Source organism: Heptranchias perlo, chromosome 5 (genome assembly GCF_035084215.1).
Source record: "Heptranchias perlo isolate sHepPer1 chromosome 5, sHepPer1.hap1, whole genome shotgun sequence".
NCBI classification, from domain to species: domain Eukaryota; kingdom Metazoa; phylum Chordata; class Chondrichthyes; order Hexanchiformes; family Hexanchidae; genus Heptranchias; species Heptranchias perlo.
This window is the reverse complement of record NC_090329.1, coordinates 42341651-42413739: the sequence shown is the minus strand read 5'-3', so window position 1 is coordinate 42413739 and position 72089 is coordinate 42341651. Positions and strand designations below refer to the sequence as shown.

Below are 72089 nucleotides of genomic sequence, written 5' to 3'. Positions count from 1 at the left end.
TGGCCGAGTCTGCCCGTGCATAGTTGCAGGTGGAGCAGTCTTTGGAGGGCCCTCACGGTCTCCAAAACACAGAGGGCGTAGGCTGGAAGCATCTAAGCAGTCTGGGCATGGACATGAGCAACCTCTGCTGTAGCCACAGGGGATGCACCACATAGAAGTAGTAGGAAGAGAAAGGCTACGGATTTGTGATCACGAAGGGGATGCACAAGGGTGTCTGACAGACAGTTTTTCATTTATATTTGTATTTTGTTAAAGTCACATTAAATGTTATCATTCTCACCACTATTGCCACGTCTTGCCCATTCTTGACCGGCCTTTGTGATAACGCCCTTTCATATGGTTTATCATGAACGGCGACACCTGATGCCACCCTGTGGGTCACTTTACAGTGGGTGCATGTGTAGTTGCAGCTCTGTTTTGTGCAGGGAGTGGGGGGTGCTGGTGTTGACGCTGGTCTTTCCGGGTGGTGTGAGGGCTGGACTATTCTCACTTTCTGATCTTATGAGAACCATTCACATATTCTACACTATTTAAAAAAGGAGGGAGAGAAAAAACAGGGAATTACAGACCAGTTAGCCTAACATCAGTAGTGGGGAAAATGCTAGAATCTATTATAAAAGATGTGATAACAGAACACTTGGAAGGCATTAACGGGATTGGACAAAGCCAGCATGGGTTTATGAAAGGGAAATCATGTTTCTCAGAAGGCTTTTGATAAGGTCCCACACAAGAAGTTAGTGTGCAAAATTAAAGCACATGGGATTGGGGGGAATATACTGTCATGGATTGAGAATTGGTTGACAGACAGGAAACAGAGAGTAGGAATAAACGGATCTTCATCAGGGTGGCAGGCAGTGACTAGTGGGGTACCGCAGGGATCAGTGCTTGGGCCCCAACTATTCACAATGATTTGGATGAGGGAACTAAATGTAACATTTCTAAGTTTGCAGATGACACAAAGCTGGGGTGGAATGTGAGCTGTGAGGAGGATGCAAAGAGGCGCCAATGTGATTTAGACAAGTTGGGTGAGTGGGAAAGAACATGGCAGATGCAGTATAACGTGGATAAATGTGAGGTTATCCACTTTGGTTGTAAAAACAGAAAGGCAGATTATTATCTGAATGGTGATAGATTGGGAAAAGGGGAGGTCCAACGAGACCTGGGTGTCCTCGTACACCAGTCACTGAAAGCGAGCATTCAGGTGCAGCAAGCAGTTAGGAAGGCGAATGGTATGTTGGCCTTCATTGCAAGAGGATTTGAGTACAGGAACAGGGATGTCTTACTGCAGTTGTATGGGACCCTGGTGAGACCACATCTGGAGCATTGTGTGCAGTTTTGGTCTCCTTATCTGAGGAAGGATATCCTTGCCATGGAGGGAGTGCAATGAAGGTTCACCAGACTGATTCCCTGGGATGGCAGGACTGACGTATGAGGAGAGATTGGGTTGACTAAGCCTATATTCACTAGAGTTTAGAAGAATGAGAGGTGATCTCATCGAAAACATATAAAATTGTAACAGGACTAGACAGACTAGATGCAGGGAGGATGTTCCCGATGGCTGGGGAGTTCAGAACCAGGGGTCACAGTCTCAGGATACGGGGTATGCCATTTAGAACCGAGATGAGGAGAAATTTCTTCACTCAGAGGGTGGTGAACCAATGGAATTCTCTACCACAGAAGGCAGTGGAGGCCAAGTCATTAAATATATTCAAGAAGGAGATAGATATATTTCTTAATGCTAAAGGGATCAAGGGATATGGGGAAAAAGCGGGAACAGGGTACTGAGTTTGAATGGCAGAGCAGGCCCGAAGGGCCGAATGGCCTACTCTTGCTCCTATTTTCTATGTTTCTATGTTTCTATGAGTGACTCCCTGGCCTCACGAGCAGCCAGTTGAGCCGTTGCTCTGCCCATGGGTTCATCCTCCTCCTCCTCCTCCACCTGCTCATTGTGGATGGCCGGTACCCCTCTCTGTTGCGCCATGTTGTGCAGGACACAGCACACAACTATAATGTGACCCACTCTCGCTGGTGCGTATTGAAGCGCACCCCAGAACGATCGAGGCACTGAAATCGAATCTTGAGCAGCCCTATCGCATGTTCAATTATAGACCTGGTGGCTGTTGTATCGATGCTGTTGCTCGCTGATGGGATTCCTCGGAGGTGTCATGAACCAAGTGTGCAGGAGGTATCCTTTGTCCCCAAGGAGCCAGCCCTAAGAGTGTTCGGTGCGTGGAAGAGGCCTGGGATGATGGATTCCCTCAGAATGAATTAATCTTGGCAGCTGCCAGGGAATCTGGCGCATGTTCATGGCTCTTGTGGAGGTGCTCGGATTGCTATATGTACCCGTGGGAAGCCAGCCACAGAGTGGAATCCCACTGTCCTCTCTGTCTGGCTGAGGTCACCCATGGAGAATTTGACACACTGGGAGGTTCTGCGAAACAAGCAGTCGATACCTGCCTTATGCACTTGTGTGCAGACGACGGAGAGACCCCGGCGACACCATAGAATGATCCGGAGGTGAAGAAGTTGACGGCAGTGGTGACTTTTACTGCGATGGGTAATGAGATGCCGCCAGGCTCAGCTGGGAGCAGCTCGGCATGAAGGAGGCTGCAGATGTCTGCGACCACCTGGCGACTCACTCACAGCCTCCGTAAGCACCGCTCCTCAGGGAGGTCCAGGAAGCTTAGCCTCAGTCTGTAGATGCTCTGATGAGGGTAGTGCCTCCTGTGACGTTGCTCCCTCTGTTGTTGCCCTCTGTGGTCTTGTGAAGGTGCCTGTGGCACAGCACTGTGTTGTGGAGCTCCAAGTGGGGTAAGTGCACGTCATGCCTGGTGAGGATGGTGATGTTCCTCATCCTCGGATGTAGTGGTGAATGCAGCCATGGCGCCACTCATCTTGATGCTGTCAGTTTGAGGGGGTCCGGAAAGTTGGTAAATATGTCTAAACAGAACAATTCTGAGTAGAAACCAAGAATTCTCAGTCTAAACACAAAGATCTCCCAGCCAAAAGTTTGCCTGAGAGAACTGAGTGCCCTGCTGCAATAACTCACCTTTTATCCTCATCTGTCAAATAGGGATTTAAATGTCCAAATGGCTGCCGGCTGAAACACGACTCCTTCACCGTGGCTTGTTTCACACAGCACGGGAAACACGCTGAGGCAGCATTGAAATCGCTTACCTTCGATCTAAATTACATTTATTAATTTTGTAATGCCTTTAACTAGTTGAACATAAGAACATAAGAACATAAGAAATAGGAGCAGGAGTAGGCCAATCGGCCCCTCGAGCCTGCTCCGCCATTCAATATGATCATGGCTGATCTGATCCTAACCTCAAATCTAAATTCATGTCCAATTTCCTGCCCGCTCCCCGTAACCCCTAATTCCCTTTACTTCTAGGAAACTGTCGATTTCCGTTTTAAATTTATTTAATGATGTAGCTTCCACAGCTTCCTGGGGCAGCAAATTCCACAGACCTACTACCCTCTGAGTGAAGAAGTTTCTCCTCATCTCAGTTTTGAAAGAGCAGCCCCTTATTCTAAGATTATGCCCCCTATAGTGGTTTAAATATTGTCTCACCGGCTTTAATTGCCAGTGGGACTTCCAGGTTTGGGAACGGCCCCCGCACCCAGATAACTCTGGGTCGTGCGTGTTCTTCAGAGTGTTGGAGCCGGGTTGACTGGCCCCATCAAAAATCCACGATTTTCTTTGCCTCCTGGCCCCTGTGCACCCGGACTTTGCTTTTAAAATTGAGCCCATGGACTTTTGAAAGCTGAAATTTCAAGGCTCCACTTTCCGCAATGAGCCTCACTAACAACAAATGCGGTTGGGGAACCAGGGTTATCATGTTATAGTCTGATTTGTGACACACACTCACATCTGGTAAGACTAGGCGCTGGGAGTGGAACCTCGCAATGAACCTTGCAATTTCCGTCCTTTGGTGCTGGTTTTCATTTTATAAATTTCTGGGCAGCCCTGAGAAGTTGGGCTGTATAGTCTAAACTTAGAGGTGGCAATTGCAGTCGCTATGTAATGGTAGGCAAAGCCCAAACTGTTATAACATTGATGTACGTGTCCAGTAGATAATGGCAAGATTGGTATTTTTAAGTTTTTAAAGGCTTTGGAGTTCTGATGAAAGATCATCGACCTGAATCATTAACTCTATTTCTCTCCCTACAAGTGCTGCCTGACCTTCTGAGTGTTTCCAGTATCTCCTATTTTTATTTGATATTTTTAAGGTTTTGAGTTTTTAGTGATTGCAAAATGTTAAAAGGGTTCTCAGAAAACTGTAATGGTTTGAAGTACATTAAAAGCTGTTTTACAAATATGTGTGGCATAAGTGAAGAGAACTTCTTACAACCATGCCGTTAAATTTGAGTTAGAATCTTTCTGCTTCTGTGGCAACTATAGCAACACAAATTACTTACCTTGTTCATAAAGACCTGGCTATTAAAAGTCTGGGGTTGTCAGGGGAACTAAAAATGGCTTCAGGGAAGTGAAAAATCTGTGATATTCCCACTCCTGATTGCTATTCACAATACAGATGCATGAGAAAGGACTAAAGGTGGATCCATGAAAGGTAAGAAGTGGTAGCTATTGGTTAGACTTGCAAGAGATATGTAGGGTCAATTTTCTGCTAAGTTATGTCCAAGAAGCACATATTCCCTGCGAATAAAGCTGGAGCTCCACCCACTTTGCCTTACCCAGGATTTCCAGGGCTTCCCACGAGGGCGGCATAGTGTCTGTGTCTTCCTGGTGGGAATGTTGCTTAGTATCAGTCATAATGGTAGAAGCAGGTGGGGATTCTTTACCAAGATCATTAAGATTAAAGTTGTAACAAAAGTGAGACAAAAAGCTCAGTTTTCTTTTTAAGAGAGCTAGCAACTTTGCTATTAGGATGGAAGAGGGTGAAAAGGAAGACTTACAGAGATTATGAGAAACCACAGGACAGTGGATGCTGGAGAGGCAGGGAAATAGCAAAACCACATTTGGCAACTCTAATAGTGAATAGTGAATCTATTGAATCGGTTTTCTTCTACTAGGCAAGCCAGAAATTTGTAAGAAAACATTTGCATTTATATAGATCTTTCATAACCTCAGGACATCCAAAGCGCTTCATAGCCAACAAAGTACTTTTGAATTGTAATGCAGGGAAATGCAGCATCCAATGTGCACACTCCAAGTTGCCAAGAACATCAAAGAGATAAATAACCAGATCATCTATTTTTTCAATTATGTTGATTGAGGGATTGTTGGCCAGGACACTGGGAGGACTTCCCCGTTCTTATTCGAATAGTGCAATGCATCCACCTGAGAGGACAGATTTGGTTTAATGGTTCATCTGAAAGTCAACTCTTCAGATAGTGCAGTAATTCAAATAATCTCTATTTGAGGCACAGGACCACAATGTAAAATGGGCACCAATTGATCCAACTTAAGCATTCACACTCAGAGAGACAATACAAAGTGAAATAGATCATTGTAGAGAGTGCTTGTCTGAGGTTCGAATAAAGTCGCATTATTGGGACAGAGGAAAAATAGCTGGATTCTGTACCTGGTCCTCCTGTATATGATTTAGGTTGTTCTTCATGTAGTCACCAAGCACCTGAAGGTCCCCTATGCTGGTGCTAACTTCCCTTCCTTTGATGAGCAGGAAGAAATATTAAAATTGTAAAGAAAAAAATTCTGAACTCCGTTTATTCATGTCAATGTACAGGTAACAGGTAATGTAAAGTTTCTTTAGATCACAAGGAAACTTGAGCATATCAAACCTAATATCCCATCAATGATTTGGATGCACAAGATCCACCTGACTGCTGGTGACATGAGAGATTTCAAAGAAGCTCCAGTAAATCATTGGAAAATTAAATACTATTGACAGATAGCATTGTAGAGGCCACAGAATTGAATTGATGCTGGATGTCATAGGTAAATAGAAAGGGAAATCATATAATGCAAATTTTAAAATAAACTGTCATGGTTTTGGAAGCTTGACAACTCCATAAAACTTGATGGAACACCCATTATTGAGTCATTGCTATTATAATGGCACAAAATATGCAGAGGCCTGATAAAGAGGCACATTGTTTAATTTTGCATGATGGTGCAATTGTTTTACATGGACAGCCGCAAAATTTAGATACTTACAATTTAATCCAAACCAAGTCAATTCACTTTTCTTCCACTTCTGAGTTTGGTTTGCATTTTATTCCCAAATGTAGTGTGCCTTATTTTTATTGATGTTAAATAAAAAGAATAAGTTATGCTACAGTTATATTGTAGCATATTAGTATATTGTACAGCCTTTTCTCACTCAAGGATATTTTCTGATGTATTTTCTTCAATTAAGTATTTTTTTCTCCTCTCATTTCTCTACCAGTATTACGATCTTTGATTTTATCACTAGGACTATTATACAGAAACTACTTTGTTAAGCCACTTGAATACAATCACTGATCTATAAAAGCAGTAATTTCTTAGCTTCTATCTTGTTATAATTTACAACTTTTTTTTAGAAGTTTCGAGGCAAATGGTTAGGTATTTCAAAGTGATGTTAAGTGGTCCATTAAAATAAAAAAATACTATGGGCTCAATTATAAAACAGAAGTCCGAGTGCTTTGGGGGCGGAGGGGCAAAGAAAATCATGTTTTTTTGGAGCGGGCAGAAATCTCGGCTCCAACACGCTGAAGAATGCGCATGACCCAGAGTCATCTGGGTGTGCACGCCGTTCCCAAACCTGGAAGTCGAGCCAGCGATTACAACAGGCTGGACAATATGTAAACCAACAATTCAAGTGTTTAAACTGTGCATGAATGTAATTAATTATGCGATTTCAATGCTGCCTCAGCATGTTTCCCATGCTGTGTGAAACAAGCCATGGTGAAGGAGTCGTGTTTCAGCCGGCAGCCATTTGGACATTTAAATGGCTGTTTGACAGATGGGGATAAAAGGTGAGTTATTGCAGTAGGGCACTCAGATCGCTCAGACAAACTTTTGGCCGGGAGATCTTTGTGTTTAGACTGAAAATTCTTGGTTTCCACTCAGAATTGTTCTGTTTACACATATTTACCAACTTTTCAGCCGCCTTCATACTGACACCATCAGGATAGGAGGGGGGAGGGGGGGGTGATGGCTGCATTCACCAATACATCCGAGGACGAGGAACATCACCAGCCTCGCCGGGTATGGTGTGCACTTCCGCCACTTGCATCTCCACAACACAATGCTACGACACAGGCACCTGCACAAGAGCACAGAGGAGAACAACAGAGGGAGCGACGTCGCAGGAGGCACTACCTTTGCCAGAGGGTCTACAGACCAAAGCTCAGCTTCCTGGACCTCTCCGAGGAGCAGTGCATATGGATGATAAGAGTGGGTTGCCAGGTGGTCGCAGACATCTGCAGCCTTCTTGATGCCAAGCTGCTCCTGGTTGGGCCTGGCGGCATCTCATTACCCGTCGCTGTTATGGTCACCACGGCCCTCAACCTCTTCACCTCTGCATCATTCCAGGGTGCCACCGGTGACATTGCTGTGGTCTCTCAGTCGTCTGCCCTCAAGTGCATAAGGCGGGTCACCGATGGCTTATTTCGCATGGCCTCGCAATACGTCAACTTCCCCATGGATGATCTCAGCCAGACGGAGAGGGCAGTGGGATTCCACTCTGTGGTTGGCTGCCCACGTGTACAGAGTGTAATCGATTGCACACAAATAGCAATCAGAGCACCTCCACACGAGCCAGGACTGCTTATCGACAGAAAGGGGTATAATTCCATCAACGCTCAGCTCGTTTGTGACTACTGCAAAAGATTCCTTCATGTGTGTGCGAGATTCCCTGGCAGCTGCCATGATTCCTTCATTCTGAGGGAATCCAACATCCCGGGCCTCTTCCACACACCGAACACACTTAAGGGCTGGATCCTCGGGGACAAGGGAGACCCCCTGCACACATGGCTTTTGACACCTCTGAGGAACCCCATCAGCGAGCAACAGTGTCAATACAACGACAACCACATCGCCACCAGGTCTATAATTGAACATGCGATAGGGCTGCTGAAGATGCGATTTCGGTGTCTCGATCGTTCTGGGGGAGCGATTCAATATGCACCAGCGAGAGTGGGTCTCATTATAGTAGTGTGTTGTGTCCTACACAACATGGCACAACAGAGAAGGGTACTGGTTAAGGAGGCCCTAAGCCCTCATCCACCACCCACATCTGCCATCCACATTGAGGAGGAGCAGGAGCTAGAGGATGAGGAGGAGGAGGAGGAGAACGAACCCATGGCCAGAGCAGCGGCTCACCTGGCTGCTCGTGAGGCCAGGGAGTCATTCAAATGTAAACGATTCTCGTAAGATCAGAAACAGAGGAGTCCAGTCCTCACACCACCTGGAAAGACCTCCGCCAACACCACCTCCGCCCCCACTCCCTGCACAAAAGAGTCCTGCAACTACACATACACCCAATGTAACATCACCCACTGGGTGGCATCAAGTGTCGCCATTCGTGGTGAAGCTCATGAAAGGGCCCTATCACAAAAGCCAGTCAAGAATGGGCAAGCCGTGGCAGTAGTGGTGGGAATGATAACATTTAATGTGACTTTAACATAAACTAAATATAAATGAAAAACATGACAGTCTATCAGACACCCTTGTCAATACCCATCGTGATCACAAATGCTTGGCCTTTCTCTTCCTACTGCTTCCAGGTGGTGCATCCCCTGTGGCTGCAGCAGAGATAGTGGCAGGTTGCTCATGTCCACGGCCGGACTGCTTAGATGCTTTCGGCCTACGCCCTCTGGGTTTTGGAGACCGTGAGGGCCCTTCCAAAGACTGCTCCACCTGCACCTGTGCAGGGGCTGACTCGGCCACCTGGAAAGGAGGCAGCATTACGGGTACTGGTCGAGAGAGGGGCAACGGGTGAGACGTGGGAGTGCTCTGAGTGTTGTCCCCACTTCCATGTCCCCTTTTGTCATCATCCCTCTCCTGGGCCAGGCCCACATCTCTCCTACCAACCTGCTGGACATGTGTGATGCCTTGTAAGGCCACTTCTAAAGTATCTGTCAGCTTGTTTAAGGCGGCAGAATGTTGTTCACCCTTAGTTCGAACAGCCATTGTCAGGGCCTGAATGCACTCATTTGTGAGCCGAGCTTGATGTTCAACGGAGGGTAGCCTTCTCTCCATTGCAGACATTCCCGCACTTACCTGCAACACTATCTCAGACATTTCTGCAGTTACCTGTGACACTAAATCAGATATTTCAGCAGTTACGTACAACACTATCTCAGACAGTTGCTCACGTGACACTATCTGTAAGATCCTCAAAATTCACAGATCCCCCAAAACTCGGAGAAAAACCCTAAAGAAATTCACCTTTTCCCTGAGTATGGAAAAACTTTGGCCATTGACTGAAATCCTAAGATGGAAGGATAGGTGAGAGGTCACCAGACAAATCCACAACACACACATGGAAGGTGGGAGAATTACTGCTTCAGACATGTCTCTGTTTTAATGCAAAACCGACAGCAGGTGGTTGACAATCAGCACTAATTCGAAAGCCAATGAAAGAGGCAACTGTTCCAGACATGGTGGGGCCATGTCGTTGTTTTAAAGCAAAACTGATCAACACCTAGGATGTTGGATACAAAAGGAAGCCTTGTGTGACAAGCTCTAAAATCGGAATTAACAATGACCCATCAGGAGAAGCAATTGCAACATGATGAGGGACCATCAAAAAGCCATCAAAGATTCTTAAGGACTTTGTAAGAACTGTTTAAACAGGCACGAAGTGTTTTTTTTAAAGTGACGAAGACCATTTGTAAGAGAGGGATATAGAGGTGGAAACTCGAAACCTCTCTTGCTGGCTCTCGCCCTCTCTCTCTCTCTCTAGCTTGCTGGCTCTGGTGGACTGCTTGTGTTGGTTCTGCCTGTGTCTGGAAGGAAGAGCAGTTTCCAGCAAACAACAAGGCGAGGGGAAGGCAGTTCGACAGGGAAGGTCAGCAGCTCTTGAAGCAGGCCGACACACAAGAAGAAACCAGAGCAACAGCCCCAGTGACCATCAGACACCTCGCGGCAACAAGGGCCTTACGAAACAACCAACCGAATATTACCACCAACCAACCGGGTAATATTGGGCCACCGCTACCAAAGAAAACCAACTCGGGAGAAAACCGAAGATCCGCAAAGTTTCCACTCTACAATCTATTTCTGACTTACCTCTGGGTGAATTACTGTCAAGGTTTCGTTTGGTGAGCATTATCTCTGGCCCTTTAGAGTCCAACTTAGCTAGTACAGTGGGATTGGGAGCGGTGAGGTATCTTTCTACTGTGATTTCTTTTGTGTGTACCGAAGTGTTCCCCATTTTATTAGAGTGTTAAGATTGTTGTGTTGTATTTCCTCTCTTGAATAAAGGTCAAAGTTTCTTGCACCAAAACCAGTTGTCTGCTGCACTTTGTATTTGCAGGGCTCTTCTGCGCAGACGACTGGGAGACATCGGCGATGTCCCCGGTTGCACCCTGGAAGGATGCGGAGGAGAAGTTGTTGAGGGCAGTGGTGACTTTGACAGCGACAGGTAAGAAGATGGTGCTCGGGCCAGCCAGGAGCAGCTCGGCATGAAAGAGGCTGCAGATGTCCACGACTACATGTCGAGTGACTCTGAGCCTCCGTGTGCACTGCTGCTCAGAGAGGTCCAGGAGGCTGAGCCTCGGTCTGTGGACCCTGTGGCGAGGGTAGTGCCCTCTGCGACGCAACTCTCTCTGCAGTAGTCCTCCCTCCTGCTGTGCAGGTGGATGTGTCACAGCACTCTGTTGTGGAGCTCCACGTGTCAGAGGTGGACGGCGTGGATGGCGAGGCTGGTGAGGCTGGTGATGCTGTTCGCCCTCCAAGGAGGTCATGACTGCAGCTACGGCAGTCCCCATCCACAAGATGTACATCTGAGGGGGTCCACAAGGTAGGTACATGTCTCTGGACCTCGGGGTAAGTGTGCAAGTTGGTGACTTTGACTGTCAGGAGGAGGGTGGTGGAGGCCAAACTTTGTCCCAAGTGACAGAGTGGCCTCCTGCAATGGGTGAGGGTCTCCCCCACCCCACCTGTCAAATGGACCTTTGCAGCTGCCACAGGCTGACAGCTGCAACACGTCCATTTGACCTGGGAGTGTTTCCCCCAGTGTGGGAAACAGTCCCACTTTGTTCTAAAATCCCACATAATCCCTTAATCAGGTCAGTTAATGACCTGAAATACCTAAATAAATATTGTCAAGTGGCATCCCGCTGGCTTTAATTGCCTGCGGGATTCCCACCAGCGGGGGCTGCGCGCGCACGCCGGCGCGTCCATGGGGAACCCGGAAGTGGGCGGGATCGAGACGGGATCCAGTCCCACTCTGGGATTCCCCGATTTTCGGGGGCCCCCCTGCCGAGAACGCACCCGATAGCAGGTTGTAAAATTACCTCCATGGTTTTTCTCTGTACTGCCTCCGTTGCTTGAATGTCCCTCATGTTTCTTGGCAATCAAATCTAACTTACAGGCCTGAATTTTCCTCAGCTATTCTGCCTGAAATTGGCCAGATAGGGGCAGAGCCTAGCCTCCCATCCCATTTCCCTTCCATCAGCCCCTGATACTGCTGTTCCCTGGGACCAGCAGTGGAAAGTGGCAGTAGGCCCGAGTTAGCTACAGTAATGCCCCCAAAGTGAAGCCATGGAGGTAAGGGACCTTCATGAGGTCTCCTCTCCCTCCAATTTGGCCTCCACTCGCTTTCCTGTGTATACCTTGGTCTCTGCCAAAGCCTACAAAGCTGTAACCCCTGCCATCTTCAGGGTTCTTCTGCCCCTTTAAGGTTCCTCTCTGCTTCTTGTGCTACTGCAGCAATTCCCTCAGTGGCTCTGTCAGACTCCTTCTTGGTGGCAGGAATCTGAGAAGAGGTTGGCAGTCTCATCCCACTGGAACATCGCCACTCGAAGGAAAATCCAGCCCATATTCTATTGTTTCCGCCATGTAAAAAAAAACTAGTACTTATGTACTGCCTTTCACGACCTCGGGATGTTCCAAAGCACTTCACAGCCAATGAAGTAATTTTGAAGTGTAGTCAAATGTAGAAGTCACAGAGGCCAATTTGCAAAGAGCTAGGGACCACAAACAGCAATGAGATAAATGACCAGATGATCAGCTTTCTAGTGTTGGTTGAGGGATAAATTTCAATCGGGATACTGGGAGAATCCCTGCTCCTCTGTGAATAGTATTATGGAATCTTTTATGTCCAACTGACAGGGCAGACAGGGCCTCAGTTCACCATCTCATCTGAAAGTTGGCAGCTCCCCAGTGCAGCAATCTGAGTAAATTGTCCTTCTTAAGCTGACCAGGTGATCTATAGCATACCCCTAGTATTAGCTTGGATACATAGCCCAAGAATGAATACATTGAAATGCAACTAAATCATATACTTTGCAGGTCACTAATTTAAAAATGCTTCAAAAAGTTTGCTATCTGTTGAAATATTTCATAGATTTAACTTGGAAGTTTGTTTAACAGCACCTTTAAATGCAGTTTGCTGTTCAGCTAATTTGTGTCGGAAAGACATATTCTTCACAGTACGACATAATCTCTCTACAGTATCTAGCTATTAAAATAACTTTGCTGCTGTGTGAATATTCGCTGCCTCTTTTTCATTTGAAGAGCATCAAATTAAAGTTTTTTATTTTTAATGCAACTTTACCAGACTCAGCAGTTGTCCTTAATGCTCTGTGCAGAATGTCCATTATAGAAGGAGCTGCCTGCCTGAGTAAAGATAACATTCTCATTTCATGGAAGACCTTCTCAGTTTTGTGCCCGTACGGTTCTCTTAAAATGATCTGCAGTTTTTTTGGGGATAAATTCACGGAATATTTCATTATTAACTCAAAACCAGTGTCTTAAAACTCGCGCAAACCACAGCGAAAAAAAATGCATTGATCATGGGTGCATACCTGAAAAGAAACCTTCATTATCAGTTGCCACAAGTGTGCAACATAAAGATTGAGATAATCAAATAAAGTCCAGCTTATTTTGGAGAAGCTGTATTGTGATTATTATCTTCCTCTTGCTGAGGACAGGTTGTAGCTTCACTGGGAAAGTTTAAAGAAATATAATGTAATTATAGTAGACATTCAACCTTTGAAGTTCATTTTGGTTAAATGTTCCATCAATCACTTCTATCCTATCTTTACTAAAACTTTTGATAGTGGTACTGGGTGATGTAATTGTTTAGAAATCATTTTTTTCTTAAATCTAAAGATCCTGCGTTCAAATCAAGACCAATGGGATGGGATGGAAACATTCTCTGGCAGCTGCTAAGTGGAATTAGCTTGAGTAATTTTAAGCCAGTTACTGGCGATCAAATTTGGAGAGAGCGCCATGGTGGCTGGTGTGAGAAATAGAAATGTTGTCACTGCTACAATAGAAATTACTCTTTTGAGACTGAGGCTAAGGCTTTTTTTCTTTATCTGACTGTGCTATGAGTGCTCTGGGAATGTTTGATGTTGACACTGGAGGAGTCATTTTCCGATTTGCACCACAGGTGGGAGGCTCGGCAGCCGGCAGCACACATTGAGCCTGATTTTCTGAGATGTGCTGTCAGCCAGCGAGGCTTCCCACCAGTAGTACGAAATTGGAAAATTACCTTCTGGGGTCTCAAAGCAGAAAAGTATTTGTTTTCTAGAGGTTTTCTGCTCTTGATCGACTCTTGCTGGGAACTTGTGTGGATTTCATGCGACAACAGGATTGAGCTCTGGCTGTGAGGTTCCTCATGGCTGTGCAGCCTGCTGACCTTGACTGTCTGGGCTCTTACCAGGAAAATAATCACTTGGGTGAGGAATGCTGCTCCATGGTACCAAGCGATTATGTCTCTCTGTGAAGAATATGCCATGCTTACACAAATTAGTTGAACAGAAAACTGTATTTAAGGGCGCTGTTAAATGAGCCTCTACTTTGAATTTATGAAATACTTGTACTTACCTTTTTGCTGGCAACCTCCAGAGGTCCCTGTAAAGACCGCTGCTTTTCGCCTGAGAAAACTGATAGCAGCATTCACAGCTCATGCTGCAGTCAGTCGGGAACCAAAAGAAAGAGAGTAAGACTTGCATTTATATAGTGCCTTTCATGACCTCAGGATATCCCAAACCAATGAAGTGCTTTTCAAAGTGTAGAGAGTAATTTTAACTCAGGACAGCCGGGGGAGGGGGATTTAAAATGTTAGAAATGTGAAATTCGACCCCAACCCGTCTCCAATTTTAATGGAGGTCAGCTGGGGGCAGGCGACTAACCTGCTCTTCAGAGGCAGGTCCCTAATTTAAATATTTTAAAAAGGCTGCTTGCCTCAAATTTTAACTGTGTTTCAGATTTAACACCTACGAGCCGGGTGAAACCCGGCAGCTGAAGGGAGGCGAGAATGGCTGGATCCAATGGGTAAGTGGCTTTCCAGCACTGCTTTGTGGGTTAGGGTTAGGGTTAGGGAGGCAAGAATGGCTGGATCCAACGGGTAAGTGGCTTTCCAGCACTGCTTTGTGGGTTAGGGTTAGGGTTAGGGAGGCAAGAATGGCTGGATCCAACGGGTAAGTGGCTTTCCAGCACTGCTTGTGCTTCCCCCCGGCCCACCAAGAAAACCTTTTAACCTTCCTGCAATCTCTCCAACCCCTGACCTACCTCTGTGGCCCCCGATCGATGTCTCCAGGCAACCCCCCCCCCGTCCCGACGTTGCCCCCCCATCCTGGCCGATCTCTCCCATTTCCTCCCATGTCTCCGGAGCCCCCTCTCCCCCAATGTCTCCAGCCCCCCCGATCGATCCACAGCACCCCCCTCCCCCCACCCCAATGTCCCATCCCCGACCCAGGATCTCTCCCTCTCTCCCTCCCTCCCTCCCCTCTGCTCCGCTCCCCGGCAGCAGCTTGGTGCCGCAGGCCTCCCTGCCCGACAGTCAGACAGCCTCTCAATCTGGCTGGAAACTGAGTCCAAAAATTAAACCAGGCCCTGCTGTTAAACTCAGCCGGGCCTCCGGGAAACCCATATTTCCGGGTTTTCCGGCCACTAATCCTCCCCCCACTCCCTCCCTGCCTCGCTGTAAATATCAGGGCCATAGTCACTGTTGTAATGTAAAGGGACACAAAATAGGCATTAGGCCCCCCGATTTGCATAGGCAATGGACATAACGACATTTTCAGGTGGGCACCCTGGACAATCCTAACCAATATGGCGTGCGGCGCGGAATGAGTGAACGCTCGCTGCATGTCACATTAGACCCTTCAGCAACTGTTTTTTGCCTGATAAACAAACGCTGCATGATCCAATTTCCACGCCCAGGAGTTCAGGGGAATCGTAATTCCCTATTTCAAATGTTGACTTCATGCTGACTCTTGATATATAACTGTAAATATAACATTTTCATATGCACACTTGTGATACAAGTGTACATATGAAAATTATGTATTAAATATCTGAAAGAACTGAAAAAATGTCATCAATATAAGCTTGTGACTTATCTGATCAACTGCAGCTGTGAGTTGTTTAATCTTCTGACCGGGACAGATCCTAGAGATAATCTTTGGATAGCAAAGTGGGAAAAGTTAAACACAAAAGCATCCAATTCTCAGAAACCAGTATTACACAAGAGCAATTGTCTTTTTAAAAGAAAATACTATTTTTGTCCACGAAGCTGATTTATGAATGAAAGTGTGCCTGAATAATATAATGTCCTGATTAAGGATTATTGGCTTTTTAATTTAAGAAGGATTTTTGGTTGAAGCTGCAATATGTTTTTGATATGAATTCACATTTAGGACTTTAAGGGTTAATTCATGAAGATCCAGCATCCTTTCTGACATCTTGACAGAGGGAGACAAGAGAGGATTGGTATGTAAATGACATTACCTGAGAGTTAATGAGCTTGCTATCAAAATTGTTATTAGATTGAGACAAATGGATAAGTCTTTAACACGTTCAAACACTTCCAGTAAACATTCACACATTGGGAGGATTGGGATGTCTTATTCTTTAAACTCTGCAGGAGCTAAAGAAGCCCACACCTAAGCAAGGGTGGTAGCCAGTTTAATAGGTACCTCTGCTGATCAATCCCTAAATGGGGAAGGAGTCAGGAGTCAAACTGTAAAACTTCCTGTCCATGGAGGGTACAAAAGAACAAAGACCTATATGTTCAAGGTCAGTTGGTAAGCTCTGCTGCGAGAGGTAGATAAGACGCAGGGAAGTCTATTTTAAAATACAGCTACCCAAGCCCAGGGCAAGTCTGGGTCTGATTCATTTATAAAGCTGACAAAAAATAAATATTAATTAGTTTGTTAGCCAGAATAGGGTGGTACACATTATTATGTTCTTATTTATGAGGAGAAACTGAAGTAAGATAAGATTTGCTATAATAATTTTTCTATACGTTCATTTAGTGAGTGTAAAATAAAACAGCGTAATGATTTGTATCCAGCCTTGTCTCACTAAAGTGTTAGTCAATTCGCCTTTCAAAAAACTAGAGAAGTGTACGTGAGGAACTTTGTTAAGGATTATGGTACTCAGTCCCTATGGTAAGGGGGCGTCTCATTTTTAAACCCTCCAGAGTAATGCTATCATACGTGTAGATATTAGGTACAGAAAGTGAGGAATGGAGTCCACTTACAGGAGACAACAGTGATGCTTAGCCAGGAGAATAATCAAAATAGGCCTGAAATTTGTAACAGGCACAGTGACATGAGTGCACACTTTGCATTATCTCTTCTGCCACCAGTATTCAGCTCTAGATTTACCAAACTGCTGTTTTTGAACAAGGAAAGCACCGTTAGTTTGTTCACACACTCGATTTGATACTTAATGTACAAATGATTCCAAATAGTCTTTCAAATCACATTTTCCAGTTCATTAGTTTTTACAAAGCATGTTTACAATGATGAAAGGTCAATGGCATTGCATAACTCTCCTTCCAGCTAAATGAAAATCACAGGTGGAAAGCTAACAGAGACATAAAATAAATGTAGAAAAGGGTTTTTCTGATAAAATGACAATAAAAATAAGAATTTTTTTCAGTAAACACAGAGGAATATGAAGAGGCTTTACCTTCACCAAGTATAAAATGCCATCAAATTCCATACTGAAACCAACTGAAAATGAACAGGCGGATGAACTTGGCTGCTGGTCTTCATGTAGTAGCTGGCACAGCTCCCCTACTGCCTCTTCGGTGAGGAGCACTCTTCTAAAACAGGTTTCCTCACTGACATCTTCAAAGGATCTGCGTAGCTTGTAAATTCTTTTGGAGGACGACATCTTGTATACTTTCTAATGCTCCTTTCCTCCCTCACGTACTGCTCCTCCTCCACTTCCATTATATTTGCAAGCAAAGAAATGCCCGTTGGGAATTCCAGACTGAGTCCTCAGAAATTCTCACGGTGAGTGGAGGCAAAAACATCACTATGGTCTCACAGGCCCTCCAACTCTCAAAGTCAAGTGCAGCTCTGTCCAGGTAGAAAGCAAATAAAATGTTATAAAAGCTGTTTTCGAGCTCCAATATCATTGTCCAAGTTTCTTCAATCTTCAGGCTCCAAAGTAAATCAATTCTGCCGGTCTCAACTATTACTGGCAACTGGTAGACTTCATTTAAATCATTCTGAATTACCTCTGGTGCATCGTAAGCATAACTTCTGGGATTTTGGCACGCCAACTGGTTAGGCCCTCATTTAAATATATTTAAATTACCTCAGTGGTGAAACAACGGGCAGATTGTGGGTTACCAGGAAACTGGGGAGGGGGGGAGGGGATCCTCAATAGAGATTGCAAATTGGATCACTGCTATTAAGGGATGGAAACCCGATGGAAACAGATCCAGTCCTAGAATGCATCTCATTAAATGCAGGTGCGCTGAAAGAGCAGCCTAGAAATGTCACCAAATTCAAGTAATTATGGGGCCCTTACATTTAACTGGCTCTAGTTTTGTGAAGATGGCCAAAAGTTTTAAGTAATTGCCCAATCACAGATGTAAATCCCATTGAAACCAAGATCCTAAAAGGGGAATAGGACACCATCCCCCATGAGTAGATCTAAAATTCTGAAAGTCCATTGAACATCTCCTCCTACCCCTGTGTTTAAAGTTCAGGAATCAAATGTAGAGAAGACATTGGTGTAGTAATAATACTCTTCTGCTTTCTGGAGATTAAATTGGTGAGGTGGTCTCCTTGAGAAATTGGATTATATTTGGTATGTGGAAGGAACAGGTTTGGACAGGCCAAATTCACCTTTTCTTATTCTTTGCTTTCTTATGTTGTTAGAATTTGGAAAGTATTAGTCACAGAATAACACCAGTTTATTTTTACTCTATTGATAGCTTGTCTACTTTGGGACAGCTTCTGATATTCTAATTGTGTTGGGCATTAGATTGGAGGCTGTCACTCATCACTAGCATCTTTCACCACCTGAGAGCTAGCTGATTATTGGTTTTCTCCAGATAATTAGCAAGCTGGTACCTGATGATCCCAAGCCCTAACCTTAAATGTTTCAAAATTGGATACTCTGGCCTTATTTTCTTTACAAAAAAACACCACTGAAAATGGGCTAATTGTTATACAATTGAAAAAATCATACTTTAACTGAAAATATAATAAAGGATCGTCAGCACAGATTTCAAAAGGGAAGGGTATGCCTGACCAACCTTGTTGAATTCTTTGAAGAAGTAACAGAATGGGTAGACAAGGGTAATGTAGTAGATGTAATATATTTGGATTTTCAAAAGGCATTTGCTAAGGTGCCGCATAGTCAAGGGACAAGTAGCAGAATGGATAGCAAGCTGGCTACAAAACAGAAAACAGAGAGTAGGAGTTAAAGGTAGTTACTCAGACTGGCACAAGGTGGGAAACGGTGTTTCACAAGGATGGGTGCTGGGACCACTGTTGTTCATCATTTACATAAATGATTTGGACTCGGGAATCGGTGCATTAGTGCCATAGTGCAAAATAAAACTAAGATGACTAGCAACCTTAAAAAGACAAGTCTAAAGGCATTGTGTCTTAATGCGCGGAGCATTCGCAATAAGCTAGATGAATTAACAGCGCAGAAAGATTTTAACGGTTATGATATAGTTGTGATTACGGAGACATGGCTGCAGGGTGACCAAGGATGGGAACTGAACATCCAGGGGCATTCAATATTTAGGAAGGACAGGCAAAAAGGGAAAGGAGGTGGGGTAGCATTGTTAGTAAAGGAGGAAATCAATGCAATAGTGAGGTAGAGTATTGGCTTGGAAAATCATGATGTGGAATCTGTATGGGTGGAGCTAAGAAACCCCAAGGGGCAGAAAACGTTGGTGGGGGTTGTCTATAGGCCCCCAAACAGTAGTGGAGATGTAGGGAAGGGCATTAAACAGGAAATTAGAGACGCATGCAAGAAGGGTACAACTATAATCATGGGTGACTTTAATCTACATATAGGTTGGTCAAACCAAATTAGCAATAATACCATGGGGGAGGAATTCATGGAGTGTGTATGTGATGGTTTTCCAGACCAATACGTTGAGGAACCAACTAGAGAACAGGGGATCGTAGACTGGGTATTGTGCAATGAGACAGGATTAATTAACAATCTTGTTGTGCGGGGTCCCTTAGGGAAGAGCGACCATAACATGATAGAATTCCTCATTAAGATGGAGAGTGAAGTAGTTGAATCCGAAACTAGGGTCCTGAATCTAAATAAAGGAAATTACGAAAGTATGAGGTGCAAGTTGGCTATGATAGATTGGGAACTTTACTAAAAGGGATGACGGTGGATAGGCAATGGCTAATATTTAAAGAATGTGTGCAGGAATTACAACAAGTATTCATTCCTGTCTGGCGCAAAAATTAAACAGGAAAGGTGGCTTAACCGTGGCTTAGAAAATAAATTAGGGGTAGTATTAGATCCAAAGAGGAGACATATAAAATTGCCAGAAAAAATAGCAAACTTAAGGATTGGGAACAGTTTAGAATTCAGCAAAGGAGGACAAAGAGATTGATTAAGAGGTGAAAAATAGAATATGAGAGTAAACTAGCAGGGAACATAAAAACTGACTGTAAAAGCTTCTATAAATATGTCAAGAGAAAAAGATTAGTGAAGACAAATGTCGGTCCTTTACAGTCAGCAATGGGGGAAATTATAATGGGGAACAAAGAAATGGCAGAACAATTAAACACATACTTTGGTTCTGTCTTCACAAAGGAGGACACAAACAAACTGCCAGAAATGTTAGGGAACCAAGGGTCTAGTGAAAGGGAGGAACTGAAGGAAACCAGTATTAGTAAAAAAAATAGTGCTAGGGAAATTAATGGGGCTAAAGGCTGACAAATCCCCGGGGCCTGATAATCTACTTCCCAGAGTACTAAAGGAAGTGGCCCTGGAAATAATGGATGCATTGGTGATCATCTTCCAAAATTATATAGAACAGTTCCTACAAATTGAAGGGTGGCAAATATAACTCTACTATTTAAAAAAGGAGGGAGAGAAAAACAAGGGAATTACAGACCAGTTAGCCTAACATGAGTAGTGGGGAATATGCTAGAGTCTATTATAAAAGATGTGATAACAGAACACTTGGAAGGCATTAACGGGATTGGACAAAGTCAGCATGGGTTTATGAAAGGGGAAATCATGCTTAACAAATCTACTGGAGTTTTTTGAGGATGTAACTTGTAGAATAGATAGGGAAGAACCAGTGGATGTGGTGTGCTTGGATTTTCAGAAGGCTTTTGATAAGGTTAGTGTGCAAAATTAAAGCACATGGGATTGAGGGGAATATACTGCCATGGATTGAGAATTGGTTGACAGACAGGAAACAGAGAGTAGGAATAAACGGGTCTTTTTCCGTGTGGCAGGCAGTGACTAATGGGGTACTGCAGGGATGAGTGCTTGGGCCCCAGCTATTCATAATATATATCAATGATTTGGATGAGGGAACTAAATGTAACATTTCCAAGTTTCCGACGACATAAAGCTGGGGTGGAATGTGAGCAGTGAGGCGGATGCAAAGAGGCTCCAATGTAATTTAGACTAGTTGGCTGAGTGGGCAAGAACATGGCAGATGCAGTAGAACGTGGATAAATGTGAGGTTATCCACTTTGGTTGTAAAAACAGAAAGGCAGATTATTATCTGAATGGTGATAGATTGGGAAAAGGGGAGGTGCAACGAGACCTGGGTGTCCTTGTACACCAGTCGCTGAAAGCGAGCATTCAGGTTTTGCAAGTAGTTAGGAAGGCGAATGGTATGTTGGCCTTCATTGCAAGAGGATTTGAATACAGGAGCAAGGATGTCTTACTGCAGTTATACATGATGTGGAGATGCCGGTGATGGACTGGGGTTGACAATTGTAAACAATTTTACAACACCAAGTTATAGTCCAGCAATTTTATTTTAAATTCACAAGCTTTCGGAGGCTTCCTCTTTCGTCAGGTGAACGATGTGAAAATGAAATCCTCGAAATGAAATCGCATTTATAATGCACAGAACAATGCTTGGTGATTACAGACAGTTTTTTCAACTGCCCGTTGCCAAGGCAATCAGTATGCAGACAGACAGTCTGCACACTGATTGCCTTGGCAACTGGCAGTTGAAAAAACTGTCTGTAATCACCAAGCATTGTTCTGTGCATTATAAATGCGATTTCATTTCGAGGATTTCATTTTCACATCGTTCACCTGACGAAGGAGGAAGCCTCCGAAAGCTTGTGAATTTAAAATAAAATTGCTGGACTATAACTTGGTGTTGTAAAATTGTTTACAATTGCACTTATACAGGATGTGGAGATGCCGGTGATGGACTGGGGTGGACAAATGTAAGGAATCTTACAACACCAGGTTATAGTCCAACAATTTTATTTTAAAATCACAAACTTTCGGAGATTATCTCCTTCGTCAGGTGAGTAGTGAATGAGAGCTTCTCAAATTGCATATCTTATATTACCAATCAAAGGTGTCGTTTGTGTTCAGACAGGTTAGCCACGGAAAACAGTAGCTCCCAGTATGCTGAATACACATTGTGTCAAATTACACAGACAGAGAGAAAGAGACCCGAAAGGCAGAAAGAGAGAGAGAGAGAGAATTTTCAGTTGTCTTAAACACAGATAACTTTTTTTTCCCTTGCTGGTGGGGTTACGTGCAGCGTGACATGAACCCAAGATCCCGGTTAAGGCCGTCCTCATGGGTGCGGAACTTGGCTATCAATTTCTGCTTGACGATTTTGCGTTGTCGTGTGTCTCGAAGGCCGCCTTGGAGAACGCTTACCCGAAGATCGGTGGCTGAATGTCCTTGACTGCTGAAGTGTTCCCCGACTGGGAGGGAACCCTCCTGTCTGGCGATTGTTGCGCGGTGTCCGTTCATCCGTTGTCGCAGTGTCTGCATGGTCTCGCCAATGTACCATGCTCCGGGGCATCCTTTCCTGCAACGTATGAGGTAGACAACATTGACCGAGTCACAGGAGTATGAACCATATACCTGGTGGGTGGTGTCCTCTCGTGTGATGGTGATATCTGTGTCAATGATCTGGAATGTCTTGCAGAGGTTGCCGTGGCAGGGTTGTGTGGTGTCGTGGACGCTGTTCTCCTGAAAGCTGGGTAATTTGCTGCGAACGATGGTCTGTTTGAGGTTGGGTGGCTGTTTGAAGGCGAGTAGTGGAGGCGTGGGGATGGCCTTAGCGAGGTGTTCGTCGTCATCGATGACATGTTGAAGGCTGCGGAGAACATGGCGTAGTTTCTCCGCTCTGGGGAAGTACTGGACGACGAAGGGTACTCTGTTGGTTGCGTCCCATGTTTGTCTTCTGAGGAGGTCTATGCGATTCCTCGCTGTGGCCCTTCGGAACTGTCAATTGACAAGTCGAGCGTCATATCCCGTTATTACGAGGACGACTTTCAGCGTCTGTAGGTGTCCATCGCGTTCCTCCTCGTCTGAGCAAATCCTGTGTATTCGCAGGGCCTGTCCATAGGGGATGGCCTCTTTGACATGGTTAGGGTGGAAGCTGGAAAAGTGGAGCATCGTGAGGTTGTCCGTGGGCTTGCGGTAGAGTGAGGTGCTGAGGTGCCCGTCTTTGATGGAGATTTGTGTGTCCAAGAAAGAAACCGATTCTGAGGAGTAGTCCATGGTGAGTTTGATGGTGGGATGGAACTTGTTGATGTTATCGTGTAGTCTCTCAGTGATTCTTCGCCGTGGGTCCATAGGAAGAAAATGTCGTCGATGTATCTGGTGTACAGCGTTGGTTGGAGGTCCTGTGCAGTGAAGTGCCATGTTCTCCGCAGCCTTCAACATGTCATCGATGACGACGAACACCTCGCTAAGGCCATCCCCACGCCTCCACTACTCGCCTTCAAACAGCCACCCAACCTCAAACAGACCATCGTTCGCAGCAAATTACCCAGCTTTCAGGAGAACAGCGTCCACGACACCACACAACCCTGCCACGGCAACCTCTGCAAGACATTCCAGATTATCGACACAGATACCACCATCACACGAGAGGACACCACCCACCAGGTACATGGTTCATACTCCTGTGACTCGGCCAACGTTGTCTACCTCATACGTTGCAGGAAAGGATGCCCCGGAGCATGGTACATTGGCGAGACCATGCAGACACTGCGACAACGGATGAATGGACACCGCTCAACAATCGCCAGACAGGAGGGTTCCCTCCCAGTCGGGGAACACTTTAGCAGTCAAGGACATTCAGCCACCGATCTTCGGGTAAGCGTTCTCCAAGGCGGCCTTCGAGACACACGACAACGCAAAATTGTCGAGCAGAAATTGATAGCCAAGTTCCGCACCCATGAGGACGGCCTTAACCGGGATCTTGGGTTCATGTCACGCTACACGTAACCCCACCAGCAAGGGAAAAAAAAGTTATCTGTGTTTAATACAACTGAAAATTCTCTCTCTGCCTTTCGGGTCTCTTTCTCTCCGTCTGTGTAATTTGACACAATGTGTATTCAGCATACTGGGACCGACTGTTTTCCGTGGCTAACCTGTCTGAACACCAACGACACCTTTGATTGGTGTGATGGTGTCCCAGCCTAATATAAGATATGCAATTTGAGAAGCTCTCATTCACTACTCACCTGACGAAGGAGATAATCTCCGAAAGCTTGTGATTTTAAAATAAAATTGTTGGACTATAACCTGGTGTTGTAAGATTCCTTGCAGTTATACAGGGCCTTGGTGAGACCACATCTGGAGTATTGTGTGCAGTTTTGGTCTCCTTATCTGAGGAAGGATGTCCTTGCTATGGAGGGAGTGCAATGAAGGTTTACCAGACTGATTCCTGGGATGGCAGGACTGATGTATGAGGAGAGATTGGGAGGATGTTCCCGATGGCTGGGGAGTCCAGAACCAGGTGTCACAGTCTCAGGATACGGGGTATGCCATTTAGAACCGAGATGAGGAGAAATTTCTTCACTCAAAGGGTGGTGAACCTGTGGAATTCTCTATCACAGAAGGCAGTGGAGGCCAATTCATTAGATGTATTCAAGAAGGAGATAGATATATTTCTTAATGCTAAAGGGATCAAGGGATATGGGGAAAAAGCGGGAACAGGTTATTGAGTTAGACGATCAGCTATGATCATTTTGAATGGCGGAGCAGGCCCGAAGGGCCGAATGGCCTACTCTGGCTCCTATTTTCTATGTTTCTTTGTTTCTAAGTCCAATTTCAAAATTTGCAGACAACACCAAATTGGGCGATATAGTTTATAATGAGGAGGATTGCAACAAGATGCAGGGAGACATTAATAAACTTGCAGAATGGATGTGTAATTAGCAAATGAATTTCAATATAGATAAGTGTGAGATGGTACATTTGGGTAGGAAAAATAAGGAGGTCACATACTCCTTGGAAAATAAGAGTCTAAATGCGGTAAAGGAGCAGAGGGAACACAAATCACTAAAAGTAGCAACGAAGATTAGTAAGACCATAAAAAAAGCAAACAAAGCACTGGGGTTCATTTCCAGAGGGATAGAATTGAAAAGCAGTGAAGTTATGTTCAACTTGTATAGAACCTTGGTTAGACCAAATTTGGAGTACTGTGAACAGTTCTGATCTCCATATTGTAACAAGGGTACAGAGGCACGGAGAAGGTGCAAAAAAGATTTACTAGGATGATCCCAGAACTGAGAGGTTATACTTATCAGGAAATATTGAACATCCTGGGGCTCTTTTCTCTAGAAAAGAGAAGACTGAGGGGTGACCTGATAGAGGTCTTTCAGATTATGAAAGGGTTTGATAGGGTAGACGTAGAGAAGATGTAGAACTCGCTACCACAAGGAGTAGTTGAGACGACTAGCATAGATGCATTTAAGGGGAAGCTAGATAAACACATGAGGGAGAAAGGAATAGAAGGATATGTTGATAGGGTTAAATGAAGAAGGGTGGGAGGAGGCGTGTGTGGAGCATAAACACCGGCACGTGCCTGTTGGGCTAAATGGCCTATTTCTGTGCTATACATTCTATGTGATTCTATGTAATTCTATGTAAATTTGGCTGGAACTGCAAACAAATTACCAGGTTACCAGCCTGACTTCAATATGTGGAAAACTATTTTCACACTTTCAAGCCTTAATAATTTATCACAAGTAAAAAGTACTCCTGTTAAATATTTTACAACATTGTTCCTATCCCTGCTAGCCTCGATCTCATGCATATTCCATATCTATTAGATGGGAACTGTCATCAAATTACCTTTACATAAAAAATTAATAGAGTGTTATGTATAATCTGCTGTTATGAAACCTCTGCAATAGGAATTTTAAATAGCAAATCACTGCAAATATAATAATTGCCAGTATACTTAAAGGAAATACAGACAGGGTTAATACATCAAGGTGCCAGCTATAAATGGCATCATTGGTAGTTCTTGGGCATACAGTTTTATCTTTAATTCTTCTCCTTTGTTAGTTCCTTTTTATTTTTCAAGCCCCTCATGCCACATATCTTTCTCTGGTGGAAAGTGCAAGTAGATATTCTATTCTCAGGTCCTGTAGATCCTCCCCACACTACTCAAAAACTGATAACCAGAAGATGCACAAAGGTGAATCAGTGACCTCCCCCCATTTTGTTTTCCTCCTTTTGTGTGGAGCTCTGCTCAGTGCCTTGATCCTGACCAAGATGATGAGCTCACCATGTGGATGGAAAAAGGTTGCAGACAGTGTAAAGTAAATGCATTGAAGAGACAATTGGATGTGTTTCTGGGTGGATTTAGGGATACGATGAGCACACAGATTGATGAGGTTGATCTATGAAAAAGGTATGGCTTGTTTGAGCCTAACGGCCCCGAAATCCATAGACCGACTCTCCTGCAGACTCTGGTGGAAGGGGCGTCGGTGATCTCTGCTTTCTGAACCCAACAGAGTATCCGGGGCAGTGGGTGGTCACCTCATTTAAATAGCAGTGGCAGGTGCCTGTACATGATGGGTGTACCTTGATTGAGAAGAATACTGCTGTCAGGACTTTTAGAGGGTCCATCCCAGGACCCCAAGTGGGCCCCATTTACATCGTTGAGCCAACCTATATGCCAGGCACATCCCCGTGTCCAGGTCGCTTGGTGTTAGGGAGACAGGGGCCCCAAGAGTCTGTTCCTTCTGCCTTTAATCCCCTGCAGGAAGCCCTAGATCCGAATGAGTGAAGTTCTGTGTTCTTTTTCTCTGAGTTGGCTCCATGGCCCTGCTGTCTTCTTGGTGCCGATGTTATCATCTTTCTTGAAAAGCATTCTTGAAAAATATTGATAAGACATGCAATGAAGTTATGTGAGAGTGAAGTGAGAGAGCCAAGCACAGTTCTTTTCTTACCTGGTTGTCCCCCAGTCTGGTACTGAAGTGTGCAGGTTGAGCAGTGTTCTTAAAGGCTGCATATGAGTTTCCATTGCAGTTCAGCTACTTATACTCATTTTACATATGTTTTACACTAATGCCTGCAACAATGGGTATGCAGATGATTAGACACAGTAAACCCACCTGTAACTCTCTCTACAGGTGCAGCAGCGTAACTCAACCTGGAAGGAGCCTGGCGCATTAGAATTGAGGGCTATATTGACTTTGATGGCCACTGGCACAGTGCCATATAGATGTTACATGCTGTGTGGTGGTCTTCCTGAAGGAGTTGGCACAGTTCTATCCATAACTACCTTCAAATCCAAGGCTCCTTAAGCACATCTGTACTTACATTACCAGTAGCAGTGCAGCAGGAATTAACAGTATGCTACACATACACGTAACTTCTTGGGCCATCTTTCCTACATTAACTGGTCCTCATCTGCCAAACCCAGTGCTAGAGCATCATTGACTGCAGCCTCTCCCTTGACACCTCTATGTCTGGGTAAAATGAATGCTTTCGTAGGATGAGATTCCATAGAATCCGATCTGAATCCTTAATTGCTTTACTGCACGATTTGAGTACACTAGTGCTCACATTCAACTTTTGCCCTTCAGTGATTTCCTCAGCGTTGGGAAATCCTGAAATTGTTGCCCCTTATCGCTCAGCTGTTGCTGCGTATGGCTTTACACCAACAACAACTTTTAGGCTAGTACTGCTTTCTTTAGGTAGTACAGGCCAGTAATGTGATTTATACATTACTGGCCTGTAGGGAACTTCACTCAACAATGGCGAAGATCCATGGGGAGAAACCTAAAATGGTGGGTGAAACTTTGAACAACTATATATGAATAATCTGTACAGATTGTTTCGGGATTCCCACCAATACTTTGAATTCACCTTGACAATGCAAATGATAGAAGTTAGCACATCAGCAACCTCACCACATCATGTAATAAATATATAAAATCTCCAATTCTGGGTTCTTATACTTGATATGTGTTAACATCTCTGAACATCGAACTGCTTTAATGAATTCTTATGTTTACAGAGCACAATACTGATGAAGAGATTACATTTGCAAAGAAACTACTTTGGCCTCAGGGGGAAGCATATTTTTATAACCTTTGTTATCAGGGGTGTCCATACCCCAGCATTTCTTAGCCATTCAGTACTGTGTTGGTAGCAATCATACAAGACCTAAGAAAGACATTTCCCTAAAGGCTGGAGAACAAGACTGCTTTTTGTGATAAAATAATTTTATGAGAATGCTGCATTGTGAGAAACAAATTGAACGTTAAATAACAAATGTCAGGGCAACAAGCAAAGGCAGTTACAAAAATGCAACATTAAAACGAAAACAGAACAAATCATTTAATCAATTACAGTGATAACAGAAATATAAAGTTAGTAAAAACAATTTGGAAAAAGGAAGTTTTTCAGCTATTAACCTGGGAAGTGGAATTCAGTAGAATGGTAAACACTGAGCCATTTCAGGTATTCTATAGTGGGATCAGGATATAATCTATATTATACAAGGGATACAAGACCAATGAAGTGCTGCATTAAGTAGAGTGACTGCGCTGCAGTACATATCATGTGTTGATTATCCTGCAGATCCAGCTACATCAATCTTCATTCTGCCCATCCTCCACTGTCACTGGATATGATTTCACACCCTCGCAATGCTAATACCAATATTTTTATACCAAACAGATCAATACAAGACATAACAAACTACTTTTAGAAAAGGAATTGTTCTCATAAAACTACTCCTACAGGAATGTGTACAAAAAAATTTAACCGACAGGTGCATTCAGGTTTCCCTGATGATCATTTAGATTTTTTTGCTGCTAAAACTGCTTTTGAGTTTTTTTAATTATTCGTTTTCCAAACAATTCTCCTAAGCTTTTTTGTTGCATTCTTTTGCCAAAAGTACATTAATTGGGTCATTATATTTCACTTTACACTCAAAAGATGAACACATTAGTCGTAGACTCAGGTAGTTATGAGGCAACCTCCTGTGGTTTTGCACACAGGTAGTCAAGACCAAGTCTAGCTTTGAGGTCAAGCAGGTTAAAAACCTAGGGGATAACTGTACCATGTAGGGGAGGGGAGTTGTGTGGTGAACACATCATTTGAGGATTTAAAATGGAAAGGGGGCAGTAGTTAGAAAGGATAGATGGGTTGAGGGTGTTTTTTTTTGGGAGAGTGATGATAGCAAATTTACAGTTGAGAAAGGCATGGATGTTAGGGAACTTGGGGAAATAAATAGTGATGTCTTGAAGAGTGTACATATTACAGAGAGGGAGGTGCTGGAAGTCTTAACGCGCATCAAGGTAGATAAATCTCCGGGACCTGATGAAATGTATCCCAGGACGCTATGGGAGGTTAGGGAGGAAATTGCGGGTCCCCTAGCAGAGATATTTGAATCATCGACAGCTACAGGTGAGGTGCCTGAAGATTGGAGGGTAGCAAATGTTGTGCCTTTGTTTAAGAAGGGCGGCAGGGAAAAGCCTGGGAACTACAGACCGGTGAGCCTGACATCTGTAGTGGGTAAGTTGTTAGAGGGTATTCTGAGAGACAGGATCTACAGGCATTTGGAGAGGCAGGGGCTGATTAGGAACAGTCAGCATGGTTTTGTGAGAGGAAAATCATGTCTCACGAATTTGATTGAGTTTTTTGAAGGGGTAACCAAGAAGATAGATGAGGGCTGTGCAGTAGACGTGGTCTACATGGACTTTAGCAAAGCCTTTGACAAGGTACCGCATGGTAGGTTGTTACATAAGGTTAGATCTCACGGGATCCAAGGTGAGGTAGCCAATTCGATACAAAATTGGCTTGACGACAGAAGACAGAGGGTGGTTGTAGAGGGTTGTTTTTCAAACTGGAGGCCTGTGACCAGCGGTGTACCTCAGGGATCGGTGTTGGGTCCGCTGTTATTTGTTATTTATATTAATGATTTGGATGAGAATTTAGGAGGCATGGTTAGTAAGTTTGCAGATGACACCAAGATTGGTGGCATTGTGGACAGTGAAGAAGGTTATTTATGATTGCAACGGGATCTTGATAAATTGGGCCAGTGGGCCGATGAATGGCAGATGGAGTTTAATTTAGATAAATGTGAGGTGATTCATTTTGGTAGATCGAATCAGACCAGGACCTACTCTGTTAATGGTAGGGCGTTGGGGAGAGTTATAGAACAAAGAGATCTAGGAGTACAGGTTCATAGCTCCTTGGAAGTGGAGTCACAGTGGATAGGGTGGTGAAGAAGGCATTCAGCATGCTTGGTTTCATTGGTCAGAACATTGAATGCAGGAGTTGGGATGTCTTGTTGAAGTTGTACAAGACATTAGTAAGGCCACACTTGGAATACTGTGTACAGTTCTGGTCACCCTAATGTAGAAAAAATATTATTAAACTAGAAAGAGTGCAGATAAGAGTTACTAGGATGCTACCGGGACTTGATTGTTTGACTTATAGGGAGAGATATACTGAGATATAGGGAGAGATATAGGATAGACTGAGACTTTTTTCCCTGGAGAGTAGGAGGTTAAGGGGTGATCTTATAGAAGTCTATAAAATAATGAGGGGCATAGATAAGGTAGATAGTCAAAATCTTTTCCCAAAGGTAGGGGAGTCTATAACGAGGGGGCATAGATTTAAGGTGAGAGGGGAGAGATACAAAAGGATCCAGAGGGGCAATTTTTTCACTCAAAGGGTGGCGAGTGTCTGGAATGAGCTGCCAGAGGCAGTAGTAGAGGCGGGTACAATTTTGTCTTTTAAAAAGCATTTGGACAGTTACATGGGTAAGATGGGTATAGATGGATATGGGCCAAGTGCAGGCAATTGGGACTAGCTTAGTGGTATAAACTGGGCGACATGGACATGTTGGGCCGAAGGGCCTGTTTCCATGTTGTAAACTTCTATGATTCTATGATTCTATAGCAGTTTTGAAATGCTAGCATGGAGGTTAAGAGTAGTAGTTGAATGGTTAGGATTTGAGAGAGAGGAGGTGGATCTCATGCAAGGCAAGATTTAAGAGAGGACGAGGAGATGAGAAAGAAACTGCAGAGTGACAGGGTATTGGAACTGGAGAGGTTGGGAGATAGTGACAGAGGGATGCCTGGTATCAATCTTAGAGATGAAGTTCTTCCCACTTGGTATTGGAGGTGGGGGCGGTGGAGCAAGAAATAGATATTTGAGGTGGCGGGGATCTATGGAGAAATGGAGCCTTGGGTTGTGTTTGGCTTTCAGTATGATCCTGGTATAGTAGGAGGATTTGGCTTCGGAAATGAGGCACGATAATGCATGATATGGTCGAGCCTAATCTACCAAGGAATGACCAGACCAGTTGTGCACCAGGTGCACTTGAATTTGCAGCCCTCTGATTTGAGATGAGTGAACATGGTGACTGTACTGGAAGAGAGGCAGGGATGGGAGACAGGGAGTGATTTGGTGGAACAATGACATCAAAGGCAGGGGTGAGGGAGAAGATAAGCAGGTCAACACTGACAGAGATGTTGTGACTGGTGGAGGGCCAGAGGAAAGAGAGTTGGGAGTTTCCCTTTAACATGGCCTTCTGTCCTTAAGTTCTCTCATTCCATCCTGCACGACAAGGTATTTCACCCTCTCGCTTTTTGCTTCCCAGTTCAACAGTCTTTCTCTGTCTCATGCTTTAGGACATTTTACTACGTTAAAGGCGCTATATAAATGCCAGTTGTTGTTGCTCTCCTACTTATGTCATTCTATCTGTTGGGGTATCTGTCTTCCTCACTATCTATCTATGTGCCCCCTCAACCATGTTCCTATAGGGCTCTATTTCTGTTCCTCTCCCCTTGTCCTTCCAAGGGTATCTCTCACTCTATAACTTCTTTCCAAAGGGAATTTAACACTGAAATAAGAAAGACTAAAACCAGAACTTTAACATTTTAAATGTTAAAGTATATGTTTCCTAGTATGTAATACTTTGCATACTATTTCACAGTTCTTTTCACACTTTCCAAAAAACAAACAAAATTCATTTTTAAACAATTATGTGCAATGCAGCACAGAAACAACAGTTGCTGAATCATTGAAAATAGCACACAATAAACAAGAAAATAATCCAGGAAATTGAGTTCTGAGCAAGTTGAACTACTACTAGTCTCTAGTGTTTCTGCAGACGTTGCTTACCTTATTGATGTAATGCAGCAAGTGGGCAGACAGGCAGCACTTCCTGCAGCAAAGCAAAATGATTGTTAGTCCTCTAATGACTCTTCATGTGGTAGATGGCACTGCATAGCTCTCTGTCTTCCTCTCTCCTTCAGCCAAGGACGGATGGATGTTCACTCCTCTAACCTCAGTCACTTTTATTTCTGTCTGCACCATAGGCAAGCTAATGTATGACTTTCAGAATGCAGAGAGACTATTTAACAGAGGAAACTAGGCAGGCTTCTGATGATAATAAGGGTGGTACAGCAAGTATACGTCTTCCACAGGAGCTACTAGACTATCACAGGCACAAGGCTGAAGCCATGCATGCTCGTGGTATACAGAATAAATGCTTGCCCTTTTTCTTTTGGTAGGAAAAGCTAGATTATAATAGAAAAGAGGCAACAACATCCATTAACCTCCAATGGGAAGACTATAATGGACTTTCTAGGTGCTGAGGCCTTGGATGCAGCAGGAAACAGTCGGGGAACAGCAAAGAGCCTCTAGCATTGGATCATTTTAGAAACACATCCCACATGTATTGGTTAATGTAAACACTTTTCAAGCTGCTGCCAACACATAAACCTATATATGGAAGCATTCTGTATTTTTTTCCTCTACAGACATGGCAGAACCCAAGGACATAGAAACATAGAAAATAGGAGCAGCCATTCAATATGTTCGTGGCTGATCCTCTATCTCAATACCATGTTCCCGCTCTCTCCGCATACCCCTTGATGCCTTTTGTGTCTCGAAATCTATCTAGCTCCTTCTTAAATATATTCAGTGACTTGGCCCCCACAACCTTCTGTGGTAGAGAATTCCACAGGTTCATCGCTCTGACTGAAGAAATTTCTCCTCATCTCAGTCCTAAATGTCCTACCCCGTATCCTGAGACTGTGACCCCTCGCTCTGGACCTCCAAGACAGGGGAAACATCTTCCCTGCATCCAGTCTGTCTAGCCCTGTCAGAATTTTACATGTTTCAATGAGATCCCCTCTCATTCTTCTAAACTCGAGTGAATACAGACTGAGTCGACCCAATCTCTCCTCATGCGACAGTCCTGCCATCCCAGGAATCAGGTAAACCTTCGCTGCACTCCCTCTATGGCAAGTATATCCTTTCTTAGGTGAGGAGACCAAAACTGCACACAATACTCCAGGTGTGGTCTCACCAAGGCCCTGTATAACTGCAGTAAGATTTCCTTGCTCCTGTACCCAAATCCTCATGCAATGAAGGCCAACATACCATTTGCCTTCCTAACTGCTTGCTGCACCTGTACGTTTGCTTTCAGTGACTGATGTACAAGGACACCCAGGTCTCTTTGAACATCAACGTTTTCCAATCTATCACCATTTAAATAATACTCTGCCTTTCTGTTTTTCCTTCCGAAGTGGATAACTTCACATTTATCCACGTTGTACTGCATCTGCCATGTATTTGCCCACTCACTCAAGTTGTCTAAATCGCCTTGAAGCCTTTTTGCATCCTCCTCACAACTCACGATCCCACCTAGTTTTGTGTCATCAGCAAACTTGGAAATATTACATTTGGTTCCCTCATCCAAATCATTGATATATATTGTGAATAGCTGGGGCCCAAGCACTGATCCCTGCGGTACCCCACTAGTTACTGCCTGCCACCCCGAAAAAGACCCATTTATTCCTACTCTCTGTTTCTTGTCTGTTAACCAATTTTCAATCCATGCCAGTATATTACCACCAATCCCATGTGCTTTAATTTTGCACACTAACCTCTTATGCGGGAATTTATCAAAGGCCTTCTGAAAATCCAAATAAACCACGTCCACTGGTTCTCCCTTATCTATTCTACCAGTTACATCCTCAAAAATCTCCAGTAGGTTTGTCAAACATGATTTCCCTTTCATAAATCCATGTTGACTTTATCTAATCCCGCTGATATTTTCTAAGTGTCCTGTTATCACATCTTTTATAATAGACTCTAGCATTTTCCCTACTACTGATGTTAGGCTAACCGATCTGTAGTTCCCTGTTTTCTCTCTCCCTCCTTTTTTAAATAGTGGGGTTACATTTGCCACCCTTCAATCTGCAGGAACTGTTCCATAATCTATAGAATTTTGGAAGATGACATCTAATGCATCCACTATTTCCATGGCTATCTCTTTAGTACTCTGGGATGCAGATTATCAGGTCCTGGGGATTTATCAGCTTTCAGTCCCATTAATTTCTCCAGCACTATTTTTTTACTAATACTAATCTCCTTTAATTCCTCCTTCTCACAAGTCCCTGGGTTCCCTAACATTTCTGGGAAGTTATTTCTGTCCCCTTCTATGAAGACAGAACCAAAATATTTGTTTAATTGCTCTGCCAATTCCTTGTTCCCCATTATAAATTCTCCCATTTCTGACTGTAAGGGACCAACATTTGTCTTCACTAATCTTTTTCTTTTTACATTCTTGTAGAAGCTTTTACAGTCCACTTTCATGTTTCTTGCAAGTTTACTCTCATACTCTATTTTTCCCCTCTTAATCAATCTCTTGGTCATTTTTTGCTGAATTCTAAACTGCTCCCAATCCTCAGGCTTGCTACTTTTTCTGGCAACTTTATATGACTCCTCTTTGGATCTAATACGATCCTTAATTTCTTTTGTTAGCCATGGTTGGACCGCTTTTCCTTTTGTGTTTTTGTGCCAGAAAGGAATGTATAATTGTTGCAATTCATGCATTCGCTCCTTAAATGTTAGCCATTGCCTATCCACTGTCATGCCTTTTAATGAAGCTTCCCAATCTGTCATAGCCAAATCACTCCTCATACCTTTGTAGTTTCCTTTGTTTAGATTTAGGACCCTTGTTTCAGATTGAACTACTTCACTTTCCATCTTAATGAAGAATTCTATCCTGTTCTGGTCACTCTTCCCTAAAGGACCCCGCACAACAAGATTATTAATAAACCCCTTCTCATTGCATAATACGCAATCTAGGATAGCCTGTTCCCTATTTGGCTCCTCAACGTACTGGTCTAAAAAACCATCTTGTACACACTCCAGGAATTCATCCTCCACAGTATTATTGCTAATTTGGTTTGGCCTCTATATGTAGATTAAAGTCACCCATGATTACTGTAGTACCCTTGTTACATGCATCTCTAATTTCCTGTTTGATGCCATCCCCTACATTACCACTACTGTTTGGAGACCTATAGACAACTCCCATCAGTGTTTTCTGCCCCTTGGTGCTTCTTAACTCCACCAAGACTGATTCTACATCTTGATTTTCTGAGCCAATATCCTTTCTCACTATTGCTCTGATTTCATCCTTTACTAACATCGTCACCCCACCTCCTTTTCCTTTTTGCCTGTCCTTCCTAAATATTGAATACCCTTGGATATTCAGCTCCCAGCCTTGGTCACCCTGCAGCCATGTCTCTGAAATCGCAATTATATCATATCTGTTTACATCTATTTGCGCTGTTAATTCATCTACCTTATTATGAATGCTTTGTGCATTCAGATATATTGCCTTTAGATCTGTCTTTTTAACATTTTTCGACATCTTAACATTTTTTTGTACTATGGTCCTATTTGTCTTATTACCATTTTTACTTACCCGGACCCTATTTGTTAGTGCACTCTTTTGATTATACGTTGTGTCCCTTCCTGACATAATCTGGTTATTCTTATCCCAATCACTTTCCTACACTGCTTCTTTGTCTTTTCTCTTTAGCATTCCAGATTTCTCTCCACCGGGACTCTCCCCCCCCACCCCTAGTTATTCGATTCACGAGAACTCTGGTCCCAGCATGGTTCAGGTGTAGTCCGTTCCAACGGAACAGCTCCCTCTTTCCCCAGTACTGGTGCCAGTGTCCCACAAATCGAAACCCACTTCTCCCACACCAATCTTTGAGCCATGCATTCATCTCTCTGATCTGATTTACCCTGTGCCAATTTGCTCATGGCTCAGGTAATAATCCAGACATTATTATCTTTGTGGTTCTGCTTTTTAATTTAGTCCCTAGCTGCTCAAACTCTCTCAGCAGAACCTTTTTCTTAGTCCTACCTATGTTGTTGGTATCTACGTGGACCAAGAAAACTGGATCCTTCCCCTCCCACTCCAAGTTCTTCTCCAGCCCAGAGGAGATGTCCTTAACCCTGGCACTGGGTAGGTGACAATGTGATAAGACCTTCCAATGGCAAGGCAGCAAGGCAGCATCACATCACATAGCAAACATGCAAGCATCAGTACAGTGACACATATTCTGAAGTCTCTAGATAGTAATATTGATATGGGATTGCTGGGTAATGCACCATGCATAGCTGATGTTGGGGATGTATTGGATGTCCGTTGGTGCCTAACAGACTGATAACAGAGCAGAGGAGCTTTAGAATTCAGACATCATGGGGCCCTCTTTGAAATGACCGATGATACATCAGACCAACCAGTCACTTGACACCATACCCCAAACATTGAAAGTTCATCTAGGCAATGTGGAGGAGTCTGACACTCAGATCTGTGCAGCCTCATCCAATTCCAATGTAATTCCTCTGTTAAGGGCCATGTTGTGAGGCATATGGCAGACTCTGATTACTTTGCCAATTCTTTCTGGGGTGTTCTGCAGGGCATCCCCCAATGTGAAGTGGTTCAAAAATGCTACTTGATCAGTCTAAAGGCCCGCTTAATGATTCTGCCAAGGGCTGCAATGTAATCATCTTGGCTAGGTTCTGGGGAGCGTATAGAGGTGCAAATAGATGATGTTGTAGTAGGTAAGCCACATCTTACAGGAGTCACCCACCTAACCTCAGTTCTCGCTCAAATGAGTTACAGCAAACATGATTGTCTCAGAATGAATGCATTGTATGAACTCCCTGGAGATCTAGCACTCACATGTAAGATTCAAGTATAAGCATCACATACCAAGTGAATATTCATGGCAAAGTATCCCTTTCTGTTCATGAATGGCATTGCATGGTCCACAGGCACGTGATGGCTACACAAGTTCAGCTGATCATATCCCATGTCTTGGGAAAGCCATCTGTCTTTTCTGCTGCTGCTGCAAAGGGAATTGGAAGTAAGAAGACCACTTGGAAGACCACTTGGAGGAAGCACTGAGGGTAGCAAGGGCACAAAACGTACTCTGGGTGGGGGACTTCAATGTCCATCACCAAGAGTGACTCAGTAACACCACTACTGACCGAACTGGCAGAGTCCCGAAAGGCATAGCTGCCAGACCGAGCCTGTAGCCAGTGGTGAGAGAACCAACATGAGGGAAAAACCTCCTTGATCTAGTCCTCACCAATCTACCTGTCACAGATGCATCTGTCCATGACAGTATTGGTAGGAGTGGCCACCGCACAGTCCTCGTGGAGACAAAGTCCCGTCTTCACACTGAGGACACTGTCCATTGTTTTGTGCGGCACTACCACTGTGCTAAATGGGATAGATTCAGAACAGATCAAGCAGCTCAAAACTCGGCATCCATGAGGCGCTGTGGGCCATCAGCAGCAGAATTGTATTCCACCACAATCTGCAACCTCATGGCCCGGCATATTCCTCACTCTACCATTACCATCAAGCCAGGGAATCAACCCTAGTTCAATGAGGAGTGTAGAAAAGCATGCCAGGAGCAGCACCAGGTGTACCTAAAAATGAGATGCCAACCTGGTGAAGCTACAACACAGGACTACCATCTTCAGCTGCTTCATCAATGACCTTCCCTCCATCATAAGGTCAGAAATGGGTATGTTTGCTGATGATTGCACAGTGTTCAGTTCCATTTGCAAGCCCTCAGATAATGAAGCAGTCCGTGCCTGCATGCAGCAAGACCTGGACAACATCCAGGCTTGGACTGATAAGTGCCAAATAACATTTGTGCCAGACAAGTGCCAGGCAATGACCATCTCCCACAAGTGAGAGTCTAACCACCTCCCCTTGACATTCAAAGGCATTACCATCACCGAATCCCCCACCATCAGCATCGTGAGGGTCACCATTGACCCAAAACTTAACTGGACCAGCCAAATAAATATTGTGGCTACAAGAGCAGGTCAGAGGCTGGGTATTCTGCAAATCATACACCATCCTGACTTGGAAATATATCGCCATTCCTTCATTGTCGCTGGGTCAAAATCCTGGAACTCCCTTCCTAACAGTACTGTGGAAGAACCTTCACTACACGGACTGCAGCGGTTCAAAAAGGCGGCTCAGAACCACCTTCTCAAGGGCAATTAGGGATGGGCAATAAATAAATGCCAGCCTCGCCTGTGACGCCTACATCCCATGAATGAATAAAAAAGAAGTTGGCTGTACTTGGAAAAAATGGAACACCTGGAACACCCTTCTTGCCCTACATTGCATATTGATTCAGGTCAAATATATACCATGATGGAGACTGAAAAGACCCTGTCATCTAATAATTCAGTGCAGTAATAGTTAAGTGCATCTGTGAGTCTTGTTCTAAGAGGTGCATGTATCACCAATAGTGTCTCTCTTTAGCCTGTACCTTCTCAAAAACTGCTTCCCTGAGAGTCTAAGGTGGTTGATACAAGGGCGTTACATCCTTGACTCTCAATTCATGTCCATTCTTCAGAACCTCAATGTTGTTGGTGTTGCCTATGTTACGGAGGGGGTGGGAGGTGCGGGGTGATTATAGACACATTGGCCCCGATATTAACAGGGATGCGGGGAGTGTACGGGGGAGACCATAATCGGCTGAAGAACTCTCCGAGGCCGAGGATGTGGTGGTGATGCTGATCTTAACGGCAGGACCTCATTTAAATAAAATGCTGCAGTCTCCCACCCGACAGCCAGACAGATTGAGAGCCTGGCCGGTGGGCGGGAGTGTAAACCAGCTGCAGGAGGCCGTGAGGATGGTCCCCGGCAGATATTGGGATTTCAAAGATCGGGGCCGCGATCAGGAGGGGAAGGAGGCGGCTGATAAGATCGGAGCTGCAATCAGGGACGGGGGTGGGGGGGTGGTCTTTCAGCGATCAGGGATGGGAGGTGGGTCTTTCAGCAATCAGGGAGACGGGGGGAGGTCTATTAGCGATTGGGGATGGGAGGTGACTCTTCCAGCAATTGTGACTGGGAAGAGGGTCTTTCAGTGATCGGGGATGGGAGGGGGTTCTTTCAGCGATCAGGGCTGGGAGGGAGTTGGCTGTTAGGTCAGGGCCGCAATCGGGGCCAGGGGATGTCTTTGAGCAATCAGAGCCAGAGAGGGGGAAGTCTTGCAGCGACTGGGGAGAGAATTGTAACCCAGTTCAAGGAAGGCCCTTGTGAGGCCCAAGGACACTCCTGCCCCTCCTGGCCACAAGAAAACCTGAAAATTAAAATTTAAACTTACCTGCTGGGCCTCTTCTTGACAGGCTTTCCCTGATGGGGAAGCCTACAGTGTCCCCCTCACCCCCCCTCAGGCCTCAGCTTGAAATTGCAGATCGGGTTCTGATGACATCATTGGACCTGATCTACATATTTAATGTAGGACCCCGCCTCCTCCCTGCAAGCGTCCTGCTCATAAGAGCAGGCTAAAATGGGGACACGACGGGAAGAAGACGGATCAGAGGGGGTAGGTGACTCCCGATTTTTTAACTGTCCCCACCCCCGCCCAGTTTCCGCTCAGTGGGAGCAGTTAAAATCGGGTCCTTTGACTTTCCAATGTGAATCTGGCCAGTTCTAATGAGTATTCTGTATTATATTTCTGCATTCATTATCTTTCCTTTCTCTACGGTCTCTCTGTCTGTCTCTCTCTACCTCAATTAGATTCCAACAGCGTTCACCTGAGGAAGGAGGAAGCCTCCGAAAGCTTGTGAATTTAAAATAAAATTGCCGGACTATAACTTGGTGTTGTAAAATTGTTTACAATACCTCAATTAGGCATAGGAATCGGCCAAGCATGGTTAGAGGCAATTTTTGCTTACCAACAAATTGATTTCATTGAGTCAGCCAAATTATAATCATCATATAAACAGATTGTTAGAAAATAGGCATGATATCAGCAAACCAAAAAAAACAAATATTAAATAATCTGCCTTATAATTCCTTCCATTTTCTCTGCATGTTAGAGGTACAAAATATAAATATGAACAAAATATATACAAATTTTAATAACTTTCAGAGGGAAAATCAACTTATGTACAATCATTGAATAAGCAAATATTTCTACTGGGCTAGAGGGTGAGTTTTATCATCTAGAATCAGTAATCCAAGGCTTAAGAAAATGTTAAGCTAACTTGCAGCTTTCCTTACTCACTAAGGGTGTTTTCAATAGAACTTGTTATTACCAAAGAGCTCCACCTGGAATTTCTGCGGGGGTTCTCCAACAGGAAATTGGAGGAACCCCCAGATACACAGATTAAATGGCCATTTACACCATTTCTCTGGGGTTCCAAAATCATGGCAGGAAATCAGGAGAACCCGAGAAATTCAGGGCTCTCGGGTTTACATATCATGTCTAGATACAGTACCTTATACTCAAACAGTCTTTACAGGATGTCCTTTTTTCTGCTGTTCTTGTTTTTTGTGTCCTCTCTCAAATACACACTGACACATGAACGAAAGGGATTCAACTACCTCAACAACTTAGAACAGATTACTAAATGTACAAACAATGCAAAATTTCACATGCAAAGTTTCACTCCTTATACCTCCACTGCCAGGCTGATGAAGCCAAGACAAAACACTGAAATTGTCATGCTACTGAGTTCTCCGTATCATTTTTATCAGTAACTTGCACAGATTTAGCAGCAACTCTTATTTGGAGAGAAACACAGAATAAGTGTGACCAGTGTAAGGGTGCTGCGATTTGCTAGAGCTCCCCCTAATTGATGGGCACTTATCAAGGTAGACATGTCTTGCATTAGAACAAAACATTACTTTGGACAATTACTCAAAAAGCACTCCTGCAATATTAATATATATGTTACAAGTGGACAAATCTTCTGTTGTCGCGAAATCCTTTTATTATGCACCATTATTGCAGAAATAATCGCTGTGTTCCAACTAGCGATGAGCGCATTATCCATGCTTTAAGCATGTAATCAATGAGGAAGAAATAAATAGACAGATTCTATGGTGATGAAGTAAACAGCTAAGACAGATACAAGAAATATTATTAGAACTCAATGGGCTAAATGTTATGAGTTAACACTCCCACGTGGAGCTGCGCTTGTCGGGAAGGCCGATCAGACAATTGCTCACAGAGGTCAGCATGATTCTCACGATTTTCTGGCATTAAAATAAATAATCAGAAAATTGGGAGGGATGCAAATCAGTCCCATTGACCGCTGTGTCTAGTTGTTCAATCTGCCCTTGTGTTGTGCGATGCTCTGTGCTGAGTGCACTAAGTCATGAAGTGTACCTCTAGACATTCAGGAACAATATTTGTTTTAGAATGTGTTCAAGTTTCAAAGGACTGAGTAAACTGCTCGTGCATTGCTCTTTCATTTATGGTATCATCTGAAAATGTTTGTGTGCATCACTGCATTGTATGTACATGACCACAGTGCTTTTTCTGAATTGACTGACTGAATAGGAATTTTTAGCCCAGATATCTATTATTCATTTTATTTTAAATTCAATTAAAATTTAATATGTATGGTGTCAGACCGTGTGACTGGTGATTGTTACTAAAAAATACAAATGCAAAAAAGAAGCAAAGACTGCTGCAATATCTAACCAGCATTTATAAGTCTTTTACAGTTTTTGAAAACCAATGAAATTGTTGCAACTTTTACATGATCAGTGCCTTTTTGTGACAAGAACAAAATGTGCTTTGATTATGGAATAATACAACTAAAGAATGTTTCCCAAGTGGAATCTCTTTTCAACAATAACGAGATAACATGCAAGGAACAGTTTCATCAAATAGCAAGGAGAAATGGAAAAACACCCATGAGTCTCCCATGCAAAGCTTTTTTCTTGACCTTTTCTTTTATGTACAGTCCTAGATCTAAAAATAGGAATGGGAGTAATTTTTCCAGCAAGGCAAAATGACTGAGCACTCATTCCTCTCAGGGCTTATTAAAGGAGTTTTCTGACAGAATAACTATAGTAGCTGTCGTTCCTCTTAATTTGTAGATTGTTGGGTTTTTGAAAGCTTGAGAAATGAAAAGTAAATATTCTATATTCAGTCAATTGGCCACAAGGACAAAGCCTTAGGGAGAAAAGTCCTTTAATACACTATCATTACATCCATCATACTCTGTTCTTACAAGCCACCATAACAATTGCTTCTCTTTAAACTGAGTTGAAATACATGTCGTAAGAATTACTGGAGGTTTTAATTTGCTGGAGGTTATTTTTGAAAATTAGTCTCTTTTATTTTTCTTTCCTGAGGAAGAAAAATTACATTAATGATTATAGGATGTAGACACTATAGTTCTACAATTTAGAATTATAATGCCACTGGCAGCTGAAATTTTCTGCATGTTAAATATTTTGGATCATATTTCAGTACTTCTCCTAATGTCTGACTTGTTGCCTGATATACACAATTTTTTGACTTGGTGATACTTTCAGTCAATGGAGACTGACCCACACAGCCATCTCTGAGCACGTTCAGTGCGTTGAAGGCAACAAGCTGATCTGCATAAGGTTGATTTGTTTAAAATTTGTAGCAGAAACTCTGGAATCATTTTATTTCCCCCCAATGACTTGTTTAAGAGAATCTAATAGCAGAACTATGGGCAATAGGAGTAAAGTTCCTTCTAACCCCTCTAAGTGCTCCTATGGGGTCCTCAAGGAAAGTCAGGGCCTCTGTTCCCCATTCTCACCCCCTCTCCTCATCCGTGAGACCCTCGCACCCCTCCCTTCTGGACTTACCTTGCTGTCGGCAGCCTTCTTCCAATGCCCAGAGGCTGCTCGATCTCCTCCGTCGGCCAGCTGGCACTTTCCACAGGAAATGGCTGAGCAGATAACTGGCAGCATTCAAATAAGGCCCAGCAGTTAAAATCTGGCGGTCCTCTGACTCAAACTCCCGACGGGAATGCTGTCCACTCCCACCGGCTTCCCAATGAAAATTGAAATCGGCCCTTTAATGTTTATATGGGGGTAATTTTAATTGTCGGCCTTGATGTAAAACAGCAGATATCAGATCAGTTGCCTGTTATAATGTCAATGGAAAGGAAAATTGGGCAGGATATATATTGGGCGGCTGCTCCAATATTATCCCCATGTTTGTTTTTTCCTCCATGTTGAGCTGTACAGTTTTGGGTCTCTCTTCTCTGTCAATGTGAGTTATTGGAAAGCAGTTATGGGATCCCATAGATCGACATCTTTTCTGGGCCTGGTTGTAGATTGGGAGTGCAGCTGGAAAAGTGACTATTATTGTGTACCTGACCATTTCTTGATGGTGCATTACATTTTATGATGCTGACAATCTTATTTAAATATTTATCAGTGATTATAAACTTCTTTGAATCTTTACTGTATACTGCGTCACACACTTACATAACTGTTGTATTACTGAGCAAAATAATAGATTCATCATCCATATATTTTCAGCTTGCCATTGGTTCTGTTGCGTTTTCAGAAGCAAGTTCAACTTCATTCAGATGACTTTATTTGCAAAAGGGTTCAAATAGTTTGAGGTCTTTTACCATTAGAATATTTGCCCTGATAAACCAAACATTGCATCGCTATATTCTGATAACAGTTCAAAGAGACAATGACAAGTGATGTAAGCTACAGTGCAGTATAAAGGTGCAATGACAATATTTTAATAGAGGTTTTTAAAATTGTGAAGGGTTTTGACAGGGTGACTGATGAAAGACTATTTCCTCTGGTTAAGGAGTCAGTGATGAGGGGTCATCAATTTAAAATTGTCACTAAGACAGGAAGGAGAGAGGCTAGAAGAAATTTCTTTACACAGTGTTGTTAGAGCATAAAGAGGGAAAAATTCGATAGGGGCCGTTTTTGGATGCAGGTAGCGTGATGTGCTATTACCCCACGCCCAATGGCCCCTGCGCAGGCAGGACACAAGTTTCGACCCACCCGAGGACTCACCTGCAATCAGCCTTCCTTTCCAGGCCTTGCATGTGGAATCAATGCAATTCGCACTTTCCAGAGGGAGCTCAATCTCTTAAAGGGAGGATTTTTCTTAGCAATCTCTTAAAGGTAGCTGAAAATAACAGTCTACTGTCTGCACGGAGTCTGAACGGAGATCAGACATCGCACACGTAAAACACAGATGCTGGTCCCATCCCCATGTTTACACACTGGTGAGCTATGTTAAAACATTGAATAAAGGTTGCACACTACAAAATCCCACATCCTCCAATCTGCACGCCAGACCTCACCAATCTGCCGATCTGAGTTGGTACCAGGCCTGCGAGAGTGCTTGCACCAAGGTTCTCTGCTGATGCACTAGAGATCTTGGTGCAAGAGGTGTACAGAAGGAGGGACATCCTAAATCCGTGGGGGTGGGGGGGCAAGAGGCCCTCCAGAAATATACTCAAAAGGCAGTGGGTGGCAGCGGGGGACGAAGTCAATGCCAGGCGCACAGCATCATGAACATGGATGCAGTGCAGGAAGAAGTTCAATGTTTTGACATGAGTGGTCAAGGTGAGTGAGGTCAACTGTCAAGTGGCTTCTCCTATCAACTGCATACCACAACTGTTTCCCCACATATCAACAAACTCTTTCCATCAGTACTAAACTCTTCCATTCAGATGCTTCCTCTCACCCTTATACATTACCTCTGTTTCAAGCCGCTCACCCACAACTCACAGGCCACACACGCTGGCAGCTATTTAACTATGACAGGCACATCACCCAGACACACGTTCCGCTTTCTTGCAGAAGAAGGTGGCACATATCAAGAGGCAGCAAGTGGCAGTGGCATTTAGCCTGTCGAGCCTGTTCTGCCATTCAATGAGATCAAGGTGGACCTGTGACCTAACCCCATATACCCGTCTTAGCCCTATATCCCTTAATACCCTTGGTTCACAGAAATCTATCAATCTCAGATTTAACTTTCACAATTGAGCTAGCATCAACTGCCATCTACAGAAGAGCATTCCTAATGTCTCCCACCCTTTGCGTGTAGAAGCATTTCCTAACTTCACTCCTGCACGTCCTGGCTCTAAATGTTAGGCTATGTCCCCGCGTCCTAGTATTCAAGTCTAGGAGACCTCCAAAAACAGTTACAAATGTCTCAGCAGCCAGAAGCACTAATCCAGTCACTAACCTGTAAATCCTGCATGGTCCCCTTTAATAGCACTGGTGGGGGGTACTCCATGCACTCTAAGACATGTTCAGATGGTGGGGATTAAGACTGTGCGTTGAGTTGAGCGTTAAGTGCCAAAATTGTGTCTATCACTTTAAATCAGCGTTGCACACTGATTGAAGCCATTTTCTCCTTACTTTACATGATTCCAGCGTTCGTTATCTGCGCCTGCGCTAACTCTTATACCAAGATGGCGTCTGGTGCACGTCACGCAGGAAGCGTGCGTGCACATCCAAGACGCCATCTTGGATGTTGGAGAGGCCGTGTAGCACCGAAACAATGGTTGCTAGACGACCCAATTTAGCACCCTTGATGCTTTAACACAAGGAAAATTTGAGGCAGAGACCATTGCATCTTTTAAGAGTAGATAAACTTTTGAAGCCAAGGATGATACAGGGCTATGGGGAGAAAGCATGTTAATGGAATTAGTTTTGAAATGTTCTAGCAAAGACACAATGGGCTCGATATTGCCAGGGCTGCGGGTTCGTGGCGGGGGGCTATTGGGCGCCTGGGTAACGTGCCCAGTGAAATCAATCTGCCCCATGCGCGATCGCAGTCTAATTGGATCCACTTACCTGGTCTTCCGGGTTCCCCGCTGCTGAGCTGCACGTCGGGCGGACTGCGCATGCGCAGTAAGGTCTGTCAGCTGGAGGAGCTCTATTTAAAGGGGCAGTCCTCCACTGACTGATTTTTTTTTATTCGTTCATGGGATGTGGGCATCGCTGGCGAGGCCGGCATTTATTGCCCATCCCTAATTGCCCTTGAGAAGGTGGTGGTGAGCCGCCTTCTTGAACTGCTGCAGTCCGTGTGGTGACGGGTCTCCCACAGTGCTGTTAGGAAGGGAGTTCCAGGATTTTGACTCAGCGACGATGAAGGAACGGCGATATATTTCCAAGTCGGGATGGTGTGTGACTTGGAGGGGAACGTCTAGGTGGTGTTGTTCCCATGTGCCTGCTGCTCTTGTCCTTCTAGGCGGTAGAGGTCGCGGGTTTGGGAGGTGCTGTCGAAGAATCCTTGGCGAGTTGCTGCAGTGCATCCTGTGGATGGTACACACTGCAGCCACAGTGCGCCGGTGGTGAAGGGAGTGAATGTTTATGGTGGTGGATGGGGTGCCAATCAAGCGGGCTGCTTTATCTTGGATGGAGTGGCCCAGGGGGAAGGCTGCTCCCAGTTTAATGATGCCTCGCTCCAGGTATCATTAGATGGGGTGAGGAGGAAGGGGAGGACAGAGATCTTCTCCCCGGCGGGCGGGAGGAAGCGGCCTGTCTCTGCCATCAGAAAGGCCTGGCTCGAGGTGGCAGAGGAGGTCACCTGCACACCAACATATCGCCCACCTGCATACAGTGCAGGAGGCTCTCCAATGACCTAAGTAGGTCAGCCAAAGTGAGTACACTTACTCATTCCCCTACACTCTGTCTGCCACACCACATCTCCTTCTGCACTGCCAACACTACACTGTCACATCACCCCTCACACCCACTCAAACCTCATCCTCATCTTACCTGCACTTACTCACCTCGCCAGTACTCATCCCGCCACTACCACTCAAACCAATCCTCATACAATCTCATGGCTCTATGGCCATGATGCCACCCATTGTGTCACTACAAAGTGGGTGTAGGTGTATTTGCAGGGCTCTTTTGTGCAGACGACTGAGAGACATCGGCGATGTCCCCGATGGCACCCTGGAAGGATGCGGAGGAGAAGTTGTGGTGACTTTGACAGCGACAGGTAAGAAGATGGTGCTCGGGCCAGCCGGGAGCAGCTCGGCATGAAGGAGCTGCAGATGTCCACGACTACATGTCGAGTGAATCTGAGCCTCCGTGTGCAATGCTGCTCAGAGAGGTCCAGGAAGCTGAGCCTCGGTCTGTGGACCCTGTGGCGAGGGTAGTGCCCCCTGCGACGCATCTCTCTCTGCGGTTGCCCTCCCTCCTGCTGTGCAGGTGGATGTGTCACAGCACTCTGTTGTGGAGCTCCACGTGTCAGAGGTGGACGGCTTGGCCAGCGAGGCTGGTGATGCTGTTTGCCCTCCGAGGAGGTCATGACTGCAGCTACGGCGGCCCCCATCCGGAAGATGTACATCTGAGGAGTTCCGCAAGGTAGGTACATGTCTCTGTACCCCGGGGTAAGTGTGCAAGTTGGTGAATTTGATTGTCAGGAGGAGGGTGGTGGAGGCCAAGCTTTGTCCCAAGTGACAGAGTGGTCTCCTGCAATGAGTGAGGGTCTCCCCCCACCACCTGTCAAATGGACCTTTGCAGCTGCCACAGGCTGATAGCTGCAACACGTCCATTTCAACTGGGAGTGTTTCCCCCAGTATGGGAAACAGTCCCAGTTGTTTCTAAAATCCCACCCCTCCTGACATATTCCCTTAATCAGGTCTGTTAATGACCTGAAATAGCAAGGTAAATACTCTCAAGTGGCACCCCGCCGGCTTTAATTGCCTATAGGAGTCCCACATGTGGGGGCTGCGCGCGCACGTCGGCGTGTCTGTGGGGAACCCGGAAGTGGGCGGGTTGGAGCTGGGCTCCTGACCCGCTCCGGGATTCCCCGATTTTCGGAGCCCCCCCGCCAGGAACGCACCCGATAGCGGGTTTTAAAATGGAGCCCAATGGGTCAAATAGCCTCCTTCTGTGCTGTAAGACACCTATGGTTCTATGAATGCTCTAACTGGCCTTAAACGTCTGGGGTAAGGAGAGGAAAAAATGTCAACCATGGTTGCCACTCTTGTTTGCCATCCAGCAATCTCCATTGGAAGTGTGTGATGGACATCTTGTGAGGATAGGGTTAGGCTCTGGTGTGATGCTCACCATAGTCAATTAAACTACCAACATTCACTGAGAAGGCTCATATTTGAATAATGACCACTTGGAAAGGTCCCAGAGGATAATCATTGCTTGTGGAATCATACCCCAGCAAGGCTAAGAAAATTGGTGATAAATTAAACAAAAAATAAGAGCATGATCTGCTCCACAAAAGAATGTTTTAATCTGATTAGATATGGGGGTGGTGCCGGAGGACTGGAGGATTGCAAATGTTACAACCGTGTTCAAAAAAGGGCAGAGGGATAAACCCGGCAATTACAGGCCAGTCAGCCTAATGTCGGTGGTGGGGAAACTGTTGGAGACAATAATCCGGGACAAAATAAACTGGCACTTGGAAAAGTATGGGCTAATAAATGAAAGTCAGCACAGATTTGTTAAAGGAAAATCGTGTTTGACTAATCTGATTGAGTTCTTTGATGAAGTAACAGAGAGGGTTTGTAAGAATTCTGGGAATTCCACCTTTTCCCTAAATATGTAAAACTTTGGCCATTGACCAAAATCCTAAGATGGAAGGATAGGTAAGAGGTCACCAGATGAATCAACAACAGACACAGTTGGATGTGGGACAATTACTGCTTCAGACATGCCTCTGTTTTAATGCAAAACCTACAGCAGGTGGTCAACAATCAGCACTAATTCGAGAGGCAGTCAGCCATTGAGAGAAGCAACTGCTCCAGACATGGCGGAGCCATGCCTCGGTTCTGATGCAAAACCAATCGACACCTAAGACATGGGATGAAAAGGGAGCCTTGTGTGGCAAGTGCTCGATAAATCGGAATGAATTCGTAGAACAATGGCCCATCGAGAGAAGCAATTGCAACATGATGAGAGACCATCAAAAGCCATCAATCATTCTTAAGGACTTTGTAAGAACTGTTTAAACAGACATGAAGTGCCTCATTTAACGACGAAAACTATTGTAAGAGAGGGGTATATAAGTGAAAGCTCAAAACCCCTCTCTCACTTGGTTTGCTCTCTTGCTTTTGCTATCTCTGGTTCTTGCTTCTTATCTCTTTTCCAGCTCTCTCTCTCTCTCTCTCTCTCTCTTCCTCTTAGTTCCTGCTCTTCTTTCTTTTTTTTCACCCGAGCTCTCCAGGGAGGAGAGCAGATTCCAGCGAAACCAACGATCCCTATGTGAGAGAACCGGTCAGCCAGGCCTGCAAGTTCAAAGGATTGGTGAGCCTCAACCATACGTGTGTGTGTGTGTGTGTGTGTGTGTGTGTGATAGGTGTCTCCAGGGACCCCACCAACCTCTTAGTTTAGTGGGATAAAGTACTGTAGTGGGTGTGTGTAACCCAATGTACTGTGTAGGACCATTTTTATTGTTATTTTCTTCGTGTTGACGGTATAATAAAACCAACATTCCAATTCAATTCAAACACCGAGTTTGTGTGTTCTCTGTGCTATTTGTCTACGTGATCCATCACGGGGTGTGTTAGCATAAGTCCCGTTTTCCTGAACCCCCGACCCGTGAGGTATAAGTGTTCCTTGGCTAGACCGGGGACCAGATATCTGCACCGATCAATGGGGTGAGAACAACCCAAAACACCCTACAGGTTGATGTGGGTAGTACGGTTGATGTTGTGTATATGGACTTTCAAAATGCATTTGATAAAGTACCACATAATAGATGCATTAGCAAAATTAAAGTCCATGGGATTCATGGGACAGTGGCAGGGTGGATACAAAATTGGCTAGGGGACAGAAAGCAGAGAGTAATGGTGAACGGTTGTTTTTCAGACTGGAGGGATGCTCCCCAGAAGTCAGTATTAGGACCACTGCTCTTTTTGATATATATTAATGGCCCGGACTTGGGTATAGAGGGTATAATTTCAAAGTTTGCAGATGACACAAAACTCGGATATGTAGTAAACAATGTAGAGGATAGTAACAGACTTCAGGAGGACATAGACAGACTGGTGAAATGGACAGACATATGGCAAATGAAATTTAACACAGGGAAGTGTGAAGTGATGCATTTTGGTAGGAAGAATGAGGAGAGGCAATATAAACTAAATGATACAATTCTAAAAGGGGTGCAGGAACAGAGAGACCTGGGGGTGCACATACACAAATCTTTGAAGGTGGCAGGACAAGTTGAAAAGGCTGTTAAAAAAGCATAAGGGATCCTGGGCTTTATTAATAGAGGCATAGAGTACAAAAGGAAGGAAGTTATGCTGAACATTTATAACACACTGGTTAGGCCTCAGCTGGAGTATTGTGTCAATTCTGGGCACCACACTTTAGAAAGGATGTCAAGGCCTTAAAGAGGGTGCAGAAGAGATTTACTGGAATGGTGCGAGGGATGAAGGACTTCAGATATGTGGAGAGACTGGAGAAGCTGGAGTTGTTCTCTTTAGAACAGAGAAGGTTAAGGGGAGATTTGATGGAGGTGTTCAAAATCATAAACGGTTTTCATAGAGTAAATAAGGAGAAATTGTATCCAGTGGCAGAAGGGTCAGTAACCAGAGGACACGGGTTTAAGGTGATCGACAAAAGAGCCAGAGGCGACACGAGGAAACATTTTTTTACACGAGTTGTAATGATCTGGAATGCACTGCCAGAAGAGGTGGTGGAAGCAGATTCAAAAGGGAATTAAATAAACACTTGAAAGGAAAAAAATTACAGAGCTATGGGGAAAGAGCAGGGGAATGGGACTAATTGGATAGCTCTTTCAAAGATGTGGCACAGGCACGATGAGCCGAATGGCCTTCTCCTGTGCCACCTCTTTGAATGGAGGATATTACAACTGAATTCTTTTAAGATTTTAACTGAGTAAAGCAGGTTCATAGCAGATTAATCGAGTGCTGATCTAACATATATTGCTGTGCTGATCTGTTGGCATACATTACAGCCTACTGTGAAATTTCTGCATGCTCAGCCCTCATTGTGAGGAATAATTCAGGATCCAGACTGCTCGAAATGCAAATTGCATTCTTTCCCGATGATGACAAGTAGTAGAAATTTGTTGCAGGGTAATTCAGTTTAAAATCTGTCAGAGAAAAAAACACCTTAGTCTTTATCGGTCCACCCAGATAAGGTTGGTTCATACCCTATTGCAGAAGTTAATTTATTCCATGCTGCTATTGAATCTGGTTGCTGAGTAAGCAGCAAATCCATTGCTGTGTACAGCCTCCTAACCGGAATGGGTGAAGGGTTGCCATCAGAACTATTCAGTAAATAATGTCGCGTTAATGACACATGAGCCTCCTTGTTTCATTCAACAATAATAAAAAATACACAAATTTAATAAAATAAAAACACCAAGAGGTCTAAATTCAACATCGTTGTACCCATTTTCGAGGCCTGAAATGGGGGCAATGATAATCAATTTAGCAGGGCCGAGGCGTGCTCCCGATTTACATGGGCCTTCTGACCACTGATAAATTGGTCATGGCCTTTTTTTTGGCAGCCCTGGCCCTCAACGTTCTAAGCTCAAGGGAATACAAACCAAGTTTGTGCAACCTGACCTCATAATTTAACCCTTTAAGCCCTGGTATCACCCTGGTGAATCCACGCTGGGCCTTCTCCAAGGATTGAATCAGCCCTCCTCAAAGTTGAGCACCACTTGAAGGAAGCACTAAGGGTAGAAAGGGCACAGAATGTACTCTGGGTGGGGGACTTCAATGTCCATCACCAAGAGTGGCTCGGTAGCAGCGCTACTGACCGAGCTGGCCGAATTCTGAAGGACATAGCTGCCAGACTGGGCCTGCGGCAGGTGGTGAGAGAGCCAACATGAGGGAAAAACCTACCTGACCTCATCCTCACCAATCTACCTGTCGCAGATGCATCTGTCCATGACAGTATTGGTAGGAGTGACCACCGCACAGTCCTCGTGGAGACGAAGTCCTGTCTACACACTGAGGACACCATCCAACGTGTCGTGTGGCACTATCACCATGCTAAATGGGGTAGATTCAGAACAGATCTAGCAGCTCAAAAATGGGCATCCATGAGGCGCTGTGGGCCATCAGCAGCAGTAGAATTGTATTCCAGCACAATCTGTAATCTCATGGCCTGACATATTCCTCACTCTACCATTACCAACAAGCCAGGGGATCAACCCTAGTTCAATGAAGAGTGTAGAAGAGCATGCCAGGAGCAGCGCCAGGCATACCTAAAAATGAGGTGCCAACCTGGTGAAGCTACAACACAGGACTACATGCATGCTAAATAGCGGAAGCAACATGCTGTAGACAGAGCCAAGCAATTCCACAACCAACGGATCAGATCAAAGCTCTGCAGTCCTGCCACATCCAGTCGTGAATGGTGGTGGACAATTAAACAACTAACGGGAGGAGGAGGCTCTGCAAACATCCCCATTCTCTATGATGGCGGAGTCCAGCACGTGAGTGCAAAAGACAAGGCTGAAGCGTTTGCAACCATCTTCAGCCAGAAGTGCCGAGTGGATGATCCATCTCTGCCTCCTCCCGATATCCCCACCATCACAGAAGCCAGTCTTCAGCCAATTCGATTCACTCCACGTGATATCAAGAAATGGCTGAGTGCACTGGATGCAGCAAAGGCTATGGGCCCGACAACATCCCGGCTGTCGTGTTGAAGACTTGTTCTCCAGAGCTAGCCATGCCTCTAGCCCAGTCGACCCCCCGCTGTGAACCCACCACCCTCCTAATATCGGGCCCTATGGATCAGCTGCCCTTTATAGAAACTGCCTGATTTTCATTCCCTCTTGATTTCAAATGGAAATCCTGGAGGAGGAAGGTTTGTCCAGTTTTCGCTCAATTTGCCTGGATTTTTGGGGTCTAATTTGTTCCACTGATTTTCTCCTCTTTTTTCATTCTAGAAAACTGAAAAAAATCTTGGGATTTTAAATTGGCAAAAAAGAAATTGACTTTAATGGCCTTTAATTACAAGGTAATTCTGTGGATTTACTTTCCCTATGAAAACAGACAAATAGCAAGTTCACGCACACAAGCAGGCAATGATCATCTCCTCAAGACTGACACCATTTGGCCAAAATTCCAAGGTAAAAATGACCATTATGTTGAATTAAAGGCTCACCCCTCAAGACATCTTTTTGGGTTCTGAGCAGGTCTTTCAAACTACTAAGGATGAAATCTAATTAAGCCCAAGTTCCTTGTAAAAATGTACTAATTGTAATCCACTTGCTATTCCTGAGTGGAAAAGAGAACGTTCCAGAATTAATTATTAAATGTAGCACAGTTGGTTGCTTTTCACTTAACTAGCCAACATAATGTCAGCCTTGTTAATCATTAAAACATTAAACACATCTATTTACACTGCTGTGAAATGATCCCTTTAGTTACTGCATTGTTTTCACGTTTAGGAATATGTTAAACGTGGAATATGTTAGGCTTCCTCCTCCAAATATGATTAGAACTAGATGGTCTGGTCGTGTAAGTGACCATTTTTCAAAACTGTAAAGCTTATAATTAAATGCAGGCCAGAGAATTATAATGAAATGTATCAGTCAGGGAAGTCTGGTAAATATAATCACAAGCTAAGAAATCTAGCTCACAATGCAGAAAACAGCCAAGTATGCAATATTAGTTACATCGAGTTACATCAAAACTACAGCACCATTTGGTCCAACTGGTCTATGTTGGCATTTATGCTCCACACAAGCCTCCTCCCTCCCTAATTCAACTAACCTTATCAGGATACCTTCCTATTCCTTTCTACCTCATGTGCTTATCTTGCTTGCCCTTAAATGCATCTATGCTATTTGCCTCAACTACTCCTTGTGGTAGCGCATTCCATAAAGAAGTTTTTCCTGAATTCCCTATTGGATTTATTAGTGACTATCTTATATTTATGACCTCTAGTTTTGGACTCCCCCACAAGTCGAAACATTTTCTGTACATCTAACCTATCAAACCCTATCATTATCTTAAAGACCTCTATCAGGTCACCCCTCAGCCTTCTCTTTTCTAGAGAAAAGAGCTTCCAGCCTGTTCAACCTTTCCTGCTAAGGATATCCTCTCAGTTCTAATATCATCCTTGTGAATCTTTTTTGCACCCTCTCTGATGCCTCTATAATATGGAGACCAGAACTGTGCACAATACTGCAAGTGTGGTCTAACCAAGGTTCTATACAAGTGTAACATAACTTCTGTGCTTTTCAATTCTATCCCTCTAGAAATGAACCCTAGTGTTTGATTTGCTTTTTTATGGCCTTATTAACCTGCATCGCTACTTTTAGTGTATCTGTACCCGTGAATCCCTTTGCTCTTGTATCCCATTTAGACGCTTATTATCCAAGCAGTATGTGGTCTCCTTATTCTTCCTACCAAATTGCACCACCTCACACTTATCTATATTGAAATTCATTTGCCAATTACACGCCCATTCTGCAAGTTTATTAATGTCCTCTTGCATTTTGATGCATTCTTCCTTTGTATTAACTACACCCCCCAATTTGATAACGTCCTCAAAAATTTTGAAATTGTATTTCTGATTTCCGAATCCAAATCGTTAATGTAAATTGTGAACAACAGTGGTCCCAGCACTGTGGAACATCACTTCCCACCTTTTGCCAGTCTGAGTAGCTACCCTTAACCCTGACTCTCTGTTTGCTATTTTGTAGCCAACTTACTATCTATTCTGCTACCTACCCTCTGACTCCACACGCTCAGGCCTTAACCATGAGTCTACAATGCTGTACCTTATCGAAGATGTTTTGAAAATCCAAATTTATTACATCTACTGCATTACCCTTGTCTACTCTTTCTGTTACTTCTTCAAAGAATTCAATAAGGTTGGTCAAGCATGACTTTCCCTTCTGAAATCCGTGCTGATTATTCTTTAGCATATTTTCACTCTCTAGATGTCTTTCTATTACATCTTTGAGTAAAGATTCAGTTATCTTTCTTACCACTGACATTAAGCTGACTGGTCTATAGTTTCCTGGACTTGTTCTATCTCCCTTTTTAAATATAGGGATAACATTAGCTGTGCACCAGTCCTTTGAATTCCCTTTTCTATTGAATTTTTAGAAATATGTAATAGGGCATTTGCTATCTCCTCCCTACGTACATTTCTTGCCCACTATTTTAGGGACTTAGGAGGCCGCAAAGCACCTGAAAACGGGCGATAGGTGCCCCAATTTCTAGGCCACATGTTTGCACATTTAAAACATTGGGGTAAATTTTTGTCTTCACCGCATGGGTAGCAATCCTGTCCGTGGTAGAATCTACCCAGTTATCATTCCATTGCAATGAAAGTCTGATGGGTTCTATAATAGGCGGGCCATCCGCTCTGCCAGATTACTGCCCATATGGTGAAGATAAAAGTTTAATTCACTGCCCTGGGATTGCATTTTCATTTAGTACTAGATCTGAAGGCCTTCCAATTTATTTTAGTCAGGTCTTCCAAGTTACGTAGACTCTTAAGCAAAGGTTTTAAGTAACATTTAATGCTGATTCAATGCCTTTGCCCTTATAGATCATAAATTTTCTACAATAACGTCAGGGCGAAACATCTTCTGTGCTAGGTGTAGCATTTATACTGAATGATCTGTGATGTCACTACATCAGGTGCATAAAAGAACTCTTTCCCCCCCTATAGGAGGCAATCACTATATATTTGTACTGTTTCCAATACACTGATTCATGGCAAAATTCCAAGCACCATTATTCAACATGTAATTTTATTTTATTTGTTGGTGCAAATTTCTCTATCGCTGGAGACCAATTTCACCCGATAATACCAAACTTACTGAGCATATTACAGAAATTTGTTTAAAAGTTATAAGCCTAGAAATTCTTTTTGTTGCCATATTAATGGGTAAACTGTGGGTTACTAAAAATTCCTGGGCGAATTTACTTTTGCTGATTTACACACCTATTTGCTGAGGCCTAAATTCCCTTCTTAATCAGAAATAATCCTTAGTTGGACCTTTGCCCACAATGGGTGCTTTGGTGCATAGAATCCATCTCCAGCTGTCAGCACTATAGAGTGCAGCAGTCAACGATTAGGAACTGCACACTAGGCTGCACTCCTAAATTTCCTGTTGCTTTTCTCTCAGTTACTGCCATCTTAATCCTTTACACCAACTGTAATTTCTTGGCTATAGGCTACATTAACCTATAGAATTAATACAGTGAGCTCCAGAACTTGTGATGCAGGTGTCTACTGATGTTCAAGTTATACTCCATGTCATTACACAACTGAAAGATAACATTTGTCAACATTTCCTGAAAAATGGAAGTTTGAACGTGAACTGAGAATGATTTTTTTATTGCTTGGTATAAAGCAGTCAAAACTTGTATGCCATCTGTAATATTGTACTGTACATCTGCTGATGGATATTTTATTATAAATGAAGGTAATCATGCTTGAAGTGTGGATTCCGTTATTTCAGCAAGATCTCTCGCCCAGTATGTGAGAAGCCCAACAAGAGAGGAATCACTGCTGGATCTAGTAATGGGAAATGAACCCGAACAGATAAGAGAAGTAAGCATACAGGAACATCTAGGCAATAATGATCATGACATAATAAGATTTAAAATAATGATTGAGAAAGACATAAGTAAGACAAAGGCCAAAGCAATAGATTGGAGGAAAAAAAGCTAATTTTGAGGGGATGAGAATGGAACCATGGCAGATAAATTGAAAAAATCTCTGACAGACAAAGAAACAGACAGCAGTGGGAAATATTTAAAATGGTGATCTATAGAGTTCAGAAGAAATATATTCCTCGAAAAAGCAAGAACAAACTAGCCAGTAATAAAACACCATGGTTGAATAAAGAGATAAGGGTAAAATTGAAACTAAAGAGAAAGGCATACACTAAGTAAATAGACAATAAAGGAGAGGATGATGAAAGGGAATACGAAGATGTTAGGAAAGAAGTAAAAAAAACAATTAGCAAAGCAAAGAAGAACTATGAGATTAGATTATCAAGGAATATAAAAAGAAACAGTAAAGTATTCTACAGAAACATACACCTCCGACTGTAAGTGTGCCATCCGCCATATTAGGTAAGGACAAATAAGAAGCGACCTTTACCCATGCCTGAAGCAAGCATTAACCCCTTTGCTTATGCAAATGGAGGGCCTACGCCTGCTCGAGGTCCCCACTGCAAGGTCCCCATTTCCGTGAGGCAACCAGCGTCATCGCAACAATTGCAACAAAAAACTCTGAGATCCCCGATCTCCAGGTTCCCCAATTTCCCTCCCTACCTAAGCCCTGATATCCATGACCCAGGCTCCGGTCCCACGGGTCATTTTCAGCTGACGCTACCTCTTCATGGCTACCGATTACTCCCCTCTCAAGGCCCACAATCCCCCCTTCCCCACCGAGACCCACGATCACCCTCCTTTCGAGGCCCACAATCCCCCCCTTCGAGATCTACACTCTCACCCACCGAGGCCCATGATTCCTCTCCCCCAAAGGCCCACGTGCCCCCCCAAAGGCCCACAATCACCCCGCCCTCAGCCCCACAATCACCCCGCCCTCAGCCCCACAATCACCACCCCCAAGGCCCACAATCACCACACCCGAGGCCCACAATCACCACCCCCGAGGCCCACAATCACCACCCCACCTGAGGCCCAGGATGCCCCAACCCCATGGCCTGCGATCCTCCTCCCCAAAGCCATCACTTACCTGTGGGCCGCTGCGTACTAGCAGCAGCCCAATCTTCCACCAACTTCCTTCTTGGCCTCCTCCCGCAGCGCCATTGGTAAGGCAATGGCGTCCGAGGTCCAATATCTGGTGTTCCTCGGACCCTACCATTCGTGTGCAGGGCAAGTAACCTGCGTGGGGGGTGCGCCCGCTCCCGAATTTCTAGACCAAAGGCCTGGAATTTTCTCGGAGCTGCTCTCGCTCTGGCACTGTAACTTTGCCAGAAACGTGGCAGAGACCCCGTTTACGAGCATGAATGGAGCTTTAGCCACACTTCCGGCAAAGTTACGGTGGCAGAATAAGAGCAACTTGGAGGATATTCTGGTCAAGGTTCCCACCTTTTATCCAAACCATTATTACAAAGTATTCCTGCTGCTCTTTTAGACAATAACACTAGCTCTAGTTTTTAATGTTCTTTTTATCAACAGTAGAATTTTAATCAAAAGGCAATTTTAGGATTGGTGCTATTTTCCAGGAGCGTTCTCTGTACAGCAGTCGATAGCAAAATGTATTATTCTCACAGTTCAATTGAACTGAAATGTCGCCCTAATAATAAAAAAGTCAGTGAGTACTTTTTAGGAAGAGAGATTGATCAGATGTGTGTTGAATATGGCATGTCATATTGATGAAAAGTGGTACGAATGAGATCCTGTATCACCGGGAGCATGCTTTTGAAATGAATGAAAGCATGAGGTTGTCCTGGAAATAACAAGGAGTTGCATTTGGCCCAATTTTTGTCATTTAAATATCTTTGTAAACAATTAAACTTTGTTTCCACTATAGCCTGCTTTCGCCACAATGATTATCCATATTCCCTGAGGGATTTGAAATAAATTGGGCACACTTCCTCGTTATTGTACAGCCTGTCACTCTTGGACAATGTCACTGACTGATGCTTCTGCTATAGTGACACTAATATCCACTTAATCTGTTACCTATTGGCCATTTCAAATATTTGCACATAAATGTGGTTTAAGTTAATCCTGTTGATATATTGTTATTATAACTGCCTATTCATTAAATAAGTGGGATATTCTTTATATTACCTCTTTTTAGAATTCATCCCAAGGTTCATAACATCCCTCATCAAGTGGGTGCAGCTCACAAGTAGGCTGCTGATACTGTTAGGGTTTAGGTACCAATTTTGACAGGAATGAAAGGGAAGAAGATGCATTTCCCTGAGGTCAGGTTTATGAGATATTTCATGTGTAACTAAAAATAAAAGTGAAAAAATTAACATCTACACAGTAAAAGATAGTCAAAATATCACTTTCTTTCAGACCTGTCTTGATCATGCCTATCTATCTATTTATGTGTAACATAGTAAAATGGTACATCAGTGCACATTTCCTGTCCAAACAGAAACTGCTTAAAATGTTTTTTTTCCCAAAAACATTTGTCTGCCATTTTTCGTTCTCACAAACTCAAATATCCAAGCCTCAAAATAAGATTTGTAACGTAATGAAAATTAAAAATGACATATTTTACAATGATTTAAATTCCTATAAAATTATCTTTTGTGTCTTTGATTATCTTCATAATTTTTTGAATCAGAGGCTGCAGCCTCTTTCAAAAATCCTGGGCTTGGAGTTAATATTGTTCCCAAAGCTATCACTCCGTCAACTGAATGGAGTTACCATCACCACCTGTGCCTGCAGCCCCCAGAATGCTGCAGTCTGGGCATGTGCGGTGTGGAAAATATCCCAGCATGCATCAGTGTGATTCTCTTAATGCAACAACTGTGAGCATCTCTTCCCTCAGGCCAGGTCGGTATTTAGTGTTTGCTTTTTGTTTTCTCCAAATGATTTCGAAACAAGCTAACCTATGAATTTGGATGTAACGTTTTGAGGCTCGGATTTATAGGAACATGATCGTCTATTGTTTGTTAACTTTAGACAGACTGGCTGCTGAGAGAGAGGGATAGACAGAATCAGAGATGGAGTAATCATTAGAGCATCTGGACTTTATTTATACCAAATTCAGAAATAATCACCATTACACAAAGATTTATTTATTTTGCTGAGTGCCAAAACTTGAAGCGTGTGATTTTCTTTATGGTATAACGGTTTATATGAGGTTGTTTGCTTTTCCAAATAATTTCAAAGCAGATGCTATTTTTTTATTTCTGAGAGGAAAGTTGGCTCAGAGAGAGAGAGAAACAAAGAGGGCAAATATAGCACCCGTGTTTTAATTTGTTTATGTTGGCTTGGGCTGATAAGTGGCAAATAATATATGTGCCACACAAGTGCCGTCTCCAATAAGAGAGAGACCCATGACATTCAATGGCATTACCATTGCCAACAACAGAGAAAGAGAGATTCCGGCAGCAAAGACAAAAGGAAACTTCTGCAACATACATAAGCACTTCTCAGCATGAGTGAGATAGAGAAAGACTGTAATACAGAGACAATATATGTAGACAGAAAGGGGGACTCCAGTATAGACAGAGAGAGAGAGAGAGAAAGAAAGATTCCAGCAGCAAAGAAAGAATGATCCATGGCACCCAAAACTGTGAGTTAAATGGTTTCTATGGTTACCTTTTTATGACTTGCTAAAGTAATAAAAATAATTTATATATTGTGTTCTTTACCTGCAGTTTTATTTCTAATCCTGTATTAATCTTTAGACAGTTTCCTTGCAATATATATATGGATGATATATATGCGACATATCTTACTAGTGCTCAGACTTTGAGACATTCGGTAATAAACTCAATAGGCATCACTGTTTAGGTTATACATTCAACAGGGGTTAAACTGGATAGCCCCTGAAAACGGGCAGGGGAATCGCGATATGTAATTAACCCACGCCTGTTCATAGTGATGCAGATGGTGTAATCATGCACTTCTTACTTTCTCCTCTCCCCTCACCACAATCCAAGACTTGTCCCTGTGTCATTTCAGATACCAAGAACTGGAACCTTCCCAGTCAGAACAGGCAGAAGAAGAAGGCAGTGATGATGAAGAGACATAGTTACTTGATCTTACCCTCGCAGCCACCAGCTCAGAGACTGACACCGCGTGTACATTGGAGGCTAGGATAGAGGAGGGATCTGCACGTGATGAGACACCGGATGCAAGTGTTCAGGGGCCAGGGTGGGGGGAAAGGATACGGTAGGTGCCAGCTTGCTGGAGGGTGAGGTCGCACACTGGTTCTGCTGCATAGGAGTCAGATGATGACTTCGATAGGCCACGCTATAAAAGAAGGCTGATGGGTGTACACAACCAAATGCTTGGTGCACTGGAAAGCCTGCCAAAAAGTCTGTGCATAATGTAAAGGAACATGGAGAGGTCCAGCTCCCACTTGGCTCAGGGCTTTGCACAGAGCTTGGAGCCCATCCTTTCCCACATGGAACGGGTGAACACCTCCTTCAGCAAATCTGTGGAACCCACCATGGTGTAACATCTGATAACCGATGTCACAGCTTCCATTGCAGCACAAACTGCTTCCATCAAAGGTTTGACTGTTGATTTGGAAGCTCAGACTGCTGCCACTGCTGAAAAGGGCTTCCAGGGCATCACAGCAGTCCAGCAATCAGTTCTCTAACAGATCACCAGGATTGCTGAGGTGCTGCCCCGGGAGAGTGCCAATGGCTCCATGGGACAGGAACCTGCTGTCCTCTTTCAGGACAACAGCACTCCTGCTCCCACCCCTTCCACTCTGCCAATGCTCTTGCTGTTGCCTGTCAGCCAGCCAGCCCAGACTGCCGCAGCCCAGGCCAAGATGGTGCAGTCTGGAGCCGGACCCTCCCAGCCCACAACTGCTCGAGGTCGTCCTCCAAGGCCATCTGCAGTCTCCTCAATTGAATGTCAGCAGCCTTCCACCTCCCATATTCCGGCCACTGGGGAAGCGCCTTGTAGGAGCACTAGGAAAGGTTAAGGCACACGAAAGACAGGCACTAAAGGAATGCACAAGGGTGAATAGTCTCATTTTGTATACTTTCATGAGCTAATTTATAAATGTGGATTTGAATTTGTATTTGGCGTTGGTTTTTATTTCTGGGGTGAGCTGAGGGAGGAGCCAATGTGTAATGACAAAGGGACAATTTGATGATCATGAGAGGAAAGGTAAGGAGTGTGGGACTGTTGATGAATAGAGAGGTGTCTTTGAGGTTACTGGTATTACTCATTAATAATCTGATCACATAAAGCCCTGGCAGACAGGGCCTGTCTACGTGGTCGCCTCCCTTCCACTTCCTCTTGCACTTCTTCCTCCTCCTCCTCATGCTCCTCGAGATCTCACCTGATAGGCAGTGGCAAGGGCTGTTCCCTCATAATGGCCAGGTTGTGCAGCATGCAGCATACAACCACAAATCTCAATACCCACTCAGCTGAGTACTGCAGGGCTCCTCCAGAGCGGTCCAGGCAGCGGAAGCATTGCATGAGGACGCCTATGGTGTGCTCGATGAAGTTCCTTGTAGCAGCATAGCTCTCGTTGTAGGCCTGCTGTGCACGTGTGCGTGGGTTCCTGATGGAAGTCATGAGCCATGTCATGAGGGGATAACCCATGTCGCCCAGTAGCCAGCCTTTGACTTGCCTAGCTGGTTCAAATACAGGTGGAAAAGAGGACTGCCACAGAATGAAGGAATCATGACTGTTGCCAGGGTAGCTGGCATTCACCTGCATGATGCGCTGCCTGTGGTCACACACCAGCTTCATGTTGAAGGAGAGTGGTAGAAGTTTGGAACTCTCTTCCGCAAACAGCAATTGATACTAGCTCAATTGCTAAATTTAAATGTGAGATAGATAGCTTTTTGGCAACCAAAGGTATTAAGGGATATGGGCCAAAGGCAGGTATATGGAGCTAGATCACAGATCAGTCATGATCTTATCAAATGGCGGAGCAGGCACGAGGGGCTGACTGGCCTACTCCTGTTCCTATGTTCCTATGTTCCTAGGAGTGGAACCCCTTTCTATTCATGAATATGCCTGAGTTCAGATGAGGAGCATGCAAGACAATGTACATGCAGTGAATGGTACCCTGGACCATGGGGAAGCCAGCAATGCGAGCAAAACCTCATGCTTGCTCCTCCTGCTTTCCTTTGGCAAGAGGGAATGAGATGAATGTGTTTCTCATTGTATAGAGAGCCTCAGTGCCCTCCCTTATACTGCAGTGCACTGCAAACTGTGAGATGTTCCTTACGTCTCCAGCAGCAGCCTGAAAGGAACCAGAGGCATAAAAATTAAGAGCCACAGTCACCTTGACAGCCACAGACAATGCTGTCTTTGCCTTGCTTTGAGTCTGCTGTTGTGGCTGCAGCAGTTGACAAATTTCAGTCACGACCTCTTTACTGAATTGAAGACGTCTGATGCACTGGTCATCGCTGAAGTTGAGGTAAGAGAATTGCTCCCTGAAGACCCTCCGTGGATATGGCCTTCTACTGAGTGCCCTGCTCCTCCTCCTCCTTATTCTGGCAGCTTGTCCTGCTCTGCGTGGCCTCTCCTCATTCTCCCAGTCATGTTCAATTCCCAGAGGAAGCCCTAGCAGGCCACCCATGTCTGGAAACAACTTTTTCAGCACAATATTTGAAATGACACTAAAACTACTGCAAGACCAGCCAGACCACTCTCTTAAACTTTAGCCATGTATAAGAAACCTCCAAAAACTCGTACAATTGCACCAGCAGCCAGAATAAATAATCCAGCAACTAACCTGTAAGTACTTCATGATCCCTTTAAAAGTGCTGGTGGGGTTTCCTTCATGCCATTTAGGTCATGTTCAGTTGTGCAAGGTTAAGACAGGGCACTGGCTGGAGTGTAGAGTTCCAAAATAGCAGCGGTGCCTTCAAATTAGTGTTGTACACTGATCCGCCTCATAATGTGCCTACTCTGCATGATGCCGGCGGTCGTTAGGCGAGCGCGCGCAAATCCCTTTACCAAAATGGTGTCCTGTACACTTCCCGTCGAAAGTGTGCATATGCATCTCTGACCCTATTTTCGAGGTTTAGTTGACTGTGTAGCACCTAAAAAAAAACAGGCTCTGCACGGCCCATTTTCATCCCAACATGTTCAATTAACACTTAATTAGCAATAAAATGAATTATGCATGCTTGATACTTTGCGCATTTGTCAATAGGCTGCTGACACAACAGTAGCTAGGAAGGAGCCCAATGTCCAATAAATGAAGAGTAATTAGAATCTTACTTGTATGCATGTATGTACATTATTAATCTCCTCATGAGCGGGAAAATAAAAAGATTTTTTCCCATTGACAATCTCAGTGCTTCTTTTGGGAAATATTCAATTATCCAACACTGGAGCTCATTGAATTTATTTTAGATTTGTGATTTGTTTTGGTTGATTTCATTATTTTGCTTAGTAAGTGATTCCATATATAATGTATCTCCTGTACTGAATTACCAGCGAACGCCAGCCTTTCTAATCTCACAAACACACATGCAATTCTTTCAATTGACACATAGGCAACTTGACCTCTTGAACACGAAGCTTTGTGAAACTGATCGGCAGCTGTCCATTTAATAAAAACAATTGGAATTCTATAAAGTTATTAAAGTTTTCTCTTGTTGAGTTTCTAAAGCAATCAAATATTAAATGGCTAAAAATGCTGATATCTTCAGGGGAGTCAGCACTTCTATTCAATACGATTAGTGATAGTAACCATTTTGTAGGGCTCAATACAGTGGAAATCTTTCATAATGAAATCTTACTTGCCATAACAAAACATCATTATCTCAGAAGCTGACTGAATAAATATTACTAACTTGGAATTTAATGAAACACATAAAGTATCATGGTGATCCACAGGTACTATGGAAATTTAGAAACATCCCTTGATGAAGAGACTTAGCTTCGAGTTGTGTATCAGAGAAGAGACCATTGGCCCATTGTGCCTGCACCAGCTCATGTTAGAGAAATCTAAAACTAATCCCAGTATCCTGTTCCCTCCTTGCAGCCTTGTATCTTACCCTCTGCTCCAAATCTTTATCCACTCCACTATTAAAAGATGCAATGGTCTCTGCCTCAACAGCTCCATGTAGCAAAGCATTCCATCTAACTCTAACAAGTAGCTGTGTAAAGACATTTCTCCTAGCTTCTCTCCTCGCTCTCTTAGTGACAATTTTTAATTGATGGCCCCTTGTCATTGCCCCCCCCCATCCAGTCTTTCCCTATTCAATCTATTAAACAATAAGAACAAAAACAACAAAAACTTGCATTAATATAGCATCTTTAATGCAGAAAAGCATCCCAAAGGTCTTCACAAAGACATCATCAGAAAAAATGGATGCCGAGCCAAAGAAGGAAATATTAAGCTTGGCCAAGCGCTTCATGATCTCTTATGAGTTATGGGGAGAGAGCGAGAATATGGTATTGAGATAGAGGATCAGCCATGATCATATTGAATGGCGGAGCAGGCTCGAAGGGCCAAATGGCCTACTCCTGCTCCTACTTTTTATGTTTCTATGTTATTTATATTCCAAGTCAGTGACATTTGTTCAGTCAAGGTCTTAAAGATGGAGAGTGAAGTGGAGAGGCGGAAGGGTTTAGGGAGGGAATTCCAGAGAGAATGGAGCCTACATGGCAGAAGGCACAGCCACCAGTGTTGGGATGAAGAGAGGGGAGATGCACTAAAGGTCAGAGTCAGGGGAACAGAGAGTTTGGGGGGTGGGACAGTTTGTAGGGCTGAAGGAGGATCCAGAGATAGAAGGTGTTGGGGGACCAGTAGCTTACATAAGTCAGCATAGGCAGGCGTGATGGTGAGCAGGGACAGGCGTGATGGTGAGCAGGACAGGCGTGACGGTGAGCAGGACAGGCGTGATGGTGAGCAGGACAGGAAACTGACAGCGGAGTTTTGGATGAGCTGAGGTTTACAGAGGGTGGAGGATGTTACACTGGCCAGGAGAGCTTTGGAATAGTCGAGTCTGGAAGTAACGACGGCATGGATGAGGATTTCAGCAGAAGAGCCAAAGCAGGGGAAGAGGCGGGTGATGTTACAGAAGTGGAAGTAGGCAGTGTTTGCGATGAAGAGCATATAAACCCATCAAAATTTTAAATCTATTAAATCTCCTCTTAAGACCATTTCTGCTCTAGTGTGAATAGTCCCAATATCTCAAGTCATTCCTCACAACTATAGTTTCTCATCCCTGATATTAATTTGGTGAATCTACTGTGGATATCATATTGTTTTAATAATGGGGCACCCACAGTACTCTAACTGTTGCCTAATGATCTATTTGTTCTGGTGCTCTATGTACTCTATGTTCCTCCTAATAAATCTAAAGTGCTATTGGCTTTTTTATGGCTTTATGTACCTCCAATTACATTTTTTAGGAATTATGAACTTGCATCCTAGGTCTCTACATTCCTCCACACCCTGCAGCATCTTTCCATTGAGTTTATACTCCCATTTCTTGTTTTTTCACCCCAAATGCATTATGTTACAGTTCTTTGCATCAGGTTGAATCTGCTACTTGTCTGCCCATTCTGTTAATCAGTCTATGTCCCCCTGAAGTTTTTTTTCACATTCAGGGGCCACGGCCAACTCAAGGGTCCGCATAAGAGCAGCCGGAGCCTTCTACCAGCTCTGCTGAAGTCACTGAGAGAGCAACTCGTAGGCGTAGTAGAGTGAGGAAATCTTACGTAAAGAAAAGCACTGTGGGTCGAGCACTTGGTTATCAAGGGATTTTAGTTCAATCTTATGGTTGTGAATAAATTCATCACCTTTTTCACAAATGTATGGTCTCTTTTCATTGCAAGCAGTCAGTCTGCATTATCAGAATGTCAGTGATATAAAGGTTGGCTGAATGGTTTCACTGTTCTTTAAAGTAGAATGAAGGGATTGGTGAAGGGGAAAACAAGGACTGTCAATGTAGAGGGTCCTTTTTTAAAATCACTTTTCAGGTAAGTAGGTTGGGAAGGTCAACCAGAGGGCTTCTGTATCAACTGATCCCCTGCCTCTCTGGCTGACCCCCTCGCCTGCTATGCTTTAATGGCCTATGTACAGTTCCACGGCAAGCAGCAGAGCGTTATTAGCAACAACTCTGCTTCTCAGCTGTCTCATTTTAATTAAGACATCCTCACATTAAATCGTACTGCTGAGAAAAACAACAATGGCATGCAAGACCCTCCCAAGTCGGCAAACGCAGCTAATTTGCTAGTTCTACGGAAAACTATGCCCCTGTTCCAACGCTAAACCAAATTCCATATTTTCAATACAGTGCATGTTAAGAGGGATGATACAAGTAAATCCATATCTAGAGAACTGTTATACACAGCCATCTAATGACAGTGATGTCAGGGAGGGATATTGAAACTGTTGGGAAATTGAAAGATAAGCTGAATCCTTTTCGACGCTATCCCTGTTTTCTGTCCAAAAGAAGGGAATAAAAATGGCAACAAAACTATTTTGAAAAATCTGCTGTTGATTGTTAACCCATTATCAGTGAACTTTTGGAGAAAAATGTGACAATGTTCTGCTGAAGGAAATTAAAATGACCAGATAGGAATTGTTTCACCTGCTGAGCTGGAGTTAATGAAATGCTGCAGCAACTCTTTGGTAGGTTATCTGTTCAATGTGGATTTTGCTGCAATTGTTACATCAATGGTTCAATGTTGGTATTGGTGGAAGAGGGCTGCCTAGATTGCTGGCTCCACTGGAGACTAAGCATCTACTCCCCCAATGATTACTGGGGCGTTTAAACATTTGTTGCATTAGATTCACCAGCACTTTAATCAACTGAATTTCACCCAACATTAGACAGATAAACAGTAAATTGTCTAAAAGCACCAATGCACTGCTCAATTGTACACTTTATTCTCTTTCATAGAAAATGTAAGAGTTCGGCTGTTTAAACACACGGACTGCAGCAGTTCGAGGAGGCGGCTCACCACCACCTTCTCAAGGGCAATTAGGGATGGGCAATAAATGCTGGCCTCGCCAGCGACGCCCACATCCCATGAATGAATAAAAAAAAAAGAATCAGTACAAGGGCAGACAAGAGTAGAGTTAAGCAAAAAATTAATTACCAGATCATTTTCAGCATGCACGTAATTTTAATTTAAACTTTAATTGTAGTTTATTCTTTATTTCTAATTTGATAATTTAGAGATTTATTACATATATGACAGCAAATACTTTGGTTCCAATGTTATGGATTTATAACATAGAAACATAGAAAATAGGAGTGAGAGTAGGCCCTGCTCCGCCATTTAAAATGATCATGGCTGATCGTCTAACTCAGTACCCTGTTCCCGCTTTTTCCCCATATCCCTTGATCCCTTTAGCATTAAGAAATATATCTACCTCCTTCTTGAATACATCTAATGACTTGGCCTCCACTGCCTTCTGTAGTAGAGAATTCCACAGATTCACCACCCTTCGAGTGAAGAAATTTCTCCTCATCTCGGTTCTAAATGGCATACCCCGTATCCTGAGACTGTGACCCCTGGTTCTGGACTCCCCAGCCATCGGGAACATCCTCCCTGCGTCTAGTCTGTCTAGTCCTGTTAGAATTTTTTATGTTTCGATGAGATCACCTCTCATTCTTCTAAACTCTAGTGAATATAGGCCTAGTCGACCCAATCTCTCCTCATACGTCAGTCCTGTCATCCCAGGAATCAGTCTGGTAAACCTTTGTTGCACTCCCTCCATGGCAAGGATATCCTTCCTCAGATAAGGAGACCAAAATTGCACACAATGCTCCAGATGTGGTCTCACCAAGGCCCTGTACAACTGCAGCAAGACATCCCTGTTCCTGTACTCAAATCCTCTTGCAATGAACGCCAACATACCATTTGCCTTCCTAACTGCTTGCTGCACCTGAATGCTCGCTTTCAGCGACAGGTGTACAAGGACATCCAGGTCTCGTTGCACCTCCCCTTTTCCCAATCTATCACCATTCAGATAATAATCTGTCTTTCTGTTTTTACAATCAAAGTGGATAACCTCACATTTATCCACGTTATACTGCATCTGCCATGTTCTTGCCCACTCACGCAACTTGTCTAAATCACATTGGAGCCTCTTTGCATCCTCCTCACAACTCACATTCCACCCCAGCTTTGTGTCGTCTGAAAACTTGGAAATGTTACATTCCATTCCCTCATCCAAATCATTGATATATATTGTGAATAGCTGGGGCCCATATCTTTCAAAGTTCAGATATAGCCATTCAGTAAATTGGACTGTACAAATTCACTGCTCTGCTTAATCTTCTACGGTTTTCCACTATTAGGAGTTGGGTTAACATACTTGGCTACTAAATACCTGTTAAGCCACTGGAGAAGTGCAAATGAGCATTATTGCTGGCACGTCCCAATTGCCCAGATATCTACCAGTAAGTCAAACAAAATCCAATTTTATAAACTTCCAAGTGGAAAACTGAAGTAATAGTTGCATTTCTACTGACTCCCATTAAAAATGTGAGATTAATACCCCAGTTTGCAAAAATGAAAAGCCATAGTGAGATGCTGATCTCGGTCATACTGTGGAAAACCATAAAGACCACATTAATGTAGAAATACGTGAACAGTTACTTGACCATAAAAAAAGAAAAGCATGATGGGTATTTGACCAATGTTAACTCCTTGACTCCCATACATAGTTACAATTTCACACACACACACAGAAAGACACAATTGTCCTTGGTACGTTGATAATTAAGTTGGCTGTCCAGCTGCTTGGTACTGTCTGGCCTCCCCCCCTCCCCCCTCCCCCCGTGCAGATAAGGGTATTGCTATAATGAGAATACAGTTTCTTGAGAGGCCATGTGGCCTTGATTCTGACTTTAGCCCTACTGATAAGCCAGCTTCGGAATTTTAGGGAGGCAGTGTTCTCAGGCCTACGAGGCCTACGTGCCAAAACAGGAATGAGCTATGGATGTCCAGAGGAGGCAGGCTCACTACTTGATTGACTGACCACTTGAACTAATAAAGAATGTACATGTACGCCCATATTCTATGATAGACAGACATTACTAACTAAACTGTATAAATGTGAACTGTTTAGTTTGTTCAGAGAAGAGGTTGTTCTGACCATTGTTTAGAGCAGATCTTCCTTGAGCTCAAGTTTCTTTTAATTAAAATTCTTACTTGTCTGAAAATAAGTGTTTGGAGTTAATGCATTGTATATAAGAGGTAATTAAGTCTTCGACAATACCATGGAGGGAGCCGCAGAACAAGGAAAAAGGGAAATTTAGAAAGTCACCTTGGCAACTCTCGCAAGACTCCTAGTAGAACATAAGAATATAAAATAACATATATAATATAAAAAATGCTTTGCTTGATTTCCTCTGATTGAGTGAGATATGTCTGGATTAATTTATCCCACAGTCTTGGCTAACACACAAACATATGTACATATGTGGAGCACATTGGGATGTTTTACTATGTTAAGGGCATTATATAAATACAAGTTGTTGCTGTTATTATAGCATGACCTTGGCCTAAGGTCAGTGCTGCTATCATTACCTCTGTGGCTAAGGCATATAGTACCTCCTCTGAAAGTAATGTCATACTGAATACCAATGTTTTTTGTAAGATAAAAAACTTCTCAAAAGATTAGAAACACATTTTTATCATTGTAAAGATACATTTGGTTACAATATGAGTAGATCTGAGTACTTGGTTATAATCTGCTCTTGGAAGAGTTTTGAAACTTAAGTAGGAAAGTCATCAATTATGTCTTGAGGCATTCAGTCTCGTTTGCCCATAAGGAACGCCTCAAAATGCACAACACAAATAAGTGAGAGTGAAAGAATCATGTATTGTACAAAAGTAATTCACACACACACACACACACACACATTTGTAGTAAACGTCTATGCATCATAAGAACATAAGAAATAGGAGCAGGAGTAGGCCATACGACCCCTCTAGCCTGCTCTGCCATTCAGTAAGATCATGGCTGATCTTTTACCTCAACTCCAGTTTCCTGCCTGATCCCCATATGCCTTGATTCCCTTAGAGTCCAAAAATCTATCAAGCACAGCCTTGAGCCTCACTGGTGTTGAGGTTGAAGATCAGCCAAGATCTTATTGAAAATTTGAATATACTCAACAACTGAGCATCCACAGCCCTCTGGGGTAGAGAATTCCAAAGATTTACAACCCTGAAGAAATTTCTCCTCATCTCAGTCCTAAATTGCTGATCCCTTATCTCAAGACTATGACCCCTAGTTCTAGAATCTCCAGCCAGGGGAAACATCCTCTCAGCATCTACCCTGTCAAGCCATCTCAAAATCTTACATGTTTCAATGAGATCATCTCTCATTGTTCTAAGCTCCAGAAAGTATAGGCCCATTCTACTCAATCTCTCATCATAGGACAACCCTTTCATCCCAGGAATCAATCTAGTGAACCTTCATTGCACCACCTTTAAGGCAAGTATATCCTCCCTTAGATAAGGAGACCAAAACTGTAGACAGTACTGCAGGTGAGGTCTCACCAAAGTTCTGTATAATTGCAGCAAGACTTCCTTACTCTTGTATCCATCCCCTTTCAATAAAGGCCAACATACCATTTGCCTTCCTAATTGCTTGCTGTACCTGCATGTTAACTTTCTGTGTTTCAAGTACAAGGACACCCAAGTCTCTCTGGACACCAATATTTAATAGTTTCTCACCATTTAAAAAATATTCTGTTTTTCTATTCTTCCTACCAAAGTGAATAACCTCACATTTCCCCACATTATAATTCATCTGCCACCTTCTTGTCCACTGTCTATATCCCTTTGCAGACTCTTTGGGGTAAATTTTAACCCCCCCAAGAATGGCTGGGTTGGGGATGGGTGGGCAGTGAAAATTGTCAGTTTTGGGAGCAGGGCCACATCCCAGCTCCAACTCGGATGCGTCTGGGTGTGCGCACACTTCTGAAACCCGGAAGTCCCGCTGGCATTTAAAGCCGGCGGGACGATATTTAAAGGGCCAGTTGAGCTATTTAAACAACTTAAGGGTGTTAAATTTTTGTGTATTGAGTTACACAAGCCATTTTAACTGCTTCCAAATGTGTGTCCCATGGCCTTTGAAAGACGCCATGGAAATGAAGGCAAGTTGCTACCGGCACCAATTTGGACCTTTAAACCAGTGATTGATACATGTGAAGAAAAGGTGAGTTTTTGCAGCAGGGCAATCAGTTCTCTCAGACAAACCTTTGGCTGGGAGCTCTTTGTGTTTGGACTCAGATTTCTTTGTTCACACTGAGAATTCTTGTGTTCAGACAAATTTACCTACATTTTGGACCCCCTCAAACTGATATCATCAGGATGGGGGCGCAATAGATTTATTCAACAGTACATCTGAGGAGGAGGCAATCACCATCCGCGGCAGGCACAGCGTGCAGTTCTGGGAGCTGCAGCTCCACAAGACAGAGGTGCATCACAAGGACCTGGAGAAGAGCAGAGAGGGGAACAATGGAGGGGCTGACATCGCAGGAGGCACTACCCACCTGAGAGGGTCTACAGGCAGAGGCTGAGCTTCCTGGGCCTCTCTGAGGAGCAG

The 72089-nt window shown here is 43.8% G+C and overlaps 1 long non-coding RNA gene across 1 annotated transcript; it reads right to left on the bottom strand.

Annotated features, from left to right (window-relative positions):
* Positions 1 to 16873: 16873 nt before the first annotated feature.
* Positions 16874 to 39410, bottom strand: LOC137321719 (uncharacterized). The gene is made up of 5 exons (XR_010962893.1): positions 39328 to 39410; positions 36903 to 37038; positions 31994 to 32036; positions 26429 to 26718; positions 16874 to 17466 (listed from the first exon to the last, which is right to left on the bottom strand). It is a non-coding gene; the product is annotated as an uncharacterized lncRNA (long non-coding RNA).
* Between the last annotated feature and the right edge of the window lie 32679 nt (positions 39411 to 72089).